Raw genomic sequence first — 72,089 nt, forward strand, 5'->3', positions numbered from 1 at the left:
ATTTTTTACCTGATGAAGTGAAACCTGACATCTGACGCGTTCTCTTTTTTATTCCTATAAATAACATAATATTAGATATGGTTGATCATTAAATAGAATTTGTGCTTTTCATTTTGTTTTTTACCTGATCGTTTAGGTTTTTTTGTTGATGTTTCTTCATTATGTGAAGCACCAGATTTACTCCTTTTACCTGGGAATAAACATGAGGGTGATACAATATATATCAGTAGGAAGTTTCTTAAGTTAAACTCGTAAAAGCATCATACTTGAGCCCACATATATATATATATATATATCACACACTTTTGGACTTTTACTTATATATCTTGTATTTGAACATCACCTCATTGCTTTTTGCTTCTTCTAGTTACGCCCTGAGTAGGTTCTTTTCTTTTGCGAGCGTTGACACCCTTTTTAGGAGTAGTACAAACTTCACTTTGTATTCTTTTGTGACTTGTAGTAGTTAGGTTGATTGGCCTGGCTTGTGCTCCCTGCTCTACTGAATTGTGAACTGAGATTTGTAGTGGGTTTAATTATTCATAACAGCATAGGTACCCACATATTACTTTATTAAAAACATAAAGAAGAATTTCACTTATACCTTGTGTAGTTCGTTTTCTTTTGTGAACTGTCTTATCCGTTTTGTGCATAGCATGAGCGAGGTTATTTGACCTGGTTTGTGCTCTCTTGTCTACTGTATCATGGACTGGGATTGAACATGGGTCTAATTATTCTTAATAAGATTAGAAACGTATATAGGGTTATCGAAAATACATATGCAGATTATGTATATGAAATTGTTACAATTTGATATACAATGAAAGCACATTACCTTCTACTTGATTTTTTCCCGGTGGAAGATTATTTTTTGTTACCTTTAGACTCCAATATTTTTGTAAACTTCCATTAGGTGCAATGAAATTACCGGAATGCAAATCTATTGGGTTCTTAAGACTATTTGTAGTTGGACCTATTTGTGTATTAGTTACTTGCAGTCCACAATATGTTTGAATCTTTCCATCTCTGATTATATTTGTACATCTTTGAATCCTTATTAGGCCATCTTCTGTTACAGCTTTGGATATGTTAACATCCTTTGAGTTTCCTGTACATCAGCTAAATAACTTAGTATCACATGCATGAATAGAAACACTACTAATTATCAGATTGATGAGATAACATACATACTACATACCATGATCTACAATTTTATTGTTAGTTATCGATAACGTGTAAAATGTTTGAATTCTTCCACATTTAGTGGTGTTTATACCATATTGTGTTTGTAAGTTTGGAAAACAGGGAATATCTTTTCTTAAAACACCCACATTGTTTTTTTTCATATTAATCCTGGTTTATCTTCCTATGTTGTTGGGTGAGGATATATATAAGAAATCAAAAGGATACTGAAGAGACATATATGTATAGGTAAGAAGTTAAATGGAGAAATATAATTATTCATATTATCGTTTTTTATCATCATTAAGATCAACATTATTATTATTTGTTAATAATAGTAGAGGTAAAGAGATATAGACAGGTGAGAATTTGAATAGATAGATGACATTAACTGTGCTAATTTTATTATTAGTTAGATGTCGTAGTAGGAAGATATACCTTATATTATATTTTACTCTTTATTTAGAATCATCCTATGAAAAAGAAAAGTTATAAATAAACAAATCTTTCAATAAATGGTAAAGTAACTGAACTCAGTAATTAACATACATTAGAACTATAAAGGTGTTTCTTATGAGAACATATAATAAGAACCTTATTGTTAGATCCAGCACCCTTAGGTGATTTTAGCACACTAAAAACTGATCATCACAACATGACACATTTGAAAGCCTGGGATTTCAACAAAGAAAGCCAATCTTATGTATTTACCCTAAATAACAGTGAAAAGAGGCAAGTAAAAACAATTGTAGAAGTGTTAGAAATGGATGAAAGTATTTTGAATGACATCTTTCTTATGAATGTCCCAACTGAGAACGACTGTTGGGAAGCACGTAGGTTGATTGCTGCTTTGAGGAGGAGATTCAACCTGCCTGCTGATGACATTGTGGATTTTAATAATCCACGTGAAGAGATTGTCGACCCAACCTCTATAATAACAGGTTGGATATTACTTGAGACACTGAACATGGTTGAAGTATTCTCTGCGGCTGGGTTTTCTTCTTTTCATGGAGTTTTTGAAATTATGAGTTCAGTAGATGTGGAATGGTTACGTAAACTTCTGCAAGCTGGATGCATACATCCAATGCAAACTCTGTTGCAGATTCAGTTTCAGCAGAATCTCCAAGAACACATTGTTGCACTAAGGGATTCAGATAGATTGGCAACTATTCCTGATGGTGAAGAAAAAGATGTTTAGTCACTAAATGGAGGTACGATGACGATTGACGATAGTCATATGTTAGATATTTTTGGCTAATTTTTTGTTTTATAAGATATTGATGTTATATCTATTATTATCATTAAAATAAAAAGAAAAAACTACTGCCTTCAAAAATTTAAAATAAGATGAGTCATAGATCTATACTCACTGTCAGTATACAATCACGGAAACTTGATTTTTTATTTCTTTTGCTTGTGAGTATAACTGGTAAGATCAATCTGAAATCAATTATATGTGTAATCAACTTGACACAAATCTCAAATATGCAGAATGTTTTTTTGTTCCATGTAATACTCATTCCACCTAAAACTACACATTCTATTCTTTAGTGCTCTGAAATCCATGATGAATTATACATTTATGTACCAAAAACACCTTACTTAGATTAACTCAAGCAATGTTCTTCTTTACCTGCTTTTGTCATGTAAATACATGCAATCATATAACGAATTTCATGCTTTCACTGTTTGAAAACTTCAAATATGAACCAAGGTTAAAACAAAAGGAAAGTATGACATAATGAATACATAATGAACCATGTTGATACTAATTGCATATTCAAATCATGTGAACCAAGGTTAATACAAAAGGAACGTATCACATAATGGAGACACACCAGCTATATATAAGTCAACTTTTTATTAGAATGGAGTCTTGACAAAGATGATGTTGAAAACCAAACATCGCAAAGCAACTGAAGTAGTAACATAATATAAAGGAAAAGCTAATAAACTTGTGAGAGATGCATCCCAAATGAACCATGGGAATGAAACAAACTCTCAACAAATAAGATCCAAAAAGACTGGGAAACCATTTTTATGACTCTCAAAAACATAAAAATAAAAAACAGAATTAAAATAACTTGATAGTTATAAGAGGATGAGCTTTTCATAGACTTCAACAATCAAGCCTGCTCATTATCAACTTCCAAATTCTCTTCAGAATCATCATTCCCATCCGACTCTGAGTCAACAATAATTCTGCACAGACCATCAAAAAATAGCTTAGTCCATACACCAAATTAGTTAACAAAACCTAAGAATGATCTGATGTATACCTTCCTTTCTTTAGCTTATGAGGCGTTTGGTTCGATTCTTCAAAAACATCATCAACCAAGGTTGTATCAACCTCTTCTGCATTTCCCTCATCCGCATGTATTTGAAGAGTACCAGAAGGCCTGGTATCACCCAATTGCAGCACTGACTTGTTCTTCCCAGTAGGCAAACCCACAACGCCGGAATCACTCACACGACTAACATCATTTAGTAATCCCATAATATATTAGAATGATGAATGCACTTCAATATAAAAGTAAGGTAGATAATACTTACGGTTTATGTTTTTTTGTTTCACGGGTCTTCAATGGAGTGGGCACACCAATTGGGTCTTTAACAGCACTGGAAGAGGTCTCCAAAATTACCTTAGAAACATCATGGTTACTACTACCGGCTCCCAATAGCAGGGGATCTGGGCCAGGCAAAATTACCCGGGTACAGTTAAATGCTTCATAATTCCCAGCACCATAATATGTGTGGCCTGGTATTTCAAATGTATGCCTTGAACCAATCAACTGCTGCAAAGCAGGTGGGAGAAAATTATCCTCAGATTCATCCTGTAATAAGTTTTAAAGGTTGAAAATAGATATCAATTTTTAAGATCAAAATAAACATAATAACGACAATGCACTAAAAGATTCAAACATGTACCTGCAACTCTTCTTCCATCAACGATTTTGCTGTTCATTTGAGAAGTGTTTCAGCTGGATCATCAAATAAAGTAACAACAGTTGTTGCCGTCTCATCCTTAATATCCAATTGCAACTTAAACCTATTTTTTTTTCACCAATAAACAATTTCAATCTTATTACCTAAAACCAAAAAGTTCTTTTAATAATATCTAAGCATGTTGTTGTTCTTCAACAAATACATACACAACTACAATAATCACCTAAAACGGGGATATAAAACGGTCTGATTACAGCCTTCACATTTGAAGCCACTCTCATCTCTTGTCAAACCTTTTCGGCATCTACCGGAGTTGCAGGTAATCAAATACCACCCACTGCTTGTTCGCACACCGACAACCTCCACCGAGCTTGAAAACACAACACTCTACACAACAAAGACACATTAATAACCAATGAACACTGCAAGAAACTGTTATGAGGCTATGCCAATAGAATACAAACCCGATCTCCCTTATCATCTGGATCAGCCTTATTCATACGTCCCCAGTCCAACAATTCTGAAAGTGTATTAACACGGGGAATTGTTTGAGCATTAGTCACAGGAATTTGGCTCAAATCCCTACCACTGTTAAGATGAGAGCAAAAGAAAAAATCACCCAAATATGCAAAACAAATGAAATCTATCGCTAAAGACTACAAAACCAACCTCAAAAATCACCCAAATATGCAAAACAAATGAAATCTATCGCTAAAGACTACAAAAGCAACCTCAATGCAGTCTTAAATCGTTTCAGGATAGGTATGTCATCATTATCAATCAACTGGTCGAGGATGAGCTCGAAACACTAAGTTGTCCTACAATGATTAATTAGTTAGACAATATACAACATACAAATATATATGTACAGAAATTGTATCATAATATTACCAATGTATTTTTTTGCACTCATTGCAGTCAGAATCAAGGCATAGGGTCCGGGGTTTTCGAGTTTCTTTTTTATCATCTGAGTTCCCAACCTTCCCCACAAAGTAACACGAACCTGACGCCCACGTTCATTTGTGAAATTAAACTCCAATGTCGTCACACCAGTAGATTTCGTCAAGATCTCCCCAACATGTGTTAGATAGCCAATTATGTCTGCAACATTAGAAAAGATTGAGATTAATATATAAAACATGGTTTTGTGAATTCATCCATGCTGCATATAACATAAGGAATAATGGAAACTATTACAATTATCTAAGTATTCGTGTACCAAATATTCACATGTAAAATGAAATAGTCCATAATTAAGTTCACCATATAATATATCTGGTATATATGTAATTCCTAAACCCATAATTATCCTTGATTCAAGTAAAAGCATAACTTCATTCAAACAGAGCAGAACCCTATACATACCAAGCATGCAGTATGCAATCACTATACGGCAGAACCCTATACATACCAAGCATGCAGTATGAAATCACCATACGTATGTACATTAAAACTGGGGACTCTTAACTAATACAACATAATTATAAATTGTAAGAACAGAAAACCCATACCAACAACATACAATTGATTAGTTGGTGTGAGTTCCTCCAATTCAACAATCTGAAACGGATAACGGAGATAACAACCAACATCTCCAGTCACCTTTGAAACCTTTGTATCACCATCAAATTCAAGCATATACTGGCCTTTTAAAAAAATTCTGAATGTGCCACGAATAGAATGAACCTTGAATCCTTTAAAGGAAAACAACATTCCTTCCTGCAACTTCGCTAAGAATTTATAAGATTTGTTGTGACTTGCAAAACAGTGGATCAAATTTGACTGCAAAACAATAAGATGAATCAGTAATCACAACTCAACTTGACAATTATCAGTAATCTGAAAAGGGAAAAAGGTTTTAATCTTTACCTTTTCATCAGATAGAATAAAATCAGTACTCAGATACGATCCATTGGTCTTATACACATCCTATTTACGTGAAACCATTGCAACAATTGTACCATCAAACCCCGGGCTGATTTCATCCAACAAAAAACCCACATTATTTTCTGCCGAACATATTTGTAATTTCTTACCCATGTTCTTAGCCATGTAAACCAAACTATGTATGTGCTTATGAGGGAAGGCTCTATATATATACACAATACAAAGATACCATCCGTGACCATCCATCTACATTCCATATGAGTTACATTCATAAAGGATAGTATTAATGACATAATTATGCAAACAATTGTTACAACTTCAGCCTATCTATATTCATAGGTATGCATGTATTCATAAAGGATAGTATTAATATCATAATTATGCACACAATTGTCACAACTTCATATGCATGTATACATACATTACAATGCCCTCATTAGCATTAAGAAGCTATTAACATTAACCTCACCATTAATGTAATCATTAAGAAGAGGGGCTAAACCACCTTCAGGCTCACAACTTTATATGTATATAGATGAATGTTTCATTAATATTAACATTATATACTATATGAGATGAGATTACGATTCTTTAAAAAGAATCAAATCAACGTAACCATGATGCAAATTAAGGTTTCGTTTTATTAATTTTTAAAATTGCTTGAAGCAATTAATGATTTCATAACATTAGTTATGCAATAAAAGAACGTTGTTCTTTGTCATTCACTAAAATGAATCATAATATGTTACCGTTATGCATAAGAAACTTTAAGGTTTCCTCACTAATTGATTTTTTTATTCACTAAGGTGAATCATAACTACGGTTATGCAAAAGAAACTTCAAGGTTTCCTCACTAATTGATTTTTTCGTTATTCACTAAAATGAATCATAACTACGGTTATGCATAAGAAAATTAAAGGTTTCAACTTTTTGGATTGAATCAAAAAAATAACATGATCAAAGTCATGTTAAAAAAAATAACATGATCAAAGTCATGTTAAAAGACATGTAGTTCTTTAATACTCTTTGAATTATTCAAAGCATAAATAAAAATTATAGCTAATATAAGTAAATAACCGCAGTTATTTACAATGACAATTGAATTCAATATGAGGCTAATAAACTAAGGTTTATTATGCAAGAGCTACAAGTGACTACATATTCTCTTAATTTGTACTTAAAATGAAAAATCTTGCAAAGTTGGAAATAACTATTATTGATATATCGGATCCATCAATCTCCAAATAATCTTAGAGACACAAGAAAAAAGTTGGTGACAAGATCACTTTGCAAGAACATGCAAAGCGAATATATAATGATGAAAGACTCGTTGGAAATAACTATTATTGATATATCGGATCCATCAATCTCCAAATGATTTTTCTCCGACATCACCTCGATCCATGAGGATTTTAAAAGCAAATATATAATGATGAAATACTCGTTGGAATCATATCAATGCTTGAATATTTAGTTGTGAAATACCCGTTGCAATTATGAGAAATCTCAATGGTAAGTTGACAACTATTACAAATCAAAAGCTCTTAATAATTCTTTGTAGAGAATCATAACTACAAGGTATCTCCAATGGACTACAGTTATTTTTGATTTTGTTGGATCAAAAACCGTAATCAGAACTTACAGATATGTATGATGAAATTATGATTTGCTAATAACATTAGTTTATTACGCAACATGGTTATCGAATACCATGCAATTATGTCAAATACTTGAAAGAAATACCATAACTAGAGTTATGTTTATTTGACATTAAGTTGTTTCAAAATTCTCCGTAGAGAATAATATGGATATGTCATTGATTACTACTACTTGTAGTTCGTATTTAATAAAGAACATGAAGTTCTTTGATGATTTTTTTGCCGATATGCAATGAAAAATAACAATAAATTATTGATTAAACTACGTCATGTAGTTCAGAGTTCTTAATGATTCTTCGTTGGGAATCATAACTATAAATTATTCTGCAACTTTTGATTTTGTTGGATCAAAGTTTGGTTTAATTATCAATATTCATGTGATTATGTCGAAAAATTGACATAAAATACTATGATGAATTGGCATATGCAAACTTCAAGTTTTGGAACACTTCCATTTTCATGAAGAAAAGGATCACCAAATTGGTGTGATATAATCATGAAGATTAGTTGCACATGAAGTTGCAAAATCGTAAAATATAAGAGAGTGCAACATCACATGGATGCTTATATGAAAGCAATTCGATAAACTTCTAAATACATCTAGTGGTGTTGTATTCATTCACTAAAGTGAATGCAATTACATGTGATCGGAATGCTAAATATGTGTCATGGTCATGGTCATGGAAATTCAAATATCAACGTGTTTCTTTTAAGAATACGAGATGACACTAGCAATGATCGACTGCTATATGATCAAATGAACATGAAAGTTCACTTATCATAGTGTTTTTATTATGAACACGAGTAGTCACAATGAGTAACCAAATTATTAGTGACTAAAGAAAAACGACTATATACATTATGTCGTTATTTCACTTCAAAGACATTTATATATGTATTCAAGATTGTCTTATTATTAACATATTGTTGGTTCCTAAAGAGCTACTTTGATAGCTAATATAATTTGATCAAAAGGAACAACATTTAAGAGTAAATGATATATTCAATTTTGGTATGATCGTTGTATATGCAATATACAATGCATAATGAAGTTAAATCACATATGGTCATAACTAGAAGTTTATGAACCATGATTTTATAATTGTTGAAAGATGATACAAGAGGATGTATTTGGCCTATACATCTAATATACCATTTAGTTATTCAAAAAGCAATGCATCGTCTAAATGGTTATATATCATGAATAGCACAACATGAAGTTTGCGTCAAAAGTGACTTAGCTAATAAGATTGCGAGCATTTGCAAATGGTGGTGAACTTTAAAGCATTTATTAAGCGTCTATTGCAAATTAAATGATTATGAGAGCAAAACTCTAAATTATATGTTTGGGCAAAGTTATTATACAATATGCCCTTGCATCATGCCAATAAAATAAAATAGTTCATCCCTGTTATCTTGGATATGGTATATCTTCTACGAAAATGCAAAAATATGTATTTCAAAAGAGGAATCTATTCTAGGGGAGAGATCAAACAATTTATAATGATTATTATGTAAGCCTACTAACATGAACATAAGGTTCATATGGTGATTGGTTCACTTGGGTTTGACATATGAATTACACGCTCACTAAATCAAATAAAGCCATATACAGATTTCAATGCTCCAAATTGACTGTATCCCAAAATGATGACTTATATGAGTCAATGGCGCGTGCACAAAAGGATATCGATTCCAAATAAAAAGTCTCGAAAATAAAAGAAGCAATCATTGTGATGGTCATATCGAGGTAAAAAGACCCAAACATGTGTCTTAGAGAGACAATAGACATGATGGTTCATGCGGAACCGATGATATTTAGTTAATGAAGAGATCTCAACAAAAACATATCATGTCAAGTATTGATTGAATCGAAAGCATGGAATTGAAATAAAATTGATGCCGACAACAATTATGTATACTACAAGGCGCTTAATATTATGCGTGCAAATTTTAAGAGCATATATGCTATGAGGTGCAAGAAATTGAGATACGTTGACTAAAATAGCAAGACACACATTGCTTCTAAATACTTAAAGCCTCTAATCGTGCACGAAGTATTGGACATGAAGTTCATATATAAGAATGTGTAGCATACTTTATTGGTCTTTATACTAAAGCGAAATGAGAAATTGATATATTGATGTATATGGCGCAATTGATGCTACAATGAATTTTCGCAAAGACCTAATATATTTCTCCCATGGTTGATCATATTATTGGTAGATTTGGATACCGTGATATACAAATAGTTATTTGTATCTCCTTGCTATCATTAGAGCTCACAAATGGCTTAAAGTTTTAAATAGATATGAGCATGAATCATATTTCTGATGATCAACATATGTATGAATGGTTCTTATGGACAATATTGGTTTTGAGATTATTATGGCATTATATGGCCAAACAAAAATATGTGTATGGCATAATTGTCTACATGCAATATCATCAATTACAAATTGGACATCCAAGTGGGAGATTTATAAATAATTAATGCATGGATGTCAAAATTCATATAACTGAATCTCATGAAGAGATGGATATACTAAAACTTAGTGTCGTATTATCTAAAAAATTCGAGCATAAATCGAATGAGACTTTTGTCCATTTATGAAAGTATATTGACGAAAGGTCAAAGAGCTTCAATATTGGCAAGACTTACTCATTAAGCTATTATCGGTTTTTGAACCGCAAATGGGATACTGATGTATTTTATCGGTACTAATGATTACTGCATATCCCCGATATTACATCATTCTATAAATGTGTTAGCAATAAATGACTCAAAATCAAAAAGCTATCGGTGGATGAAATTGAAGACATTTTTCCTTACATGCGACATGAGATTATTTGATCAAAAGAGGTCACTTGCAAAGATGGTTAGATATATTGATGCTAGATATTTGTCTCATCCGCTTAAAGGGCACTTACAAACAATTTAGTTTTTCACAAATGGTGACACTAAAAATTTCATGGAGATCAAACACATCATCAATCTATGAGGATGGTCATGATCAAAGATTAATTGTTAGGTCCAGATTTACTGGACTCGCTCCAGACGTGACTACTGGAGCCCTCTGAAGATTTGTCCATAAATTATGTGAAGACCAGTGAACAACTTACTTGTATAGGAATCTGGATTCCACCAGATTTGTTCACTGGACTTCACTCCAGTCAAGATATTTCTACTGAAGAACATTCTCACTGAAGTCGAAGACTGAAGTCTGAAGAAAGAAGTCTGACAAATAGCGGAGCTCACTGGAAGACTTACCAGATCTCCTGACTGGAGTCCTTATCAGTGTTCTAGACCTTACAAGTCTGAACACTGATTACGAGGAATTGACTTTATGCCTTTACATGCCTTTACCTGGACAATCTATTTGTCCTTTGTTAAAAGTCTTACACGCAAGTAAAGGTGGTTGGTTAATTAGAAGATAAGTCACTATCATGTGACTTTATTCTTGTACTTTAATCAATGCATTTAAGGAATTAAAGTAATTTCCTTAAATACATGTAACCATATTTGTACGGCAAAAAGAATATTATATTTATTCTTTTTGCCTATAAATACCAAGTCACTTCCTCGTCCAAATTACATACTTTTGCAATTTGGTGTCTTTGCTCAAATACTCTCGATCTAAATAGTTATACTTCACAACTTTAAGTATTTCGATCAAGGAGTTTATTTAGCAAAATTAGATCACTTGTAATTCATAGGTTGTTTAGATACTTACTTTGTAATATCTTGTTCCGCAACAACCTTGTATTTTATTTAACATCAATAAATAAAATACACTTGAAAATTACATAGTGTCTCACCATTTACTTTACTTGCTTATCTTTATATTGCTTAAGTACGTATTACGTTATATATATATATATATATATTCTTGCATTTATATTTATCATAATACTAGTCCAATCTAGTGCTTACTTGACATTTCATACTAGTCCTATTGAGTGATTACTTGACTTGTTGTATTCTACTCTTGTGGGTTAAACCATCGAGTGAGGCACTTCACAATTGGTATCAGAGTAGAAGGCTAACATACTTGCCTAGATCTGCATTTTCTCGATGGTAAACCCAGAGAATACACAAGGAAACCCTTTAAACACTAGACCTCCACCCATAAATGAATTTGAACAGACTAATGACCATGTTAACAATAATCCACCACCACCACCTCCTATTCCTACTTCTCTACACGGGCATGTGCACTACTCAAACACTCCTGTTCCTAAATTCAGTGGGAATGGTGATGAATTTGGCACGTGGAAAGCTAGGATGTTATTACATGTTACTGGTATTGAGAGGAATATGCTTAAAATTTTAAATGAAGGACCTTATATTCCTAGAAGTCCTCTTAATCCACTTCTTGATCCAACTGGAGCAAGATCTGGGAGGGAAAAGAGGGAGGAACACTGGTCTGAAGAGAAAAAGAGACTGGTCAATATTGACACTACCTTAAAAGTCATGATCCTCGGGGTCGTTCCTGAAGCTCTTGTTCCCACACTAGTGCTTTATCCCAGTGCTAAAAGCATGTGGGATAAACTAGTGAACCAGTATGAAGGTGGTGGTGATACTATTGTTACCAGGAAAGTGGCTTTGAATAAGAAGTACGAGTCATTTTTTGCCCTACCCAATGAATCATTAACTGGTACCTACACCAGATTTATGTCTATCATAAACCAGTTGAGAGGGCTTGGGGTAGAAAAAGACAAGGACATACTTCTTGAAAAATTTTGTGATATTCTTCCATCTAAATGGTCTCATATGATCGTGGTCTTGAGACAAGGTAAAACCTTGCATTCCCATACTCTTCAACATTGTATGGAGCCTTCAGATTCACTGAAGAGAATCAAGCCCAGAGAATTGAGGCAGAAAAAGATGCTATTAATCATGCTTCCAGTAGTTCCCCTGTGGTTAGTCATACTGAACCACCATGTGTAGCATTAATGTCTTCCGAGAATGTATTTTCGATGAAGAAGATGATGTCTGAATTAATGGATTCTGGAGTCATGAATAATATCTCTCTAGATTATGATGAAACTGATAGTGATGATTGGATGGCTATGATGGCTAAAACGTTTAACCGTTTCAAAGCCAGAGCTAACAGACCCACTGGACACAATGCACCCAGTTCTTCCACTGACAAGACCAATCTAACATGCTTTAAGTGTGGCAGAAAAGGTCTTTTCATGAAAGAGTGCAAGTCCAATCAGTTTTTTTCCTTCATCGAATTTTTATCCCACTAGGTTTTTTTTGGAAAGGTTTTTAATGAGACAGCAAACACCATATCTGGATATAATAACTTATGAATATCCAAGGGGGGTATTATGAATATTTTATTATTGTATGGATATTCACTTCCTTATTTAAGTCTTGGCATATTCTCTAGAACATTCTATTGGAGCGTATAAATACAAGGCTGTATTGTAACCCTAATGTATGATTAATAGAATAATCCTTCTCCTCTCTCAATTCTTATCTCCATCTAATAACACTATTTTTATTATTTATTTATTTTTTGTTCTTTTTTCGAGAGAATAAAAATGTTTTTTGATTTATTTTTTTATGATGAAAAAGATAAAAGAAATTTAAAGAGTTAATTACAGAAATCATCTCTCTCGTGGACCTTTATTTACAGCTTTCGTCCCTAAGTTTAATAAATTACAGTTTTAGTCCAAAAAACTTTGCACCGTCAACACTTTTGATATTGACCAGAAACGTCTGTTAGACGGAGGTCACGTGTCTGGGGTAACTAGCTCTAAATAATTAACTTTAAACCAAATTAGTTAAACTAAATCTAAAGATCCAAAAATTTTATCAACATATATTAAACAAAATCTTGTATACAAACTTTTAAGAAAAATATATACAAACTTTTAATAAATCACACAAACTGCTCGTGAGCCACGACAAATGAAAAGGGAATGAGATGTGACTATGTGAATGCTACTCTAATTAAATACATGTGTGCGTGAGGATATTAGGAAAGCATGAAACGAATTGAAGTTCGCGTCTCCTAATAACTTCGAAATCGGATTCAAGTGAGTGATGAGGTCACTATGGAAGCTATGACAAATTCCGGTAACTCACAACCACCTTCATCTTTGATGACTCCAAACCCGGTAACTCCTCTTTCCCCTTGATGAGTGATTTATTTGTGACTTTTTCCCTATTCGTTTGTCATGATTTCGAGGTATAAATGAGCCATTAGTATGAACTTTAAGGTACTTAATGGAATTAGATTTGTGAACAGGTTTGATTTGAGAGATAACAGATCGAGAGAGAGTAGAAATGAGCTTACGAAGATTAAGGATGAAGTTCGGGAGATGCACGTATGAAGATTAAGAACTAAAACAAGGAAACGCATGCGAACTGGAGCAACCAGCGTCGCTGGTGGACTAACCAGCGCAGCTGGAATCGTACAGGAACCAGACCAGCAACGCTCCTCAGTTACCAGCGTCGCTGGTCCCCTTCAGGCACACACCAGCGTCGCTCCTCGGTAACCAGCGTCGCTGGTCCCCTTCAGATTACACAACCAGCGACGCTGGTATGAATTACCAGAATTAGGGTTTTTCGTATTTTGCCTATAAATACCCCATTATAAACCCTAAAAACGGAAGAAGAGCACATAGGTCGAAAGTGACGGCTAGGGATCGAGAATTTGGAACTCTTAAGCACTACGGAGCAGATCTAACATCATCAGACGCTTGGGAATCCAACCTTGTGATTTATAATCACCCGGTTCTACATTCTTTCTTTCTTTCCGTTATCTCTAGATTTCTATGTTATTTTATTTTATCAGATTGTTCATGGCTACTCGGTCTATGAGTAGCTAAGTTACTAGACATTCGTTTGGACGTGATGTAAACATGACTTGATTGTTGATTATGGTTGATTGTTGAACAGTTTCTATGCTAAATCGCTGATCCATATTTATTTGAATCTGAATTGTTATTAGTTTTCATATACAAACTAATATTTATTGATTTGGTTGAGTCGAACTGATCAGCGGCTCCAGGGTCATTTTAATCTGTTTGCGAAACATTGATCGTCTTTAATCAGTGTAACCATTTGATCTATAACTGGACATTTGATTAAGAATTAATAATTGGTTCAAACGAGTATGTGTTTAATTAGGTTAATCTAGCTGATCTGGCGAACGGAAACCAGATCCAGGTGGTTAGGGTAATCAATGTCTTTTAACTTTAACAAGAACAAAGACTTACATAAAAGATTTCAGTCATAGTTACAGGCTCAGTTTTTAAAGCTCAGTGAGTGACCTTAACAGGAACTCATTGAAGTGTCTGACCAGTCGAAAGGCAGTCAGGCTAAATAATTCAAGTGAATCTAACGAGAATCTGAATGTGAAAAGAGTCGTTTAACAACTTCAACTATAACCACTTTTAAGCATGTCAATCAAAACCAAACGAATGTCTGTTTTACATTTATTATTGTCTTTAATTTCATATGCAATTAGTTAACTAGGAGACCCCTCAAAGAAAACTGTAATCTTAACTTAAGTATTTTAATTTCCTTAGTTTAAGTTCCCTGCGAACGAACCTGGACTTACCTAGACTATATTCTTACTAGACAGAGTACACTGCTCTTAGTTGCGTTTTAAGATAGATTAGGTAAAACCTTGAATTATAAATTTAAAACTTAGATAGTTTAATAAAAAAAACGCACATCACCCCTCCAAATCCGGTAACTGTAATTTATTAAAAATTTGTGTGATTTATTAAAAGTTTGTATGTATTTTTTTCTTGAAGTTCGTATATAAGATTTAATTTAATATATGTTGATAAGATTTTCGGTTTTTAGATTTAGATTAACTAATTTGGCTTAAAGTTAATTATTAAAAGTTAGGGACCAAATTTGAAAGTGGTGGTTCACGATAAGGACGATTTCTGTAAATAACTCGAAGTCAAATTACGAGATTACCCATCACGTGCCAGACACGTGATCTCCTTTTAACAGACATTTATGGTCTGGACCAAAAGTGTTGATGGAGCAAAGTTTTTTGGGCTAAAGTTGTAATTTATTAAACTTAGGGACGAAAGCTGTAAATAAAGGTCCACGACATGGTGATGAGCGTCCATTTTGTGATAAAAAAAACCCTATTGAAAGGCTTCATTTCTATGTCTAAATGAGTTATTATTCCGGAACTATTGGTACTTAATGAATTGTATATTTATGCAGGTTTACGGAAGATGCGAGAGAGGGTAAATGGCATCAAGTGACTCAAAAAGGAAGCCCATGAAGATTACAAGACACAAGGAAGTGATTCGGGAGCCGAACGAAGACGTGAAAGCTGCAGCAGGAGTCACCAGCGCCGCTGGCCAACACCTAGCGCCGCTCCTGAAGGAACCAGCTTCGCTAGCCCATCAAAGCCCAGGACCAGCGCCGCTGGTCGGCCCAATTCAGCAACCGACTTTCATCTCTATTTAAGCCGAACTAACCCTCAAAACCCTAAGGGAGAGCCGATTCAATAGCCCTAGCCGCCCAGCATCAACCCTAGGTCGACTTTGCAGATTTCCAGAAGGTTATGAGCTTCTAACGCCTTCCGATCTTCATCCTCGATCTAGATCTAGCTTTTCTATTTTACTTATTTTATTGAACAATGTCTTTCATCTTCACAAACTTTGTTATTCATTTAATAATGCTAGGCTAGTAGGCTGAATACTTGTTTGGATCAATGTGATCATGTAGACACTTATTGTTTTACTATGTTTGTTTAGATTTAGTTGGAATGCGTTTTACTGTTTATCGTAGATCGATGTTTATTAGTAGTTCATATTGCTATTGGTTTTATATCTGAAAACTGATGGTTGTTTATGATCATCCACTAGGACTATTATGCTAGGACAGAAAACGACTAGTCGGTCTATAATTAGAAGTAAAAAGTGATTCACTTGTATCCGAGGGATCCAGAACCATAGTAATTAGGATGAATTGAACATGAAGCTTAACAATGTCATACGCGATCCTCTGACTTGGAAACGAGCACTGTGGTCACCGGAGATAATTATATCTGGCCATGGCTTAAGAGCTAAGTAATTAAAAGATGAATTAGTAACACAAACTTTAGGTCACTAATGCTTAAACAATAAATCTAGCGAGAATTTGTTTATAGGGGAATGTGAGTCTAGCGACAACAATATTAATTAAGCGAAGTGAATCTAACGAGAATCTGAGCCGCGATAAAGTTTCCAACAATCTAGCAAACCAGTAAGATAGTATTTGATCGTACCATGAGATTGGAAATGTCAAACAAGTATTTTAATTTAATTACTTTTATTAGGTTCCTCATAATTTTACCTGCCCCGGTAATACTAGATATTTACTTTGAAGCATTAGTTATTTAGGAATTAGTGACAAACCCTCAAAACAACTAGAATTACACATATTACTAGATTGGGTAAAGCAACGCATCCCTACGAACGATCATGTAGCTTATCACTAGACTATACTACATTGACTGGGTTCTCTGCTTGTTAGTGTGGTGTATTTTAAGATAGTTACTTGTACAACTTATAAATTTAAAAACCAGATAAAAAACACACACCCATCACATGGACGATTTCGGTATTTAACTCAATTTAAACTAATCTTCTTTTATAATAAATAAAACAAGATTGTCTATAAAATATATTTTTTTAAAAATTTCTATTGTCAAACTTGAATTATTTCCTACCAATATTTATAAAAGTACATGATGTCATATTATTTTCTTTTTTCTTTTCTTATTTACACATTCTCATAATTTTTTTAATAAATAATTACTTTTATGTTTTTATTTGTCACTTTTTACATCTTAATTTTAAAAATCATTCGTTATGTCTTTTAACTATAGATTTTCATGTTATAAACAAATATATTATTAAGACTTATCTTGCCAAAAATTTCTTAGTTTAATTTGCATATTTGTATTTTTAATTTTTAATCCTTGTTGCAGTCTTTATATTTGTTTGTGCTAATGTTTTCTTTTTCTTTTTTTTTTTGTTCCAAAAACTTCCCCCAAATCGATAAAAAAATCTCGGAGCATGTCTTGTCAAAGTATATCTTGTCTTTACTACAAGCCATTTTCCAACAAATTTTTTTTAACTTTTGCACATATCTACGGGTTCATAAACAATAACTAAAACATTTGTTTTTTTAAAGTCTGAACCATTTTAGTGCAACTCTTGGTTAATAACTTTATATATTATTACATATCTAATAATATCTTATAAAGCATTTTGCCCCCCTTGTTTTTAAGAAAATATGATTTGAACTATTAATAATAACTTTAGAGGATCTTAATCCCCAAAAATACATTTATTCTTTATTCACCAATTTAAACATCTCTACCTAATATACCTATAATAACCTTCAATCTCAGTCACTCATTTTTTTCTCTCTTCTCAAATCTCAATCACTCATTTTTTTTCTCTGTCATCCATAAATCATTTTATTCCTCTAATTCATTCAAAATCTTTTATCTCAAAAACCGTATATCGATAAATTATAAAAACTGTATGGGTGTTCTTAAATTTTCATGCTCTTTCATTAGAGATGTAATTCGATATACTTTCGACGAATTTTTAAATCCGAGGGCGGAGCTCGTACGACTAAAACATTTGGCTATCATACTTTATGACTTGACCTATCACCCCCACCATCTTACCGCCGCAACGCGCGACCACTATCTCTCGTTAAGTTATAAATTTATCAACAACACAAATAACATATTACTTATTTTTTGGTAAAAGTTTTATAAAATGACCCGAATTGAATCCGGGTTGATTAGCTCATAGAAAATATTTTGATAAATTAGTTCATTTTTGGTAAGGGTTTTTTAAGGGATGAGACTTAAAGCTTCTAAATAAGTTGTTTTTGAAAATAAAAACCCTTATTCGGATAAGAGAAAAAAAACACCAAAGGAGTTAAAGCCCAAAGATTTTATAAACTAAAAGCCCCTTGTCACGATGATTAAAATTATCCTTCTGCCCGACTACCCTAAACTTTAATCGCTTTTTCTTACGTATCTTTTTCTGGAAAAGTTCACATGTTGCTCTCTGCCTCTCTACTTCAATTATAAATGAGAAAAATGAGTATGAGGCTGTTATGCATCTAACTTGGATGAAAAATCTCTCGCATACTAATATTTTAATATTTTGAATAAATGTTTGGCCCCTCATAATTTCTATGGTTTAAAAAAAGGTATGTGAAAAGTTTTTCACCTAACTTAAATGTCTACCAACCTCATATTCCCTACCCCCATTATAAATTATCTATTCTCCTAAATGACCTTTTGACGGAGAAATATTATATCATGTCCCTTCAGATTTTTATATATTTTACATTGATTCATAAAAATTTATAAGACTCGATAAATATTAAAAAAATTAATATATGAGAGATTTTATCTAATCTCCGTCACTGTATATGGGCTCTAGTTTCTATTAATGAATTGTATACCTGACCCAACTGCAATGTAACACAACCTTGCTCAATAGTTAGTTAAAGCGAACCTACAATCCAGGATTACAAAATCAAAAATGAACATAACCCGGAATTCCTTAGTGTCAATTTAAACAACCGACTAATTGACTAATGACTATAAGATTATCAACATTAACATCCTTTATATATATATATATATTAAGTATCTACAGTGGGAGAAAATAGAAAACAAGTGAATGTCAGGCTTAAAACATGTACTTTGTTACCGAGCATACAGATTGGTTATCATGTATTCTTCAGTTAACAAAAGAGACTGAATTTCCTTGCATCTCTCACCAGTGTAGAATGCAGGTTGTTTAGGTTGAGGCAACACACTCTCACTCGCCAGCATCAAAACCACTGACAACATAGTCGGCCTATCTTCTACATTATTCTGCACACAAAACAGTGCTACATGTATTGATCGTACTACTTCGGGAACACTACACGTGGCGCGTAAAGAGGCACTCATAACTTCAATACTTTTATTTTCTTTCTGGAGTCTCCACGCCTACATCAAACCGAGACTCGTGTTCTTTGTTATACTAAAACACTATGATCTAAATAAAAACACTTGCAACTTTACTTACATGTCCAAGAAGATTGTCACTATGGTCTTCATGAGAGAATCCTCTGTTTTTCCTTCCACTAATTATCTCTAGCACCAGGACGCCAAAACTGAATACGTCTGACTTCACAGAGAAATGCCCGTGTACTGCATACTCAGGAGGGATATAACCACTGCAAATAAAAATACACATTACTATGCAATCGAGTTTCTCTTTGATTTTCAAAAATGAAATGAATCTCATGTTACGGGTTCTTACTATGTTCCAACCACTTTCTTGGTCTTAGCAGTAGCATCACATCCGATAAAGGTTCTAGCAAGGCCAAAGTCTGATATTTTTGGATTCATGTCACTGTCCAGCAAGATATTACCTGCCTTCAGATCTCTGTGAACAATTTGAAGGCGGGAATCTTGATGTAGATAGAGAATACCTCTGGCTATCCCTTGTATAATCTGAAAACGCTTAGGCCAGTCAAGCATTAGACTTCTGGTTTCATCTGCCAAAACATAGATACTAACTTGTTAGTAAAATGTAACCTTAAGTCATTAAGTGTGTGAAAGTAAAACGAGTATCAGCAATTAGCAGAGACAAACCAAAGAGAAAATAGTCCAGGCTTTTGTTAGCCAAGTATTCATAAATCAATATGAGTTCACTTTTATGGATGCAGTATCCAAGAAGCTTCACAAGATTCCGATGCTGAAGTTTGGCAATACAAACGACTTCATTTTTGAACTCCTCAAGCCCTTGTCGGGATGTTTCTGAGAGACACTTCACAGCCACTTCTTGTCCGTCTTCCAAAACACCCTAAAAGATTAAAAAGGTAGGGTTTATGTTTACTTAAACTATGAACATTTGACATTAGCGGCTCATGAAACCGACAAGCATTACATTCTATTCAAAAAGCATCACGAATATACATACCTTGTAAACTGGACCAAAGCCCCCTTCTCCAATCTTAAGAGAGTTGCTAAAGTTATCAGTGGCATTGGCCACTTTACGTAGGCTAAAATGTTGTAAACTATCAAACTGTTCCTTCCGCATATTTTTATCACGGATATGGAAGTCATGTTTCCACTTATCTATATTTTCCATTGTTGTTTGTTACATGATTAGTTAAAAGCTGTATCTTTTCAACATGCATCATTGTAGACTAAAAAAATAATTTTCAGTTCGCATTACCTCGTCCTCTCATGTGAGGCCATTTCTTTTTCTTTTTACAGGCATATGCTACTGCAGACAGAAAAAACACAACCGAAGAAATTGAGAGGATAATGATGATTATTCTTTTCCTCTCCTTGGAAACAGGCTCAATGATTACGCGACCTTAATTCATTAAGACAAGGATAATAGTTGGTTACATGTTTATTGCATCAACTAAATACACAATATGAGTGCCTAATGCATGATTAAACAATTTTTTAATTGTGTACCTTCTAAGTTGGCAGCATCCGTTCTTATGTAAAGACTTTGATTTGTATCATACTCTCTGATATCAATCAACTCATGAAACCATAGTAAGCATCCATTTCCACCGTTTCTGACATCTAAACTTGCATAAGCTGTGCACGAACAATTCCTTTTGCATGCCATCTCACATTCTCCAAGTGTCATACTGTAATCATACCATGATCTTCGTGTATCTGGTACTTTAACTCCTGTAAATTTCCGAAACCCATTCCCACAATTCAAAGGCTTTTGGGGCTTACACCCACTTGACCAATCATGTACACCCCATTCTTTTGGGTTTTGCGGTTCAAAACCCTCCATACAACTGCAAGGAGGACGCTTATTGATGCTACAGCTTCCGTAAGGACCACAAAGTGCAAACTGACCACAACTATCAACTGAAACGTCTGCATACTCAAGCCATTCTTGAGTTCGCTCAATCCAAAGCAAAAATAGTGCTTTTCCATCCCATGTCATAACTATCCTCATGAGAACTGAACTTTTAAGCTCATATATATTGTAAATTTCTTTGAGATTATGAACAAACTCAACTGAGTAAATTGAGTTTGGCATGTCAGTAGGAAGGCCACTAAACCCAAGACCATTCCATGGTCCAACTCTTGATAGTATAGTTTGCCCTTGGTACGTAAAATGTTGCGGATATCCATTTGTGTCAATTATAAAAGTATACATACCTGTAGAAGGATCATCGGAACTCTTCCAAGATGTCAGGAACCTATGTAAGCCTGTTACCAAATCCTTCCCAGATTTCATACCTGGTAGCATTGTGTCACAAGGATAGTCAAAACTTTGCCAAATCATATTTTTGTTAATGCTATTGTGATCCCAGACAACAAGATTTCCGGTATTTAAAAGCTGCACCACCACTTCTTGATTTATACTCTTCCCCAATACGGTGGAATTGGATGACCAGATCACGGTGTTGCCACCACTGAAAATCATCAAGTTTCCCTCTCTTCTAACTTTGAAGATCCCAGATGTATCAGTGATTGGCGTCTCCCTGTTGGCAACCCATACGACAGTACGGGGTGAGATTTTCTTGTACCAAATCCCCAAATATCGATTCTTGGATTTTCTGGTGCTAAAAAATCCAAGTTCATACGTCTCACCATCAGAAACAAGTGTTTCGCCATCTTTGATTGCTTGATTTGCAGATATAGTATCAAGCGCTGCACAATCTGATTTCAACAAGAACAAACCAATGAAAAACAATGCATGTATACGATGTTCCACCATTGGAAATTCAACTTAGAATATATTCAGTACAAGGACTTGTGTTAATGGATTTTTGTTAAAAAAAAAAAAAAGAGAGTATATATGTAGTATAATTAGCATCTACTAATAAGGAGTAGTAATATTATTATTATGGATTTTAGTAATAAACTAATAATTTATGGCTGTCAAAGATAGACCAATGGCTCTCAAAGTTCAGTGTGGACACTCCTTTTTTTTCCAAATAAAATTCAGGTTTTTCAAACGAAAATTCCATTAAATATGCAATACATGATCAAACACAACATTGACCTTGATTTGAAAAGGCAAAGGCATTGAATTAATGGTACTATGATAGGCTTTTAAAACCACAAAGAGGTCTTAAGTCAATGTTTGAAATTATCAACGGTTGGTGAGTTTAGTATCTTTTCATATTGGGATTAGTATCTTATAGGGATTATTACCTATGGATGTAACTAATTATGACCAAATGTCTATGTTATGTAAAGATCTTGTAAAATTTCTATGTCATATAATAAACTTTCAAATCCCGATTATTGGATGTACCTAACCAGTCAAAAACTTACACGTGGCAGATTATAGGGTTGCCACATATACCCAGGTACATCCAATAACCAGGATTTGAAAGTTCATTATATTACATAAACATTTTTACGAGATCTTTACATAACATAGACATTTTGTCATACTTAGTTACATTCATAGGTAATAATCCCTATCTTATAATGCAAACTACTTAACACAAATTGTCATAGTGTATATCAAACTTCAATCATGTGCATTGTTCGTAATAAACTTTCAAATCTTGTGCATTGTATGTATCTAACCAATAAAAAACTTACAAGTGGCAACCTTATAGGTTGCCACATATGTGCGAGTACATACAATGTACAGAATTTGAAAGTTCATTCTAATGTACTAATCCCTTTCATATTAATGTTATGCATACAAACTATTTTCTTAAAAGTGGTGTCTTTTTGAGCGGCAAACTCACACATTCCGTTGGTCTTCACCGCCGTCTCAATTTAAGAGTTAAAGCGGATGTATCTATGATACGTACATCATCACATGATAAGTACTAATTACTAAAAATGAAAGACGATCTTAATTAATCATCATTTGAGTTATAGAAAATTCCCCAATTGGAGCATTGAATGAGTGTTATATCTAACTGATAACTTATCAAAATCTATTCACATTGGGCAGCTATTAAGCTAATGTATGATTCACCGAGATACACCAACTGCCTAATTACTATTATTTCGACCACATAACATCAAACTAGAACCAAACATATATACACTAAAATTATGATCAAGCAAGATATACATAAACTAAAAATGAAATATTCTCTATACATATGAATATATAACATATAAAAATGTATAATAGGATTGGAAAGAGATGATCGGAAAGAGGATGGTACCGTCTATGAAACAAAAGCAGGCTTGCTGATCGACGATGATACAATTTGGAGAAAGAATATGAGTTTTTTGCTAATCCTACTACCTAAAAACAAAACCTTTATTTATTTATTTTTGTTTTTTAAACAAAAACGTTAGGTTTTTAGTTTTAACGAATTACTCGTAAAATTAATATTTATTTCGGGGAAAGGTTAGGTAAAGCATGCAGTACCTATCTTAGGTAAAGTAGGGGGTGATTATGTAAAATTCAGGGAGAGTTTATGTAAAATTCAGGGGGAGTTTATATAAAATTCAGGGGGTTATGTATGTTTATTAAATTCAAAGGTTTAATATGTAACTTTTTTTAATGTGGCAGTACCTAAGCTTAAGTAAAGTTTGCAGTACGGATCATTTTCCTATTTATTTTTTAGGAATTAAAGATGAAATCTAATTAGTAAAATGATTTATAAAAACTTAGAGTTAATTACACTTTTAGTACTCATCAAAGGTTAAAACTTACCGTTTTCATCCCTACCTTTTATCAATTAACATTTTGATCCAAAAATTTTTACTCTGTCAACACTTTTGATCCAATTCTCGAAACGGACGTTAAACACCTATTACGTGATCTGCACGTGATGGGTATTTTAATCTTTTTCTTACGAAAGGACTAAAGTTTGTGGGAACAATAGTGTAATTAACTCAAAAACTTATACTGTATCAAATCGGGGGCGGATGTACATGCATATGACCGGGGGGTAATGCCCCCTATTCATCTTGGCCCTACAACTATTATACATGGAGATTTTGTCTTATGTTATATGGAAATTCAATGTTTTTCTCAGAATGTCCCCTGCATTAAATTTAGTGTGCCCTCGTGTCTTTAATTAATAGGCTAAAAGCAAAAGTAAAATTTCATTTTAATAGTTTTTTTGCCATGAGTGTGGGCCCTTTTAGCTGTATTCTTTTACTACTAATTTTTCATATGGTGGGATCATATATTATATGATTTAGTTTACATTTTTAGAATTATATTTTGAATGAAAAAGCATAAGAGTAACTTATAAATTTACGTTTTTACGTTATCACTTTTATCATAGTCGTCTGTTACGATAAATTTGGCTTCTTGGGGACTTTTAAGTAATATACGAAACAAATATGGATGAATACAATGTAATTACAAATGCATAGATAACCATTGATCTGAATAAACAATGTTCACAAGATAAATTTAATATCTCCGTGTATATATATAGTAGATTAAACTCACATGTTGTGCGAGACTGACTCGATTTTCGTTAGCTACCTATACCATCGTTAAAATACGACGATAAAGTTGGGGCGTTGAGGATAAATTTTGTATTCACAGACGCGTCATAGTCAACTTTTTTACCCCTAAGCTATCCAGTTCGTATTAATACCTTTGTGAATGTGCCCCCCATATACTCGAATCTTAGATCAGCCTCTGTATCAAATCATCTATCTTATCTAATAAAAAAACAACTCTTTATTTTTGTAAATGTTAAAAAGGTGTAATATTTTCAACTAAGAGTCTAAGACCCCTTAATACCTTGAATTTCGAATAAAATAAACTTGAATGTTTATATGTTTTCTATATGTTTTATTTTAACCAATAAACTTTTTACTTACATATAAATACATATTTATAAATTTATATTAGATGCACACCTACGCGATATGGCAACGGTGTGGTTTGAGCTCCGCATACCGTCCAATTAAGTATCATTGTGATTTCTCGAATATTAACTATTAACGACTAACCCGTTGTTCAATATATATATATATATATATATGTGGGAACATCAGACCGATTAGCAAGAGAACCTTAACATTGCGAAAGAAATTCATTCTAACCGATTGTTTTATTCTGTAACATCATTAATTTCAAGCCAAAAACTTGTACGAAAATAATAGCATGACAACGCACACAAATTATAAAAAACAATGTTACAAAAAGTTATAAATAAATTTCAAAGTTAAAAGTTTTAAAATTTACATACTTAGATACAAATATGCATTTTATTTTTCAATTCAAATATCATTGGGTGTATCACATAATTTAGTGAAAATCTTTTATAAATTTTTATTGGTCTTTTAGTTTGAACCAATAGATTTTTATCATTACATCTATGTACTTTTTGAAGGGAAAACATAAAATGCTGTTAACTGCAAAGCTGCTAATCTTATAAATATCCCTAGAATCCCACATGATAAATTAATAAATAATCCCCTAAATGTGAGGGTAACAAAAGAAAAGTAAATGCATATCAGCTAGCCCTTTTTTGGCTTTTTCTAATATCGATAATTGATAAATTGTCAGTAGTATCAAAGTAATTCAGCATAACCGCATAGGGATTAATTCGGCATAGCCGCATACGGATGTACACTGGTCAAAAATCGTCCCGATCCGGTCCGAACGAAACAAACCCAAGAACCGAAAATGCAAAAAATTCCAACCTCTGACCTCCAATTGTGTATCAAATGTGGCATTACAACTGAACTCATTCTTATCATATCAGTTGACTTATAATATGTTCTTCCTCTGTATCCTACAAACATACTATTACATAACCATAATTTCCTATGTTGTCAATCCCTACCTAAGCAAAAATAGTAAATTAATTAATTATATCTCTAACAAGGAGAAATTGAGAGCGGAGCATTTGTGGCTGTGATGCGATTTCCAGAAGAAAATAAAGGAGAGACTAAGCACTTACTGTAGATGGTTTTTTAATCTGATTCAACATATCCAATCCTTAAGGTAATGTTCTATAAATTGATAGTTATTATTAATTAGAGTTCTTATTATCGTAGAAAATGGGATTTTTTTTTTTTTTTGTTTTGAATAAGATTGGCCATAGCCCATAAGTGAACCTTAAATATATATATATATAGGGTTTAGTATCTGTACTGCAAATGTATGGGAACTGTCGATTTATGTTAAGAATCTACAGTGCAGATGATTACCCCATATATATATATATATATATATATATTGGTACAAGAATACCCTAATTGGACAACCTTATTGATATATATATATATTGGTACAAGAATACCCTAATTGGACAACCTTATTGATATATATATATTGCTATATATATATATATAGGTGAGTTATTTATAGTACATGCATTAAAAAAGTAAAAAAGTACATGTGTAATCTTTGTACTTTTTAATGTATGTACTAAAATTAACTTTCTCGTATATATATATATATAGTGAGAGAGAGAGAAAGAGAGAAAAGTGGATATATGGCTATTACTCCTGTTAGATACCTAAACTCGTATTTTATGCATTTATCCCTTTTGATATATGTCGGGCTTAAACATGTACTTGCTACCGAGCATACACATTCGTTATCGTGTAATCTTCAGATAGCACAACAGACGGAATTTCCTTGCATCTCTCTCCAGTGTAGAATGCAGGGTGTTTAGGTTGAGGCAGCACATTCTCACTGACCAACATCAAAACCACTGACAACATAGTTGGTCTATCTTCAGCATTATTCTGCACACATAACAGTGCAACATGTATTGATCGTAGTACTTCCGGTACAATACACGAGGCGCATAGACAAGGACTCATAAGTTCAATACTTCGATTTTCTTTGTGGAGTCTCCATGCCTACATCAAACCAAGACTCATATTCAGAGTTATACTAAAAGAGTATGATCTAAATTAAATCACTTACGACTTTGCTTACATGTCCAAGAAGGTTGTCACTATGGTCTTCCTGAGAGAATTCTCTGTTTTTCATTCCACTAATTATCTCCATCATCAAAACACCAAAACTATATACGTCTGACTTTACAGAGAAATGCCCGTGTAGTGCATACTCAGGAGGAATATAACCACTGCAAATAAACTTACACATTACTATTTGATCGAGTTTCTTTTTTATTTTCAAAAACGTTTTAAAGTTGATCCAAATGGACCTCATGTTATGGGTTCTTACTATGTTCCAACCACTTTCTTGGTCTTAGCGGTAGCATCACATCCGATAAAGGTTCTAGCAATTCCAAAGTCTGATATTTTTGGATTCATGTCACTGTCTAGCAAGATATTACTTGCCTTCAGATCTCTGTGGACAATCTGAAGGCGGGAATCCTGATGTAGATAGAGAATACCTCTTGCTATTCCATGAATAATCTGAAAACGCTTAGGCCAGTCAAGCATTACACTTTTGCTTTGATCTGCCAAAACATAGATACTAAGTTGTTAGAATACTGTATCCTTAAAGTGTAAAAGTAAAGTGAGTATCAGCAATTAGAGACAAACCAAAGAGAAAAGAGTCCAAGCTTTTGTTCGCCAAGTATTCATAAATCAATATGAGTTCACTTTGATGAATGCAATATCCTAGAAGCTTCACAAGATTCCGATGTTGAAGTTTGGCGATACAAACGACTTCATTATTGAACTCCTCAAGTCCTTGTCGAGAACTTTCTGAGAGACACTTTACAGCTACTTCTTGTCCATCTTCCAAAACACCCTAAAAGATTAAATAAGTAGGGTTTATGATTACTTAAAATCTCAACATTTGACATTTTGGGCTCATGACACTAACAAAGTTACATGCTATTTAAGAAGCCTCATGAATATACATACCTTGTAAACTGGACCAAAGCCCCCTTCTCCAATCTTATGAGAGACACTGAAGTTTTCTGTGGCATTGGCTACTTTATGTAGGCTAAAATGTTGTAAACCATCAAGCTGTTCCGTGCACATACTTTTCTCGCTGATTTGTAAGTCATGCTTCAGGTTACCTATATTTTCCATCATTGTTTGTCACATGATTAATTAGAAGCTGTATCTTATAAACATGCATCATTGTAAACTATGAAAATTATTTCCAATACCTCGTCGTCTCATGTAAGGCCTTTTCTTTTTCTTTTTACAGGCATATGCTAGTGCAGACAGAAAAAACACAGCTGAAGAAATTGGCACGAGGACGATGAATATCTTTGTCCTCTCATTGGAAACAGACCGGATGATTATGCGACCTATCATTAAGAAAAGGATATATAACAGCTGGTAACATCTTTATTAGACCAACTAAATAAACAATATGACAATTTCGGAAGAAACATGTGTACCTTCTAAGTTGGAGGTATCCATTCTTATGTAAAGACTTTGATTCGTATCATAATCTCTGATATCGATCAGCTCATGAAACCATAGTAAGCATCCGTTTCCACCATTTCTTATATCTAAACTTGCATAAGCCGTACATGAACATTTCCTTTTGCATGCCATCTCACATTCTCTAGATGTCATACTGTAATTATACCATGATTTTCTTGTATCTGGTACTTTAACTCCTGTAAATTTCCGAAACCCATTCCCACATTTCAAAGGCTTTTTGTGGTTACACCCACTTGACCAATCAGATTCACGCCATTGTTTTGGGTTTTTTGGTTCAAAACCTTCCATACAACTACATGGAGGATGCTTGTTTATGTTACAGCTACCATAAGGACCACAACGTGCAAACTGACCACAGTTATCTACTGCCATGTCTGCATACACAACCCATTCTTGAGTTCGCTCAATCCAATGCAATATTAGTACTTTCCCATCCCATGTCAAAACTACCCTCATAAGAACTGAACTTGTAAGCTCATATTTATTGTATGATTCTTTGTGATTATTAACATAATGAACTTGATAAACTGTATTTGGTATGTCAGTAGGATGCCCACTAAACCCGAGACCATTCCATGGTCCCATTCTTGATATTATAGTTTGACCTTGGTACGTGAAATGCTGAGGATATCCATTTGTGATTGTTGTATGTGTGTACATACCTATAGAAGGATCATCAGGACTCTTCCAAGATGTCAGGGACCATTGTAAGCCCGTTACAAAATTCTTTCCAGATTTCATACCTGGTAGCAATGTGTCACAAGGATAGTCGAAACTTTGCCAAATGACATTTTTGTTGGTGCTATTGTGATCCCAAACAACAAGATTTCCAGTATCCAGTAGCCGCACCACCACTTCTTGATTTATATTCTTCACTAATACAGTCGAATTGGATGACCAGATCATGGTGTTGCCACTGCTGGAAATCAGCAAGTTTCCCTCTCTGCTAACTTTGAGCATTCCAGATGTATCGTTAATTGGCGTCTCCCTGTTGGCAACCCATACGACAGTACGGGGTGAGATATTCTTGTACCATATCCCCAAGTATCGGTTCTTGGATTTTGTGGTGCTAAAAAATCCAAGTTCATACGTCTCACCATCAGAAACAAGTGTCTCGCCATCTTTGATTGTTTGATTTGCGGATATGGTATCAAGCGCTTCACAATCTAATAGCAGCAAGAATAAGCCAATGAAAAGGAGTGCATATACACGAATACGAGGCCCCTCCATTGGGAATTCAGCTTAATTGACAGATATAATGAATCTATCAGTTATGAATCATAGCTTATGATTTATGGTTGTTAATAATAGACAATCGCTCTAAAAAGTAATTCATATGTGGGAAACGAACTAGTTTATGCAATACAGGGTCAAAGACGTTGTTAGCCAGAACACTTTAATATCTTTCAAGAAATAAGTATGGCAACTTATTATTGGTTGCCTTTGTTTCTCTCTTTGACTAAGTAAAACCATGGAAGATTGTTCAAAGTCTACTTATAGAGTTAATTACCTTTATTTGTTGACTATTGTAATATGATTTTCAAATATGGTATATACACAACCTAACCTGAAGTCAAACTGAATAAGATTAAGTTAGAGTCGTGACGTTATGTATTTTTGATTTGCCACTCGTCAATTTGATATTTTTTTGGGATGGTTTGGGTTAAAATCCCATAAAGGGGGAGGTTGGGGTTAGATGGGGTCATATGCAACTTTCAAAGCATTTAAAAAGAAAAAAAGTTTGTTTGTTTTTTTGTTTTGTTTAATACTCAGTAATAAAGTATTTGAGAAAGAGATGAGAAAAATATATGATTGGTAGTAGTATTTTATGAAATATGAAATAAGAAAGATGTAATATTGAGAAAGAGGTGAGAAAATGATTTAAGGTTTGTAAGACATAAATACATGTGCATCTAGTCAAAGAAGTTACTTAAACGGATCTTATTAAAATAGATCCCATCGTTTCAGGAAGTGTTTCGAATTATTCAAAAACTTTCGATATAACTTATTTTGTGTAAAACTTTTGTAGGCTAAAACAATTAAAAATGATGTTAATAGATGAGGAAACGGTAGAAAACAAAAAAACTAAAATACCAAAGCATAAGGGGGGTCGAATATTTATTATCTCCCCATCATTTAAATATTTAATCAGATTAAATATTATCTGAACCCTGAATCGACGATTTCAATTTTACAATCCATTTTGTCATGAGTTTTTCATCAGTAAGCCATTTTATATTTTGTCAAAAATCAATATATTACAGATTTAATTAATATTTAGAATTTAATGTTAAGTTTAATTATAATGATAATGGATTGGTGGATCCATTGTTAATTTTAATCAATTATAATTATAATTTATTGATTAAAAATTACATAATGGTGTCGAATGTGTTTGGTGGATCTACAAAAATATGTAAAGTGATAGCGGGAGTCGTTATAATTGGTCACATTTGTGTTCACATTTTTCCTTCTTCACTTATTTATGTTGCTCTCATTCCTGCTAGGTAACTTTCCCTTTCTTTTTTTTTTCTTTTTTTTTTTTACCATTATTTACTGTAAATAAATATTTGTATATCGAAACCATGTACAATATAAGTGCATACATCGTATGTTTTTTTTTTGAAAACCAAAACTAGATTTTAAGTGTACATGTTATTTTGAGCACATTTACATTTTAAGACATAAGTACTTAAAAAAAATGCATTTTTTGAAAGCTCAATAAGAAGGTGTACATTTGTGAGGTTTTCGATAGGGTTGCAAACAAGTCGAGTGACTCGAGCTTGTAGATTTTATCAAGCTTGAGCTCAAGGACGAAAAACGAGGTCAAAAGAAATATTATGACTTATGAGCCAAGCTATAGCGTATATCTGGACCGTGTGGGTATTCAAAATTTTGTGATGAATAAGGTGTTTAGAATTTATGATTGTTAGACGCATCTAAATTGGTATTTCATAGATGGTCAAGTTTTAATTCTTGTAACTATTGTATATTTGTAATGTGGTTAAGTATGAAGGCTAGTCAAGCTATGGCGTTGAATATGAATTTCAGCTGTCCTGCAGACCTCAAGCTCAGTTCGCTTGTAACCCTGATGCTCGATCATTTGTCTCCAGTTTCTTTAGTATTAATGTACAAAATTAGACATGATAGTTTGCATTGCATCTATGACTTACACTCCTTCATGTAATCTATGACAGAACAATTCCTTTTGGTTGGAACCTTGTAACAGCTAGTTATATTGAGCAAACCATACATGGGGTAAGTAAGTAACATTTTCGGCTTAAGTATTTTGTTTTGATTTGTTATTGTGCATATATGTGGACAACTAATCATTTGTTGAGAATATGTGCATAACTTGTTTCACAGGTTGTTATTAGCACAATTGGTTTCCTTTTCATTGGAAAGCTGCTTGAACCCATCTGGGGTTCTCGTGAGTTCCTGAAGTTTATATTTGTCGTCAATCTTTTGACTAATATTTGCGTATTCATCACTGCCATCTCTGTGTATTACATAACAATGGAGGAAATTTATCTGTAAGTTAATTCAAGTCTATTCGGTCCCCTCTTTTGGAAGAAGTAATATGTAATCTTGTTGGTGATTATGATCAACTTTCAGCAAAATTGATATAGTTTTATGTTGATGGTAGTTACATGCCTCTTTCGGGTTCTGGTGGGGCTCTTTCTGGACTTTTAGTTGGTGTCAAGCAGATAATGCCTGACCAAGAAATGTCCCCTCTTAAAATTAAAGCAAAGGTAATAAGGTATCAAGAATAGTAGAATACATGATCTTTTGTATCTCAAGAAATTTGAAATTTCTTTGTATAATTGACTGATGTTTCTGGGCTATGTGGGCAGTGGCTGCCATCTATCGTGTTATTCTTATCGATTGGTATGAGTTTATTTTCAGTAGAGCCAGCAACATGCCTTCCAATTTTGTTATTTGGCACATACATTGGTTGGATCTACCTCAGATACTTTCAAAGGAAACAAGAAACAAAAGTTCAGGGTGATCCCAGTGATGAGTTTGCGTTTTCTACTTTCTTCCCTGAAAGCATACGGTAGTTTATTACCAATCTACAATTGTCCTTTTAAGTTTAGGCGTACATTATATTAAAGGTATATATATATATATAGGGGTTGGGTATTGTAAAATAAGTATTAAAGTAAAACAAATAAGACAAGATCTTGACCCTTAGATCATGGTTAAATTGATGCACAAAGATTCACGAACTAGTTGATGCACGATGATTTTCATGATGCACGGTGATTTTAGTGAAGAGAAAGTTATTGTTTTATTTATATATATGGAATGTGACTTATTGATTTGCAGGCCTCTGGTTGATCCTATATCTTCAATTTTTCATCAAATGCTCTTTGGAAGACCTGAAGTGTCCATTGAGACCAGGGGCTATACAGTAGGTACTGCTGTATTGCCTGGTTCTGACTCCATCGAGGCATCAAGGAGAAGGTACTGTTCTCCTTTTTAAAGTTGTATGTTCATATTTATGAAAGTTTTGTCAACTGTCAGAATGTGATCTAAATACATTACTACTAGAGCATAGGTTATGTAGATCCAAAACATCATAAATTTAAATGCACTTTGGGTGGGTTTTGACCCATTTGATACATTTCATATTCTTTAAAAGGAAACTTTGCTTGTTTGAGATACAATATACATTTAACTATTTATATGTGTAAATGGGTCAATAGTATTTCCTCAATGGGTCGATACAATATACTTTGCTTGTTTGATTTATTTATAATCAAAACTGCAGGGAAAGGGGAGCACGGGCCTTGGAAGAAAGATTGGCAGCAGAGAGATTGACATCTATAGGAAGGACTGCTGAACCCAACAGAATAGCAACTGAAAAGGTTTAATGTAGCTCGAAATCAACTTCTTTTCATCATAGAGATTATAAAACCATTGATGTAAAGCTTCACAAGATGCAAGTATATTCTGTCTTCACATCCTCTATTATTTGTACTTCCTATGCATTTCGATTCAAATAGTGAACTTTCTGCGATCATTTTCCATTAGTCTATCAGTCTTTTTTTTTTAATCTTTGGTATGTGGTTTCGTGTGCATTAGGTATACTATAGAAAGCCTTGATTTTGAGGTACACATAGCTCGATATCATGAGGCGGCGCTAAGAACAAGAATGTTAAAATCCCAAAAACTCCAAATATATTTTGCCTGGTCGTAGCTGTTTAACAAATTTCATAGTTTTGTCATGAGTTTGATGTATTAATTGTTCTTGTCCACTTCTTTAAGTTTTTCGATAGCTATGAATTTAACTTCAATGTTCTCTTATATGTGTTGGACTCAAATGCCTCACAATTCACACGCTTAACAAACTCACGCACGTATATGAACTATGTGATATATGAAGAAGATATGGATGAAAGAAAGTTGCTTCTGTTATTTATAAAATACTCACTGTTTCAATTGAAAAGGAAAAGGTGGTACGTAAAACAATTAACTAACTAAACCTATTTATAATAAACAAACTATGACCCTAAAAATAAGGAGTCAAAACTAAAATAAATCAACCAATTATTCAAAACATGGACTTGTAACATGGGTAAACTTCAATTGTTTCAGCTTGACTTCTTCCAACACCCTGTAGCTAAATACCCTTCTGCTTGATTGACTGAAAAACGAGTCAACTGACCCGTTAGAGCACTTAGAATAACCGACCTGTACAGACTTGCTGAACCGTGACCCGTGAATGACCCGATTAACCCAACAATATGTATATGCCATGATATATATGATCTTAGGGAAAGAGTGATCATCCTTGATGAGTACTAGTCTTTCATTAAAACTTGTAATAATAGTCATTGGGCACCCTCATTTACAGATTCATGCCGTTTATTGGTTTCACTTATAGATTTCTACAATGACAATAATTCATTTTCAAGAATAGATCACATGCCTGTGTTACTCTTTGAAGTTTAAAGATTTTGAAGGAACAATCATTATCTAATTAAGTTATTGTGCTGCAACTTCTTTTAGACAATTGAACCAAGTACTACTCAATTATGATTAAGACAAGCTGACAAGGTTTAAACCCACAACCTCTTGAACGTAGAAGTGTTCAAAGTGCTAGGCGGCAAGCGTCTTGGCATTGTTTGTACTGCAACTACATGCAAAATCTGTAAATACGCATGATGTCCAAGATAGTAAAATCTTATGCCGGTGTAATATTATTATACACTCCTAATCATCTTTCTAAATAACTTTTTTAACTCAAATTTGGCATTAACTATTACTCAAAACACCTCATTAGCCCATTTGTCAAAGTCAGAATATCATTATATTATACTAAGTGTCTGCTTAGAGGAAACTAAACTGTTTTGGTGGGTCACAGAATAGGTAGACAATCATGTCATTCCTCCGACAACCATAAATCCTTAGATTCGACATCCTAGTATTCCATCATATTGAAACCATACCAATGGCATGGCCTATAAATAAGGACACAAAAGTAATGGAGAACTCAGCACCCCAATTTGACAATACTAATATTCTCTTCTTTCTCACCCGTATAATCTTTAACACAAGTCCTTGTATTCCATTAGAAAATAATTTAACTATTACAATGAAAAGAACTACTCCAGAATGCAAGATTATTTCCATGTTTGTGTTCATGTTTTTAGCTTCATTCTTGCTGCTCGCTGATTGCGTGACGCTGGATACCATATATGCAAATAAAGGAATCCAAGATGGTGAAACCATTGTCTCAGATGGTGAAAGGTATGAATTGGGATTTTTCAGCCCTGGAAAATCCAAGAATCGGTACTTGGGGATATGGTACAAGAAGATATCAAAGCATACAGTTGTATGGGTTGCCAACAGGGAGACACCAAGTACTGATTCATTAGGGATGTTCAAACTTAGCAGAGAGGGAAACCTGGTGATTCTCAATGGTGGCAATATGGTGATCTGGTCATCCAAATCAACGGTATCAGTGAAGAGTACTAATCCAGTGGCGGTAAAGGTGCAGCTTCTGGATAATGAAATCTTGTTGTATGGCATCAAAATAAGACGGACCAAAATCTCATTTGGCAAAGTTTTGATTATCCTTGTGATACATTGCTACCAGGAATGAAATTTGGGAAGAATTTAGTAACGGGCTTACAGAGGTCTTTGACATCCTGGAAGAGTCCTGGTGATCCATCTACAGGTATATATAGATATACAGTGGACATAAGTGGATATCCACAGCATTTCATTTGGCGAGGTCAAACTTTACTATCGAGACTGGGACCATGGAATGGTCTCGGATTTAGTGGCTTTCCAACAGACGTACCAAACTCAATTTACTCAGTAGAGTTTGTTCATAGCCACAAAGAAATATACAATAAATATGAACTTAAAAGTTCAGTTCTTATGAGGATTGTTTTGACATGGGATGGAAAAGTACTAATTTTGCATTGGATTGAGCGAACTCAAGAATGGGTTGTGTATGGAGACATGGCAGTTGATAATTGTGGTCGGTATGCACTCTGTGGTCCTTATGGAAGTTGTAGCATCAACAAGCATCCTCCTTGTAGTTGTATGGAAGGTTTCGAACCGAGAAACCCAAAAGAATGGGGTGAATCTGACTGGTCAAGTGGGTGTAAGCACAAAAAGCCTTTGAATTGTGGGAATGGATTTCGGAAAATTACAGGAGTTAAAGTACCAGATACACGAAGGTCATCATATAATTACAGCATGACACTTGGTGAATGTGAAATGGGATGCAAAAAGAATTGTTCTTGTACAGCTTATGCAAGTTTAGACATCAGAAATGGTGGAAATGGATGTTTACTGTGGTTTAATGAGCTAACTGATATCAGAGAGTATGATACAAATCAAGATCTTTACGTAAGAATGGATTCTTCCGAATTAGAAGGTACACACATTTCTTCTAGAATAGTCTATGCTAATTTAAACAAATTGGTTAAATCTTGCATTGAACAGTCATATTGTGTATAAGTAATAAAATGTTACCAATCATTATCCTTTTCTTCATGATAGGTCGCGTAATCATCGAACTTGTTTCCAATGAGAGGAAAAGAACATTCACCATCCTCCTGTCAACTTCTTCAATTGTGTTTTTTCTGTTTGCACTAGCATATGCCTGTAAAATGAAAAAGAAAAGGTGTTACATGAGAGGACAAGGTACGTAACACGAACTGGAAGTTATTTTTTAGTGGAAAGTGATGCATTTTTATAAGATACAGTTTTTAACCAATCATGCAATAAACAAAAAATGGAAAACTTAGGTAACTGGAAGCATGACTTTTATAACAAGGATAGAAGTATGTGGGTGGAACAGCTTGATGGTTTACAACATTTTAGCCTACGCCAAGTAGTCAATGCAACGGAAAACTTCAGCATCTCTCATAAGCTTGGAGAAGGGGGCTTTGGTCCAGTTTACAAAGTATGTAATGTTTGGCAGTATCATGAGCTGAAAATGTCAAATGTTCAGGGTTTTAAGTAACTATAAACCCTACCTTTTTAATCTTTTAGGGTGTTTTGGAAGACGGACAAGAAGTAGCTATGAAGCGTCTCTCAGAAACTTCCCGACAAGGGCTTGAGGAGTTCAAAAATGAAGTCGTTTGTATTGCTAAGCTTCAGCATCGGAATCTTGTGAAGCTTCTTGGATACTGCATCCATAAAAGCGAACTCATATTGATTTATGAATACATGGCTAACAAAAGCTTGGACTTTTTTCTTTTTGGTTTGACTCTGCTAATTGCTAATTCTTGCTTTACTTTCGCACTTTAAGGATTTAGTTTACTAACAACTTAGTATCTATGTTTTGGCAGATGAAACCAGAAGTGTAATGCTTGACTGGCCTAAGCGTTTTCAGATTATACTTGGGATAGCTAGAGGTATTCTCTATCTACATCAAGATTCCCGCCTTCAGATTGTTCACAGAGATCTGAAGGCTGGTAATATCTTGCTGGACAGTCATATGAATCCAAAAATATCAGACTTTGGTCTTGCTAGAACCTTTATAGGTTGCGATGCCCTTGCTAAGACCAAGAAAGTGGTTGGAACATAGTAAGAACCCATAACATGAGGTCCATTGGATCAACTTTAATGCATTCTAAAAAATGATGTAGAAAATCGATTTGATATTAGTGTGTAAGTTTATTTTGCAGTGGGTATATTCCTCCTGAGTATGCAGTACATGGGCATTTCTCTGTAAAATCAGACGTATTTAGTTTTGGCGTTTTGATGCTGGAAATAATTAGTGGAAAGATAAACAGGGAATTCTCTCACGAAGACCATAGTGACAACCTTCTTGGACATGTAAGTTACAAATAGTAAATCCTTTCAATTCTTAAACAGCACTCCTTTAGTATATACTAAAGTCTAACGTCTATGAGCTATTTTGGTTTGGGCTATAGGCATGGAGACTCTACAGAGAAAACAAGTCAACTGAACTAATGAGTGAATCCTTGCATGAATCATGTGTCGTTTCTGAAGTACTACGATCAATACATGTTGGATTGTTATGTGTGCAACATCATGCAGAAGATAGGCCAACTATGTTGTCAGTGGTTCTGATGCTGGTGAGTGATAGTGTATTACCTCCACCTAAACAGCCCGCCTTTTCCACTGCAGAGAGTTTCCCTGAACCTCCCTCTGCTTCATTAGTTGATGAATACACGACAACACTATTGTATCCTCGATAGCAAGCAATTGTTTATGCTAACCATATGACAGTTCAATTGGACATGAGGTTGTATTCGTGTCGGTTTCTCATGTCTAACCATAAGGAGATAGGACATAACCATGTATAATATATATATATATATATAATAGTGTTTTTCAAACATCTATATCCCAAAATTTGTATAAACAGAGCATTGCAATGATATCTAATATAAAGGCGGGCTGCATCAAATTCTTATAGCTAACCCATTTACATTTTGGATGACTGCTCTAACAATCTTTCTAGTTTATATACTACTGACCCTGTATAGTGCTTTGAATATGAAGGACAAGGTTTGATGAAATATTCCACAAAATTATGCCATTTAGTTATAGATTCACAACAGCAATTCAACACTAATATAAGTTCATTTCATTACAAGATGAAGGGTTACATGGATTTTACATATGAATTCGAGACAAGAAACGTATTTTAGTTTGGGAAAATTCCTTTAGGGATAATAACATCTCCAATGTTGTTGTGCCATGGGTCAGCCAAGTGGGTTGCCAAGTTCTCCAAGGGTCCAGTACCAGGGTAAGCCGATTGTTGCACGCAGAATCCTACGAATGCCAACAACGCTAGACGTCCTACATTTCAAAACAGATTCAAAAAACCCAATTATTCATTTTATAAAAATATTGATGCAAGTCAAAATGTTTAAAATGTAATGTCTACTATCTTAGTACCATTTTTGATCTCTTTAACTTTGTACTCTGCGAATGTTTTTGGGTCTTTTGAGTATCCCAACGGGTCAAAAGCTCCACCGGGGTACTTCTTCTTTTCGGGGTCTTTTTCCATGCTCCTTTGGTGCTCTACAAAGGCAATAGAGATGAACTCTATCGCCAATATGGTGGGTAGGGTACCCCATGGGACAGGGTTCCCTAGGTATGTTGCTTGACCTCCAGGAAGGGCAGCCCATTCTTGTGCTTTTACCCAGTTGCCCAATCCTAACGCTTCGGGCAACAAGATCCCGGGCTGCAAATTTTAAACTATCAATCCCCAATCTATATCACAAATTTACAAAACATCAAAGTATAATAGTTCACTAAATGACTTACTACTGCAAGCATAGCCCATCTGCAGTGAATGAGCTCGGACTCTTTAAACCTCTCAAGATTCTCTGGAACCTCACCAAGACGAAGCGGGTCAAACCCGAAATCCCTAATATATAGTACAACGCAAAGATTTAGAGACACTTTCTTGTACTAGAGAGTTTAACAGTTTTTGTTTTTTTCTTTGGGCCAACTAGTAGTACTTATTTTGCATAGATACAAGACATAAAATTAGAACAGGCCTAGATTTCATTTTCTAATGTCCAACTTTATTTTATTTTTTTATTTTTACAAAAAAGGGTCATATTTTTACTTCATAGACAAATATATAATACAATACATAAATTATGGGATATGATATTCGTACCATTTTTTTTATGCATTTACCATCATTGTACGTTAGTCAATTATACAGTATGCATAAACTATTGTATTTTGTGGTAAATAAATTAAAACTTTTGGTACTGATATCACTTCTTATAAATTATACACAAACAACGTAGTTTATACTTTTATGAACGCAGATAAAATGCGGAAAATGTATTTTGATTCATTGAGAATTATGAAATATACAAGAGTTGTAAGTATATATACATCGATTAACCAACCTAACTATCAAGCTAATCATCTATCAAACTAATAACCGTTTTCTAACTTAATTTACAATTAAAAACAAAAACTATTTTATAAGTACACAAGCAGTCCCTAACTATTCCATATTTACATAAGTAGTCCTCCAACTTGATATTATAATAATCTTCAACTTTGTACACTACCTAATGTATAGGGAAGTGATTCTTGTACTACATATATTAATTAATCTACCACATGTATGTTTTAATGGTTTGTACGGTATGTTTTACAGTTGTACCGTGCGTTAGATTTATCGGGTATGAAAATCATTTCCCTAATGGGGAACCAGTAGTTTACAATAAATATAATATATATATATATACTTACCCGGGTGCAGATCCATCAAGGTAAGGTGGACGTGGTTGACCGGGCATCCAGTCAGCGGTCATGGAAATCCTGGAAGCATTAGTAGCAACACCAGAAAGTGGGACAGCCGTGGCGAATCTTGATTTAGAAGAAGAGAAAACCGAAGGGCGGTATACAGCCGCGATACCGCAGCTCATTAATGCATTAGAAGCCATTCCCAGAAGAAAAAAAATATGAATCTGGAAATGAAAGTTTTGAGAGAATTGGTTTGTAGTATTATTAGTTGATGAATAATAGTTGTGGTGGTGTTGTAACTATAATAGGGTGAAGATTTTTGAGGTGATACAATGCAATATCCAAATGTTGAATATTATTGGCTAAGTGTAGGGGGATAGTGGTTTGCTATTGGTCCATGTGGAAGGTTAATCCATTTAGATTGATTACGTGGCAGGTGAGGGGTGGTTTTGTTGGTGTTTGATTTTTTGTGGTGAGTTATGTGGTTGGAATTGATTTGAAATGAAAACTAGAGAATCAAAGATTGTGGTCATGAAAGGATGCGAGTTTTTGCCATCTGCCTATTTGTTGTATTCTATCCATTCTATATGCTTTGTTTTTAGATATTACAGAAAAGGATGCTAAAGTAATTATGTATACCTTATTCTGTTTGAAGGTTATAATGCTTAATCAAGAAAGTTTCAATGTTTTCTACAAACTCATTTTTCAGTGTCGTGAATTATAATTCGGTGCTTTAGTGGTAAAATCTCTTGAAAATGTCATGATAGATTAATACTTTCAATTTTTATTATGTTAATGAAATGGTGTGAAATAAATAACCAAAATTATCTTCAACAATTCTCTCATTGAATTTTATCATCTCGTGACATCACTTTTAAACCGATACATATATGCTCGTCGCGTAACTCATCGCTTAAACGGACATTCTAACCGACGAACCGCAAATGAAGAGCTCGTGGCAACGTTTCACAAAGTTGAAGATCCTTAAAACCAAAAAAGCATTTGACACTTCTCGATCAAGAATTAAATTCCTTTAATAATAATCATGGAAAGGAATAGTGTCATCTCCATTGAATATTTGCCACCTGTCAAAAAAAATTTTTTTTTAAATGGTATATATTCATCTTATACAAAAGTAAAACAAAATGTTATTTTGGAAGGAGCGGCTAGAACACATGCTAATGCTTTGGAGGTTGAGTGTTCAAATCTATGCTGCTTTTTTTATATAACCTTTAAGTTTTATGTTTTCTACTTTTATTAAACAAACACTTTAGATTTTATAAGACAAATTCGAAGAATATTGTTCATCCAACCACCCTATAGTTTTTGGTTGATCCAACATTTAACAAATTCAACATTTTCATCACTCTAAGTCCTTCCTTTGATTTATTGACCTTTTGGTCGAATGTAATCAAATTATCACGTATGATAGTCAAGTATCATGGTTTGTGCTTGAATTCTATTGAGCACACTTTTCTTTTGGCTAAATTTATATTGTGTCCTTTATATATTCTTTTAGTATTACCTTTCTATTAGGTAGTAATAAATTAATAATACACATAAACATGAAATTATTAGCAAAATGCTTCCAAAACAATAAAGGTACGAAGAGAAAATACTGCTAAACTAATTAATTTATAGTTAAAAAAACTAAATGATTGGTTAGTTATTTTATAGGAAATGTATTCATATCATACAATTTAATAAATTTACAATAACTATGCATTTTGACTAAATTTATAGTTAAAGGAAATAAATGATTGGTTAATTATTTTATAAAAAATGATATTTACATCATATATACAATTTGATAAATATATTATTATTGTATATTAAATATTTGTACAATATGTTATAAAATAGGTACATGATAAATTTATCAACAATTGTTGTACCAATATTGATTCTCTCTGTTAGTTTATATATAATTAAAAAACAATAATATTAAAATATATAATATTAAAGTATCTTATGGTTGATGAATGAATTATTTTTTAATATCTTAATAAAGTGTTGATATCATTGGGCAAAAAGGTGTATATCTAATTGATAGAATGCAAAATCTCAAGGAAATAGTTTTCTGAATCTAGTCTAAGTACAGATAGGTGAAAGGGTTAAGTGGAGAGTAAAAGTGAAAAGATAAATGTTTAAGACAAAATGAAATATTGTTTTAATTGGATAGAAAGTAAAATATTGTAAGATATTAAAGTATTGTATTATTGTAGGGTATAATGAAGTCTTAAATTTTAAGGTAAATAGTTAACGAGAAAAGTTAAAGATGAAAGAAATAAGAAGGTGATGCTGATGTGATGAAAAAGTGTAAGTAAAAATGGTGACAATTACTAATGGTCTAAGGCTCTATTTTTTCTTACTTAATAAGTTAATAGTTAAAAACTTAATTATTTATTTAAATTTTTTTTTTTTATTTAACAAACAAAAATAACTGTTAATTATTTATATGATATTCATACAAAGACTAATAAACTTTAGAGAAAAAAATATTACTTCTTAAAATTAATAAATTAATTACGAGGCAAAATAATTTATTTTTTTTTCCCGTGGATGCTCTAGCAATAAAATTTTCGGTTGATCTTCCTCCTATTTCCCTCCGTTTTCTCACACGCAAACCGCCGCATCGACCATCATAACACCGCCAAAGGTACTTTATCCTATCTCTGTTTTTATTTTTCTTTATAGAGAAAAAATTACTTTAACCTAGTTATCGTAAAGTTCAATTAGCTTTCAATCGAATTAACCTGTAAGATTAATTTTAATCTAATTATTACTTAGGGTTTAACCAATTCACAAGAAAAAATAAAAATAAAAATACTAATTATTTTCAATTTACCTGATTATTGCAATACATAATCCTGAACTGATAATTTACAATCAAATTGAATTGTATATATCTACATGTATACATCAAATTTTTGGTACTTTGTATATCATTATATCTTAAAGTTATTAATGATTATCCCTAATTTTGTGAAGAATTCATTATTTTTATTTTTTATTTTTGCAGAATCTGCAATAAAACAAGGTTTGCCGAGATTTTTGAGATATCGAATGGATCCGAAACACACTGCAGAGATATTAAGGTAACACTTTTGTCCAATTATATATATCTTGTGCTAGTAGGAGTAGCAGAGTGGTGAATATTTATTTCGTCGTTTATTTGTAGACACTTGGAGAAGCAGGATGAACTTCTTATGGATGCTTATCGATCAATGTCGCAGGAAATGCATAAACTGCAGGTCTGTTCACACGTTTTTCTATCTGTTTGTATGTTTATATGTTGGGACGGAGCCAGAAGTTAACTTTAGCGGGTCGTTATATATTTTGTAGAATTTTGTTAATTTTAACTGGAGCCATGAAATATTACAACCCGGCACTCTTTTGGGCGCCATACACGTTAGCAGAAAGAAAAAAAAACAACTTTACAATTCTCAGGACTAGTATCAATATGCTTCAAGTTTTTTCAGTCCTAAATGATTTCAACTAAGCTATGAAAAAGTTCCCAGTTTACGTTGATAATAAAGATCCCTGAAAAAAGAAAGGAACTATTTGATGAATGTAGGTCTGATACTTTGTGCTTCAGTTAAGAAGGTGTATTTAAGAAATAACATGACCATACTTCCGTCTTTGTGAGATTTTGAAGGAAAAAAGGGTCTAGTACTCCAATTGGGTTTTGCTATTTGAACTCAAATAAAAAAGATAAGTGGGTTTGGCTAATATTTTGAGGGGAGTTAAAAATGATACGTCACTACTCTTTACTATATCATTAGTAGTTACAATTAACATATTTAGTACTACTATAATCTTTTGTGGAATCATTTGGTAGTGCTAGGAGTTTCTGACTCCCTGCTTTTATATAACTCCCTGTATTTTATATGGATATAATATAATCCTGTGTTTGTTTAAATTTTTGAACAAGTTGTATAATAGTTATTTATATTGAACACTTGCTTCTTAAGTATTTACACACTTGGCTGGAGGTCCTTCTCGAAGTAGTCTCTCTACCGTCAAGCAGGGGTAACACTATTTACTTCTCATCTCTCCATATCTTGCTTATGGTGGGATTGGGTATCATTGTTGTTGCTGCTGCACTTGATTGTTAGGTATTTATAGTTTTATATGTATTTTCAGGTTGAGGAAGAAATGTTAATGCGCGCATTTTATGACCTCATGGCAGCTCAAGGTCTATCCAACAAGGTAACGTTGATTGTTCTGTTCACCATATATCTTTTATTGAAAAAAAGAGCATGTCTGAATCTCGATGCAAGATGGCATTTATTTCCATGATAATTCTATGATTCAAAATTTACTTTAATGTCCATTGGTGTTATGGAACGAAACAAAAACTTGATTAAACTGATCTTGGTCTTTAGGTACAGGCCATAATCTTCTATTTTGAGTTACATATATAGTCAAATGCAGGGAGCAGTCAAGTATAATATTTGACTTGATTGTCAAAGGCTTACTTGTTATTCATTGGATATCTATTGTTCTTGACCCATTTTAAGATGTTTCCTTTTTCATGCAGAAACAAACTGGCACAAATGTTTCAGAAAATAGTGAGCCAAATTCATCAAAGGCGTTGGTTGTTATGGATTCGGTAGAGAAACAGTGAAGATCTTAAATATGGTCATACTATTGTCCTTTTTCTGTGTTTCAGTGTGCCTTGAGGTTAGGTCTTGGTTAAATACTTGTTTTTCAATAGCATAAATGAAATTTTGTTTGTTTTTTTTCTGTTCTTTCTTTTGCAAGTGAGTTATCAACCATGGTGTATGAGACATGAAAATTTTTGTTTAGGAACCTTCAAAACGGATTTAAAGTTACAGAGCATTTGGACTAAGTTAAGTTAGACCTTATGGGACATCAAAACACATATGTTGATGCTTCATGCATCTGATTCTACAACTAGGTCGTGTATTGTGTATTTGGAATTTTCTACAGTTAACAAGATTTATGATCCCAAGCATGGATCAGAACGCCGATCCATCGAGAAATGGCCTTTTCAGGTCAACAAAGATCCTGAGCCACAAATCCTGGTGCAGGATGAATGTCTCCGGAACAGCCTTGCCACACAGAGCACGATAAGTTTCTTTGGTACAATGATAAACTATGCCACTAGTTGAAGTCCCCAAAGTAGCCGAGTATTATGAAGGAGACTATGGGTTCCTTCAAGATGGTACTTAGCTCTGGAACCAAATTCTGCATCTGTAGTGATTGTTAGCTTTGATGCGATTATAAACCTGACTTGACCTTCTAGTGTATTCTGGGGTAACTATGTTGAAGAGGGAAATAAAGCAGAACTGGTTGCCAGGATCATCGTCTGCAACAATACCATGGTTGAGCCATTAAGAACGTGTGCGCAACTGTGCCATTGACCAGCATAATTGTTATACGCTGTTAGACCGAGACAGTTCTAAAATCTGCTAAATCACATTATGGTAGCTGCAAGTCTGCAACTGCTTTTTAACCTAAGGGTGACTTTGTCAATGGAGGGTAATCCTGATCCCAATACGTCATCTAAGCTTATAAACAGAGATTTCACTTGTCCTTCCTGAGTGTTAAATTTTCCTCACTCTCCTCATAATACCTGCAACTATTCTTGTACTATTGACTGACTTTAGTCCATAGGGTTCGCCCATGTGGTCCTCTAACGCCTTTTATTTCTCAAGATCATCCAAAGAATCAAAGATGGTCTATTCTACACGTGACACATTCTTATGTTTGATTAAAAGCAAACTAGATTACTTTTAATGAATTAGTCTCACTGACCTAGGGGTGGTGCTTTAACGTGAACCAGATTAAGTTTACTGGTGAGACCAAAAAAAAACCCCCCAAACTTGTATGTGTAAGATTGGTTCGGTATTTAGATGTTTAATTTCAGTTTATGTAACTAGACATGGCATTGGTAATCCGATTTAATGGACATTTACTTTACCCAATCCACCATTCATGATATGGATGATGTTTTTTGGTTAAGTATTAAATATAGAGCGGATATAAATGTTTAAGGGAGTAAATATGAATGAGGATCTATCATCCATAGATTTAATAGTTGACCTAAAATATAATCTTTTTATATTACACAAAAACTCCTTTAAAAACTATGCATAATTGAATGGTGAGAAATTGTTGACATGCGCTTATCATAGGCTTTAAGATCGAGTCGTAACATCTGGACTTGGACATGATGGATCCCGCTTCGTTTTTGCTTTTATTTCCACACCAATGTATATCAATTTTTGTCTTAATATATATTCCACTTTTAAAGATATAATTACATCTCTATCTAAAGCATGATTTAAAAATATTGTATTTATACATTAAAAACTTACACTTTGGATAAATATGTAATTATGTCTTTTAAGTGGGATATATATGTAAATTTTCCTATTATATAACTACAATACTTCACCTTAAAAACTCTATTTTATAACACGAGAGTAAGTACCCACGCATTGCGACGGTGAGATGGTGGGGGTGATAGGTCATAGGGTGTAATAGGTCATAGAGTGTGATATCTAAATGCCTTAACCGTATGGGTTCCGACCTCGGATTTTAAAATTCGTCGAAATTATATCGAATGACATCTCTAATGAAAAAGCATGAAATTTTAAGAATACCCATTAAAATTTTTATAATTTATCGATGTACAGTTTTTGAGATAAAAGATTTTGAATGAATTGAAAGAATAAATGATTTTGGAGAAGAGAGAAAAAATAATTGGTTGAAATTCAAGTAGAGAGAAAGGGTATTATAATTATTTTAGGTAAATATAGAATAGATAGAGGAGTGACATTTTGGGAAAGTAAATGTTGAAACTTAAAATTTAGACAGAGAAAATTTGATTTATAATATAATATAGATATAGATATGACTAGCAAGACCACCCTTGTATGTATGCATGTGAAAGTAAGCAATGAGTAAAATATTTAATGCTTATCTTTATATATAATAAAACAAGATTGTTTTTTATAAGTATTTTTAGAAAGTTTTTGATGTGGCAAAACCATATTTCACCTTAAAATTCTTTTTATTTAATTATAATGTCATATATAAATGAAATAGAAAATAGCCTATACATGTTTTAATAAAAAAATCAATCATTTATTTAAAGAATAAAATTTCTCTCTTATATAATATTACAAATAAAATGTATTTTTTATTTAGTTGATTTATAAACTATACAATTATTGTGTTAGTTGAATTATTAAATCTATCAACTTACAATGTTTTAAAAACAAACATTACATAATTTTTTTTAAATATATTTTATAATTTTAAAACTTTAATTAAGTTGATTAACTAGTATGTATGTAATAGACTATCTGCTCGATGTTTATTGTATAAAGTTTAAAACAATTCAGCACTTTTATTTACAAATTAGGAAAGACCATAAAGTGTATAATCTACGAAATACATGACTATTAATTAAAAAAAGGTTGGAACGATGTATATATATTAAAAGAGAAATGATAAATCTACAACAACTTTTGGCCATCCACAACAATATCTGCTTTATACAGTTGTATACTGTGCAGTATAATGTGTACATTTGTTGTGGATGGCAAAAAGAAGTTGTAGATATATCACTCCCCATATTAAAACTTGAAAGCGCGAGTTCAGTACATATTTCAAAGTCATTGTTTCTTTATTTTTAATGATGAAAACTTTGTAAATGAATTGGTAAGGTCTTAGACCTTGGGAAAATCCGTGAGGGTTGGAATCTCACTTCTTAAATCAATAGGAATGGATTATTGGAGGATTTTCGAGAATCATAGGTTTCGTCTTAGACTTGCGTGGTTCGAACTCTTCATACTGCATAATTGGATGTCACTATGGTGTCTCGAGTGCTAACAACTATTAACAGCTAACTTGCCGTTAAACAAAACAAATGAATATAAATGATGAAAAGAATAAATAGAAACAGAATATGAATATAGTAACATCCGATCTATATCGTTACATCGCCATTCTTTACTCCAAAATTAGGAGTAATTGGAGTCCAAATACTTTAAATTCCATTATGGCTTAAGCCCAAATAAACCATTATATTTTAGCCTCCTATCTTGACATTTTTCAAAAGCCTCATCTTTTAGTTTTTTTTTTTTAATAGAAACTTTGAATTTGGTTCACTATCACTAATACAATAAAGTCAAATCCCATATAAGTATATAACTAACTAGATTTAGAGTGACCCGTGAAATGTGCTTGAACGTATATCTGTGTGCACATGTTAAAAATCAATATAGCACATAATAGGTTAAGTATCTTGGAGTGTAAGTAATTTTGCAATCTTTTTTATTGTGTATATGTATCATAAATTCTTGAATAATATATGTAAGTATCTCGCTAAATTGAATGTTTAATGTAAAAGTGTATAGGTGGCAACTATATGAGTTGTCCACGTAGAAGTTTTTGATTGGTCAACGTAAAAATTTTACATTAAGTATTCAATTTAGCGAGATACTTACATAAACTGTACAAAATTTTTGATATTTTAAATATATAAGAAAAAGTTGCAAAGTTACTTACATTCCGAGATATTAAACCCAACATATAATATGTATCACGTGAAGTATTAACCACATACCTAACACATAAATGTTTACGAGAGCAAGTACCCGCGCGTTGCGGCGGTGAGATGGTGGGGTGATACCTAGATCATAGAGTATGATAGTCAAATGCCTTAGCCGTACGGGCTCCGCCCTCGGATTTAAAAATTTGTCGAAAGTATATCGAATGACATCTCTAATGAAAGAGCATGAAATTTTAAGAACACCCATACAACTTTTATAATTTATCGATGTACGGTTTTTGAGATAAAAGATTTTGAATGAACTGGAGGAATAAATGATTTATGAAGGAGAGAGAAAAAAGATGATTGGTTGAGATTTGAGGAGAGAGAAATGGTATTATAGTTATTTTAGATAAATATAGAATAGATAGGAGGAGCATTTTGGGTAAGTACTTAAAATCAATATTGAAAATTTCAAGTTCAATGTTGAAAATCTAGGGAAAATCTATTTTATAATATACGAGAGCAAGTACCCGCGCGTTGCGGCGGTGAGATGGTGGGGTGATACCTAGGTCATAGAGTATGATAGGTTATAGGAGTTGATATGTCATAGAGTATGATAGCCAAATGTCTTAGCCGTACGGGCTCCGCCTCCGGATTTAAAAATTTGTCGAAAGTATATCGAATGACATCTCTAATGAAAGAGCATGAAATTTTAAGAACACCCATACAATTTTTATAATTTATCGATGTACGGTTTTTGAGATAAAAGATTTTGAATGAATTTGAGGAATAAATGATTTATGGAGAAGAGAGAAAAAAGATGATTGGTTGAGATTTGAGGAGAAAGAAAGAATATTATATTTATTTTAGATAAATATAGAATAGATAGGAGGGACATTTTGGGAAATTACTTAAAATCAATATTGAAAATTTCAAGTTCAATGTTGAAAATTTAGGGAAAATCTGCTTTATAATATAGTATAGATAATATTGATAAATCAAATGTTTCGTTTGATCCTATAATAATAACATGTATATTAGTAAACCAAAATTAATGGAATAGTTAAATCATATAAAAACATACAGAGTAAATAACAACATATTGTTATATATATTTATTTATTTGGGATGACTTAATCTAGGTTAGATGATGTTGTTCTTATAAACCATAAAATGAGTGAGCAACATCATCCAACCTAAATAATGTTAACATCATCTAACATTTTTTCATATTTAAATAAATAAAAATAAAACTTAGTTATTTTAATCTAAAAGAGAAAACTATATATTTATGTCACTACTTAGAAACCATACAACATGTTTAATTAACTAATAATCGTCATTAATAACTATATATTTATGTCACTACTTAATTACTTATTCATTCACTAAATATGAAACTACTCGTGCATTACCATGGAATATGTATATTACACGACATTGTTTTGGACTTTAAGTTATGTAAAATATTTGAACCCAAATTTAAAAAAGACAATTAAACATATAGCAATAACAATAAAACATGTAAAAGAATAATAAGATGTATAAAAACATAAAACAAGAATTATATTAATGCTTTAAATGTTATATGAACAGAAACGTATATAAAAACAAATGAAAATAATCAAAATCAATTATTTAAAAGTAAAACCGTAATTGTGTGAAACTTGTTTCATGAAATTATGAATACCAAAAGTTAAGTGTTAAGAAAATAAAAATGAAAACTTTGATGTGCGACAAAAGTTAAAACATAGAAACTTTAGGGGGTTAGAATAAAAATTGTTAAAAGTTATTATGTGCTATAAGAAAAACATTATATATATAAAAAGGCGGATGAAAAGAATCAAAACCAAATGTTTAAAAGTAAAACCGTAACGTGTGAAAGTTGTGTTGATGAAAACATGAGAATCCAAAAGTTAAGTGTCGGAAAAATCAAAACGAAAAATTTGATGCAGGACAAAAGTTAAAAAAAAAAAATAGAAACTTTACAACTTAAAATAAAAATTGGTAAAACTTATTATGTTCTATAACATTAAGAAATTGTAAATTTATATAAGTGTTTAGTATATATATAATTTACAATCGGTATTGATTTTATTATCATTATTTAAATTTTAGATCTTAAGCAATGTTCAAGTTGAAATTTTTTTTTTCCATAGAAAACTAAATTATACAAATAATTAATGTAGGAACAGTGTTGGAGAACTCGTGAATCAAAATTTGACCGGTGAGGGGATAAGTTATTGAAAACTCGGATCAAGATCAATAGGAATTCGAATTGACTTTTTATATATAAAAATAACAAAATGTTGAAATTATATGTAATGAACTTCAAACTTAAATATAAGTATTTAATATTGTTAGCATAATATTGTAAAGTGTAAACTTAATATTTAGAAACAAAACCTAAACCAATTTAAGATTTTATTAATTTTTTTTTATAAAAAGAAAAATAAAATTGACTAAAGTTAACCCGATTTTTGACCCGAGTCGGCTGAGTTTAACCGAAATTGACCTGAGTCTTGACCGAGTTTTAGTTTGATTCAACCGATAAATGAGACAATTTTGATTATAAGTTTCCGATAAATGAGTCAATTATGTATTATATATATATACTTATATAATATGCTATAAAATATATACTTAAATGTATCAAACCATATAGTACTATTATCGCTTCACATATTATATCGTTTAACACTTATAGTAAATTATGCATTGAATGTAGTACCTGATTCTATATACTAGACATCTCAGATCTGGAAAAGAGTGTTGCATATACATAAAGGGTAATGATATACACACACATATATATATATCTTTGTAGTGAGTGACCGCTCCATATTATTTCTGTCTCTTTCTTCTTCTCGTAGTGGTCGTGTGGTATTCTTTGTTTCATCTCCATGAGAATAAGAAAAAATGCAAAACTCTCAGCAGCACTTCTCAACACTACTCAAAACACAACAACCAGCTCCTCCTTAACAACAACAAACAATGAATCATCATCATTATCATCATCATCATGCTGTCTGATTCCAAACAATAACATTTGCCAGCTCAATCAATCTCCATGGGATATCATTACTCCTTCATTTCAGGTACCAATTAAAAACAAAAAAAGCAACAATCTTTCTACATCTTTTCTTGTTTGTTTTTCAATCTCGTTATTCAGATCTGTTTCAATATCCAAAACCCACTTCAAATTTTAAATCTTTTCTACATTCTTATGGTTTCTAGGGTTTATCTAAAACCAAAAGAAAACCTTCATTTAATGAGTCATAAACCCTAAAATTTCGGAACTTTGGTCGTCAATTTCAGCTGATTTATTACATATATTTGATGATTATTTGCATGCTGCTTATTCCTTATTATATTTTTTTTCCGGTGGCCGCCGGGATTTTTTACAGTTGGATGATTATATCGTTAATTATAACGTTAACATTGCTCAAAATAGAAGATGGTTTGATTTTATTTCAGATTTTCAGAGGTACGTACTCATTATTATTAATTTCTAATATATCTTTCCTTCCCGTTATTCTATCGTTTCTAAACCTAATTTTAGGGTTGCTCATCTATACATACATTATTCACTCATATATGTATATATTGTTCCTTTTACTCTGTTTTCCTTGTTTTACTGTCATAATGTAAGCTCATATTTTGAGAAAGTTCGATTCTTTTTTCAATTTTCGACATGGGTTTCGATTAAATATTGATCTTAACTGCTGACAATGTGGCTGGCCGGAACTATCATGTTGAGATATATGTGTATATATATATATATATCTATATCTTATAGAGTACTAATTATGTTCATGTTATATATTGTCTATTGATATGACCAAATTAGGAAATTTTGTGAAATGGAGGGACTTGTGTGCTTTATTTGGTCATAATCAAACTTTCTGGTTTAGGGACAGTTAGATTATTTGTTCAATTTATCGGTATTGGTTTCAACTAAAGATTAATCTTTTGTGACAGTGGGGATTCTTTGAATACCTTGGGGTTTGGTGAAAATGATAATAATAACGATAGAGATGACGGTTTAGGTGAAAACGCTAATAATCTTAGTTGTATAAAGAATGATTGTGAAACTGATGAGGAAGAGATTAAGTTGGAAGGAGATGGTCTTGAAGAAATGAAGTTATGTGGTGAAACCGACGAGCAAGGATGGCAATGTGGGAGTGTGGTGCAAAACGGGTATACTATGTGCGAATATCATCTTTCTGGGCTCCAAACCTATGAGGTTTGGAATGCTAAGAAAAAGTTTGGCGGGTCTCGGCCCATGCCCGGATGTCGGTCCCGTCGGGCCAAGAAAAGGCCCAACACAAACAACCCGCATGACTACTACTATTATTCGGGGTTTGGTCCATCTTGGGGCAAGAAAAGAGGAATCATGGGTACAGATTTAGATGGCATTGATGATGGTGATGTGGATGTTGAGGAACAAAAGGGAAAACGATTTGAACCCGAAATGAGGCCAGTAGGATTAGATTATATAGATGACGACGACGATGAGTATAGCAACGATGATGACGAAATTGGAATTTTGAGGAGAAAAAGAGAAAGGAAGCCAGTCAAAGAAAGATCATTGAAATCTTTGATGTGATCAAATGTTTGTAATGAATGGGTTTGGATAATGTACTTTTGGTTTTGTTGTATGTTGGATTAGCTAGCTAGCTACCTGAGTTTTAGTTTAATTTTTTTATTCTATCATTATGAAATAATATCTTGAATTGTTGATTCTTTTATAGTCTAGTTATTTTGCAAACCTTCAAAACTTGACATTTTCAGTGTATACAACACTCTGTTGGGTGCTGCATAAGTTATGGCACAAGATTTGTGTCAACCTACAACAAATGTTGGTAATGAAGTGTATGTTAGTTTCCTGATCATTATGTAGCAAGTTCTCTTATTTAGAACTTCAAATGTAGTTATGTCTATTTATATGGCTTTTAATTAGTTGCATTAATAAGTGAAAGATTACAAAAATAATCATATTTACTTTTGTTACCAAAAACCATCTTAAAAAATATGGGCATTGTATCCTTGTTTTAGGATGCCCATAAACTGTTTGATGAAAGTCCTCTTATAAACCAAGATTTCATATTTGTCCAAAGTTTCCTCATAATACCTGCAACTATATGTGGTCCTCTGAGGCCTTTTCTTACTTGAAACATTTTATGTTTGATTAAATGTAAACTAGATAGCAAAGTTTGATGAATTAGTGTAACTCACCTAGCTAGTGGTGGTGTTCTAACATGAACCGGATCAAATTTATCGGTTGGATCGAAATAAAAACCCGAGCTTGTATGTGTTATATTGGTTCGGTCGTTCGGTATTTAGATGTTTAATTCAATTTATGTAACTAGACATGAAAATGAATATCCACATTTTTCGTAAGCATTTATTATCCAACTACTCGTACAATACTTCACCTTAAAATAGCTACTTTTAGAAGTGTAACTGAGCAGAGATATATGTATTTAACAGACTCTTTGTTCAATTTTATATTTATATAAAATATGAAACAATTCATCACTTTTTTTCTACAAATTAGGAAAAACCATGACTGTATATATAATTTATGAAAAAGATGACTTTTGATTGAAAAAAGTTGGAACATGTATTTATTGAAAGTGGCGAGTTCAATACAGATTTCAAAGTCATTGTTAATTTCTTTATTAAAAATGTGCTGATGATGAAAACTTTTTACATAAATATAGTCATATAAACATGCATATGAATGATGAGAAAAATAAATGGATTATATCCGATTCATCACCATTGGCATTCCTTACTCCACAGGTCCAAGTACTCTTTTTTTCAACGTGTAGCTTTTGGGCCTCGGATAGTAGCAGAAGCCCAAATAAACCATTACAGTATAATTTAGCCTCCTATCTGTAGTTCTGTAATACTAAAAAGCCTTCATTTTTTTTACTACTTTAACTTTGAATTTAAAGTATAATAATTAAGTCAAACCCGATGTAACTAACAAGATTTAAGAGTTCTCCATAAAAGTTTGGCTATGTGAAATATTTCCCATGGCCAAAATCCGGTTTGGAGCAACCGGTTCCAGTCAATGTTGACTGATGTTGATTGAAACTGGTTCTTCAAGAACCGGAACTGGTCTTTGGTTAATGTTTGATCAGTTTTTTTTTCTTGTTTTTTCTTTAACAAGAATTGCAATCGAACCGATTTGAAACCGGTTCGTAACCGATTTTTGGATAAAAAAGTGGAACCGGTTCGGAACTGATCGGTTCTTGAAGAACTGGTTTTTTTGAGGTCGTGATTTTGGTTTATCGGACCGGATTTTTGGCCATCTCTGAATATTATTCAACAACAACCTAGCTATAGCTAGTGTGAGATTTTTCTATACTTGTTAATGCTTTTCAATACTTCTGAAAACAATGTCGATGATCATAATTATGTTAACTGATGTTTTAGTGAAAACAAAATTATGTTTGTCATAAACGTGATTTAGTTAGTTAAATGTTTAAGAGTTTTGTGAGCTAAAAATCAACCTAGCTAGCTAACTAGGGATCGAGTTCTAATTAATTGTCAATACAAGTTTGAAACCTTCTAAAAGTGATTACGACGTACGTACTATATATATAGTTGACTACAACATTCTCAACCGACATCATTAGTCCACCCGAAAGACTTATGCCACTCACCAAGAGTAATCATATACATCCTCCACAAACTAACGTCGATACATATCTCATGAAGAATATTGCTCACAAACCAATATAATATTTGTTTAACTTTATCATCCACCAGTTGACTCGTGTTTCATTTTACTTGATGACATGGCAATATATATGGTACTGTCTCCATGAACCATTTAGTGGGCAGTAGGCCTAACATTAAAATATATTTAAATAAAAGGATGATATAATTTGTATCCCATCAAATATGTCTTATGGTTTTGTATAATATGGAGTATATAATACAGTACTGTAAGATATGTTGGTAGTATAATTGTATACGACTTAAATATAAGTGGTGTACGGATTATCTCCGTTGAAGTTAAATAAAATTAAGCTAAGATGATATGCTTATGTGACTGTAAGTATGTTAAAAATTATATAAAGTTGTATGCAGTATGCACTACTTAGGATTCATAACCACGAGATAAAGAGGGTCTTTTTTTTTGTCATATGCATGGCAAAATTGTCAACCTAAATGAGAAATTCATGGCAAGTTATTCAGTGGGGTTTTGTGGTTTGAATTATACTTTTAGACTAAGACATATATTAGTGTGGATGCGCGCAAGAGTTGAAAAAAGATACATATACCTCCACATTTTGTTTGTTTTTTAAGAAAGATAATTACAGAAATCTATAGAAATTTCACCCGTATACAAAATATCTACAAGAACGTAGTCAACGTACCTAAAGGTTTGATGGGTCATCGTACATACATACAACAAGCTAGAGAGCCAAAGGTAAAAAGTCACCTCTAAAAATCTTGGTCAACGGTATCTACATATGCAACTATATATTCACAAGTGTATGTATCAAAGTATACATTTAGCAGTCACTCACTACTGTTAATTAATTAATATGAAATCTTTCATGCTTCCTTTTTATCCTTCTCCTTTTTGTATCTTTTGGTTCGTGACTACTGTTTTATTACTATGTTGTCGTCGTTATCTATGTGAGGCACACACGAGTCAAGTTCTATGCATCGAGACCGAGAGGGCGGCCCTTCTGCAGATCAAAAATGATTTGATAGATGGTGCTAACCGGCTCTCGTCTTGGAATTATGACTACGACAAGGAATGTTGCAAATGGTCTGGTGTAGTTTGCAATAACATTTCAGGTCATGTCCAAGAGCTTCACCTAGGTGGACCCGATGACGGGCTTCATGGTCATTGTCATGGTCCTTATGATACGGATGCTGAACTCGAAGAAGCTTCAAAACACATGTTGGGAGGGAACATAAGCCCTTACTTGTTGTCGTTGAAGCGTCTTTATTACTTGGATTTGAGTTGTAATGACTTTGGAGGGATTCCGATTCCAAGTTTCATAACTTCAATGCGGAATTTAAGATATCTGAATCTTTCAACGTCTCAGTTTGATGGACGGATCCCTCACAATCTAGGGAATCTGACCATGTTGCGTGTTCTTGATCTCCGGTATGGGCTTTGGGGAAGCAATTATCCTGTCAAGAATCTTCACTGGTTGTCTAGTCTTCAAACGTTGCGGCATGTCGATTTAAGTGGCTATAATCTCAGCAGCGTACCTAACTGGCTACAGGTAATGAATAGCCTCCCTTCTTTGTTAGAATTACGCTTATCTTCTTGCTTACTACCGAATATCCCTCGCCATTTGAGTAACGTTAATTTCACATCACTGTCTGTTCTTGATCTTTCATACAACACGTTTGATACTAGCTTTATGCCCGGTTGGATCTTCAATCTAACCAGTCTCACTTCCCTTGATCTCACCAACTGTAACTTTCATAATCTAGTCCCTGGTTTCGAAGCTGGTTTTCATAAATTAACATCCCTAACATCTCTTCATGTTTCAAGTAATGATGTCATGAATCACACGTCAATTCTGAAAGGCGTATCTAGCCTTAGAAATCTTGTGTCGTTAGACATCAGTACTTGCAGTCTTACGAGACCAATCCTTCGTGACCTTCACAACATGAGTTCCCTTGTTAGCCTTGACTTGTCGAACAATAAGATCAACGAGTCACTACCTACTTCATTGGTTAATCTTTGCAACTTGAGGTCCGTTGCTCTTCAAACTAACCATTTGTATGGAAATGTAACCGACCTTCTTCAAAACTTCTGTGAATGTGAGTCGCCTAAGTTGGAGTCTTTAGGATTTTGGGGTAATTATCTTGTTGGATCGTTACCTGAAAACGTTGGACATCTAAAGAATCTGATCACCTTTGATCTTGGGTGGAACTTTATATCCGGTCAAATTCCTGATTCCATAGGAACTTTGCCAAATCTGAAGACGTTAATACTCAATGCTAATTCAATCACCGGTCCAATTCCAAATTCCGTAGGAAGACTCTCGTCGTTGGTGTGGTTAGATCTCTCAAACAACCTACTTACGACAAGTCTTCCTGACAGTTTTGGGAACCTTCAAAAGTTGACATTTTGCAGTGTGTACAATAATCTGTTGAATGGCTCAATCACCGAACATCACTTCACAAATCTTACGGCACTACAAACTTTAAGGGCCGATAACAACAAGCTAACACTGGATCCAAGTGTTGAAAACTGGGTCCCACCTTTCCAGCTCGAGGTGTTGAGAATTGGCTCATGGAATTTAGGCCCTCGTTTTCCTTCATGGCTTAAGTTCCAGAAAAACTTGACTCAGTTGGATATCACAAATGCCAACATTTCAGACGTCATTCCAGATTGGTTTTGGAGTACATTCTCAGGCCTAGAATTCTTGAACATCTCCCACAATCGAATCCAAGGAAAGTTAACACAAGATCTTGGTTTCCTCGCTTCGAATGCAGTACTAGATTTAAGTGACAATGGTTTTGAGGGCCCATTACCGAGCTCTTTCAACAGACCTGACATACATTTCCTTGACCTTTCGATCAATAATCTTTCCGGGTCTCTAGAGAAATTCTTGTGTCCTAAAATCCATGAACCGAGACAGTTACAAGTTCTTAACCTTGCAAACAATAACCTCTCGGGCATTATTCCAGATTGCTGGGCGAATTGGGATTCTCTCGAAGACTTAAACTTTGAGAACAACAGACTATCGGGTGGAATCCCAGACTCTGTGGGCAAAGTATCGTGTCTTAGATCATTGAATATGCGCAAGAATCATCTTAATGGAAACCTTCCTCTTTCGGTACTGACTTCACAGAGCTTGTTGATCATTGATCTGGCCGACAACAAACTCACTGGAGTCACCCTGACCCAAAAGAAGAGGAAATCTACAAAATTGAAACTTCTTAGTCTTCGTTCAAACAAGCTTGCTGGAAAGTTCCCGAATGAAGTATGTCGTCTCACTTCAATTCTAATATTAGACCTTGCTGACAACAATCTTTCTGGGAACATACCGACGTGTTTCCACAACTTCAGCGTAATGTCAGGAAAAGAAAGCTCAAGCCGGATCATTCTATACGACGAATTTGACCAAAATCAAGTTTTGGGCAGTGCATCAGTGGTGATAAAAGGAAGAGAAAGTTCATATAGCACAATCCTTCATTTGGTGACAACATTAGATCTTTCAGGTAACTGTTTTTCAGGGCACATTCCTAGTGATCTAATGAATCTTGAGGAATTACGTTATTTGAATCTATCAGGAAATAAACTATCCGGAAAAATTCCTGACAATATTGGTCATATGAGATTGCTTGAATCTCTAGATTTGTCCTCAAACCTACTTGAAGGAGAAATTCCATGGAGCATATCAAATTTGACTTTTCTGAATTGGTTTGATGTATCTGATAACGGTTTAACTGGGAGAATCCCTTCAAGTACTCAGATTCAGAGCTTTAACGAGTCTAGCTTCACCGGGAACAAACTTTGTGGAGCTCCTCTTCCGGTTGATTGTGGATTAGCAACTGTTGTTGATACGCCGAAAAGCACACAACATCGTGATGAATCAAATGAAGTTGATTGGGTGTTAATTTTTTCGTTGGTGGTTGGATTTTTCATCGGTTTCTGGGTCGTGGTTGGACCTTTGGCGATTAGCAACGTATGGAGAATCATGTATTTTGGGTGTCTGTATAAGTTATGGTACAAGATTTGTGTCAACCTACAACAAATGTTGGTAATGTCGCGTCATGTTTCCATCCGTCGATAATGGAGTCCGTGTTTCCTGTTGTTGCTTGATCATTATGCAGCAAGATCTCTTATTTAGAACTCCGAATGTAGTTTTCTATTAATATAACTTTTAATTAGTTTCGTTTAGTGAAAGATTACAAAAATAATCATATACTTGTTACCAATTTATGGGGCATCGGATCGTTGTGTTAGAATGCCCATAACCTGTTTGATGAAATTTCTCTTACAAACTTTAATTGAAATATGACCATTGACCGTGTTTGATACATATATAATTAAACTTCTCCGATCTCGATTTCTAGCAAGTTATAAACTCTTTTTATGACTGTGTTAAATACTCGTATATAATTAAACTTCTTCAAAAAGTCTTGACAACCATTAGCCAAATTTATGGGTTAAATGGATGATGTTGCAAAAATTCAATTGAGAAGTGGAAATGAACTAATAACACTCATATATGACATCTAATAATGTGAACTGAAGTTGAGAAATATGTGTTCGTAGCCATTTTAAAAAAGTGATAGAAGTTATTAATGTAAAAGTTAACTGATATAAAAAATAGTAGTGTATTTATTTTAAAAATTAAAGGATATATGTTATATATTATTTTATTAAAGAATAAATATATATTGAGAATAGTGAATATATGGCTGTTATGCACCCAATTCGGATGAAAAATCCATCACATATCAATATTTTAATATTTTGAATAAATGTTTGGCCCCCTATGATTTTTATGATTAAAAAAAAGTATGTGAGTTGTTTTTCACTCAACTTAGATAACAGCCTCATATTCCCTTCCCCATATATATAATATGTTTAAGTTTAAAGTTTAATGAAGTGAATAAGGGAAAGGAGTAAAATACATACGTCATTATGTTTTTTTAGAAAATGGAGACGGTGTAGCTACTTAGAAAATACCCTTATTCTTTATTCACTAATTTAAACATCTCTACCTAATATACCTATAATAACCTTGAATTTCAACTACTCATTTTTTTTCTCTCCTCAAATCTCAACCACTCATTTTTTTTCACTCTCCTCCATAAATCATTTTATTCATCTAGTTTATTCAAAATCTTTTATCTCAAAAACCGTATATCGATAAATTATAAAAATTGTATGAGTACGTGTTCTTAAAATTTCATGCTCTTTCATTAGAGATATCATTCGATATACTTTCGACGAATTTTTAAATTCGATGGCGGAGCCCGTACGGCTAAAACATTTGGCTATCACACTCTATGACTTATCACCTCATGTGACCCATTACCCCACTATCTCACCGCCGCAACGCGCGGGGACTTTATCTGCTCGTAGAGTATAATATATGACAATTAATCAATTATATGTTTCAATTATTATCTATACTATCTTATAAAACATTTTGTCCTTTTTTCAAATTCTCAATTAAGGATTTGAACTACCTAAATTACACATCTTCTTTATTTACTAATTTAAACATCTCACCCACCATCTCACCGCTGCAACGCGCGAACACTATTTCTTTGTATATAATATACTAGAGTTGTGATCAGGCGGAACACTATATTTTGGTGAAATCCAAGGGCTGCATCTCAGCTCTTGGATCAAAAGTGATCAACGATCCATGTTAAAAAAGAAAAATACACGTAGAGGGGTAATATTGTAATTTGACACATTATTTCATTCCCCTGATATTTCTTCCAAATCCAAACACACACACAGATCTTTATCTCTTTCTCTCTTTCTCTCTCACCTCCGGTAGCAGCACCAAGACCACCACCACCGTGTTCAGATCACCATCATGTTCTAATCAAAATGGTACAGCCATCGTTGCCTCCGTCGTCGTCATCATCTTTATCATTCATCAACAATTGATCTTGAAAATGTTAATAACAATGAAGGATCTATTGAATACGAATATATGGCTTTTGTTATGTAAATTTGAAATATTCAAATGTAATTAGATTACATGTGATTAGATCTATTCTAACATTTGAATTTATTAAATTTTATTGGTTATTTAATTGACTTTGTTGTTTGGTATAATATTGCCTACAAAGTGTTTGATAAAATATCTAAACCAAAGTTTGTTATATATGATTTAGTTCAAATCACATTTGATTGAATATTGCATACAAGGTGTTTGATAAAATGTATAAACCAAAGTTTGATAATACCTTTAAAATTACTTTATGTACAATATAAGTGTATATGTTTGTGTGATATCATGTATTGAATCAAATATGATTATGTAAGTTATTTGTTATTGTTTACTTTATGTTCAGAATCATATTTGATTATGTATTGACATTTTATTGATTTCTGTTTTTGTAATTGTATGTGTAAAATCATATTTGATTTTGTATATAGATACTATAGATTTGTGTTTTATAACATTGTTTTCTACAATCAAATTTGATTTTGTATTGAGGTTTTAGTTACTCGTGTTCGTATGCCTAAAATTAAAAATGATTTTACGCATAAATTGTGAAAAACATATATAAAATCAACTATTCAAAATCAAAAATGATTTTACGCATTTATTGGGGAAAACCTATACAAAATCATATACGGTTATGATTTTGTATAGCACATTGAGACAAAATCAAATGAGTTCCATACAAAGAAAACCATTCAAAATCAAAATTGATTTTAAATATAGAGTGTGAAAAAACTATACAAAATCATATATGATTTTGTTCAGGTTTGTACGTTTTAAGGTATAATTGTCTTTTTAAGACTATTTGTGTAAAATCAAAATTGATTTCACATGGATAATGTTAAAAATCTATACAAAGTCATTTTTTATTTTATGCATACATTTTAGAAAAGTTGAATTTTAAAACCTTAAATGCTAAACCCTAAAATGCTAAAGCCTACAGTGGGGGACGGATGTATACGGTACGCTTAGGGTTTAGGGTTTGAAGTCGGGGCTAACCCTACAACTTCAAACCCTAAACCCTAAGCTACCATGTAAAAACTATGCAAAATCATTTTTGATTTTATGCATACATTTTAGAAAAGTTGCATTCTAAAACCCTAAATGCTAAACCCTAAAATCCTAAAGCTTACAGTTGGGGGATGGATGTATACGGTACGTTTAGGATTTAGGGCTTGAAGTCGTAGGGTTAGCCCGGCTAACCCTACAATTTCAAACCCTAAACCCTAAGATACCATGTAAAAACCCGAAAAAATCTAAACCCTAAAATGCTAAAGCCTACAGTGGGGGAATGGATGTATACAGCTAACCCTACGACTTCAAATCCTAAACCCTAAGCTACCATGTAAAAACCCGTATAATCAAGGATTCATGAAAAATTACCTAATATACTATTATCCCGTATAATCTTAGGATGAACTATATATGGTACGGATGATTTTTTCATAAAGAAAACAATATTTGAACATGTTCACTGTTCAGTCACATAAATTCTTAAATCCAATGATAGCTAATAGCGAAAGACATATATTATTGGTTAAGATTTAATCTTGTTTTTAATACTAGTAATAATAATATATAATCTGATCTAAATTCACATGTGTTAAACATAATTCGTGTTGTTTTAGAATTTTTAACCACATTTATTTAAATTAGTAGATGGATAAAAATTAAATAAATAATATTAAAATCACAAGTAGGAAATACGGATACAGTATATTATTACCGATACATATAGGAAAAACAAATATACATCTAACAGCATGTTGTAACTAACTTTCTTCTCACAATAATCTTCACATAATTGAATAAATTTTATAAAAAAAATAAGCTATAGAAGCATGCTGAACAGCATTATGATTGTTAAACTCATATATATAACTATATAAGGATCAATAATTAATAGATGTATTTTAATTTTTAAAAGTTCAAAAATCTCACTTTCATCTATGTCAGTTGGTGGGACTTTTGGAACGTTCGGAACTATGGAATTTTCAATCGTCTAATTAACGGAACGCGGTAATCTTCGACTCTATTATGAATTCTTCTTGGCTTTATTTTACTTTGACTTTGAATTTTCCAACTAAATGAAATTTTGTCTTCAAAGAAATGTTAACTTTCGTTGCGATGACTAATAGTACCGACAAACACAAGGACAACGATAACCGTACCCAATTCCGGCAAACGCCGGGGTATGGGGAGGTAAGATGTAGACAAACCTTACCCCTACACAACGGTAGAGAGGCTGCTTCCAGATCCACCGAAGTAGAAGGGACCTCCGACCCAAAGAGTGTAAAAAATATGGTTAGATCCACCGGTGTGGAAGCTTTAATCGGATGAGAATAATCTCGATCTCAAACTCTCAATCTCTAATACTCGATCTGAATTTCGAAATCTTAGACTCAATCTCCGATCCAAGATCTAGGAGAAAGAGTTGTTAGAGATGAGAGAGCAGAGAATGGAGAGAGAGAAAAGGGAGAAACCCCTGACCATCCCTAATATTCCATTGCGATGACTAATAGTACCATTGACTAAAATAGCAATCGGATATCATATATCGGTGAAATAAATATAGATTGGTGATAAGTCTAAAAATGGTGGAAAAAAATCGGTGATAGATAATAATAGGTATAAAAATGAGGTTTGCATTGCTATATGTATAGAAATGAGATGTGAACTACTAAAATAATGTTACGTAGACTTTTTCAATGATTTGGCATGTCACGTTGACACTTAACATCTAACATTAAAACTTAACGATAATATTTTTATTGATTACAATTTGGAAATATAATTCCTTGAATAATCAAAACATAAATAACATAAATACGTTAAAGTAAAAAATTTTTATGCATTTAACCTAAATTAAGTTGATTGTATAGGAAGCAAAGTTTGATTAAATGAAAAAAAAAATATAAATAATAAATTAATGAGGTGTACAGAAGTTTAAAATGATTAATGATATTAAAGGGCATTATTAGTTCCCCCTTATCCACACAGCAGAAAACAACGTACCAAATGGAGATACAATTCATAATATTACTCTTCTCATGTGCTCTACTTGTTCACCTATCAGATTCTAAAGCAGTAGACAACATTTATGCAAATCAGGCTATCAAAGATGATGGCAACACACTTATTTCACCTGGCGGGATGTTCGAGTTAGGATTTTTTAGTCCTGGAAAATCCAAGAATCGGTACGTGGGGATATGGTACAAGAATATATCAGTGTGTACTCCCGTGTGGGTTGCAAACAGGGAGACGCCGGTTGCCAATAAAACGGGCATCTTCATGCTCACTCATGAAGGAAATCTAGTTATATTGCCAGATGGTGGAAATACTAAAATCTGGTCATCCAATTCGACGTCTTTGACTATGATCAATCCAATTGCACGGATTCTTGACACCGGAAATCTTGTTCTTTGGGATTATGATAGTACCAATAATCAAAACCTGATTTGGCAGAGTTTTGATAATACTGGTGACACATTTCTACCAGGAATGAAATTTGGAAAGGATTTAAGAACAGGCTTAGAGAGGCGTATGACATCTTGGAAGAGTCCTGATGATCCTTCCCAGGGTGAATATGTACATTGGGTAGACACAAATGGATATCCACAATTGTTTGGGAGCAAAGGTAATGTTTTGCAATCAAGAATTGGACCATGGAATGGTCTTGGATTTAGCGGGCTTCCTAGTGACACGCCAAATCCAATTTACGCAATGGAGTTTGTTGTTAATGAGGAAGAAATATATCATACATATGAACTCAAATCTTCAGTTATTCAACGCATACATTTGACATGGGACGGAAAGATATTGCAAATGCATTGGATAGAACGATTACAAGACTGGGTTGTATATGTAGATATTGGAGTAGACAGTTATAATAGTTATGCAGTATGCGGGCCTTTTGGAAGCCATAACATCAATAGGCGTCCCCTTTGCAGTTGTTTGAAAGGTTTTGAACCAAAACTTCCAAATGAATGGAAAGCATCAGATTGGTCAAGCGGATGTCAACGAAAAAGGCCTTTAGATTGCTCAAGTGGAGATGGCTTCCGGAAAATATCAGGAGTGAAACTTCCAGACACACGACATTCATGGTACAATGTGAGCATGACCTTAGGTGAATGCGAGATGGCTTGCAGAAGGAATTGCAGTTGTACAGCTTATGCAAACTTAGACATTAGGGGAAGTGGGTGTTTGTTGTGGTTTGATGAGCTTATGGATATCAGAGAATATGATGTAAACCACAATCTTTACATAAGAATGGCTGCCTCTGAATTAGCAGGTACTCGCTTTTTGATGTTATGTTGTCCACGGTCTTGTTCCTTATCTCAATCCATTAGAGCTTTAGTTGCATGTCTCCCGTTTCTGAGTCATTTTAAGTCAATTTTTGAGTCATTAGTGAAAGCATACTGAATTTGATGACCTATTATTGGAAGGAAATAGCTACAACACGAAGAAAGGAGTGCTCTTAATTACCTCAGCTGGGGTATTACTGTTGTTCGCAGTCGTCGCTTATGCTTGTAAGAAGAAAGGACCTTATATGAAAGGAAGAGGTATTGAATTTTAGTTTTTCAGCATCTAGAGATGAAACTGTAGTAATCTGAGGTTGTAAAACTCACTTGGTGTACGTAAGAGGTTGGTTACATAGTAGTGATTAATCAGTGTTTCGTGGGAGTACTTGGATTGATATTTTTTTTTTCCTTTTTTTTGCTAATCATGGGTGACCTATTCAATCCGAGCAGACTAATCTCAATAGCTGACTTGCTTTGCTAGCCCAGTCAAAGCAGGTGAGCCTCTGTGGCCACTAGGATATCTAAAAATATAAATTTTGAAATTAACTATATGAAATGTTCATAAAACCATAAGATTGTTCATATATAGGCCAAGAAATATGTTATAGAAACAATAATACGGTTATATAAATACTTCAAACTGACATTTAGCCGAGTTTTTGACCAAGTTTGACTTCGGTAACACCAAGTTTAGGCAGAGTCTTACCGAGAATGACCGTCTTTTGACCAGACCGATATTCTGGATGATTCAGCCTTGTAGACTGTAGCGAGTAATCGCCAATTAATGTATAAAAATTCAACATGTTGAATTGTAGGAATCTGGGATGCTCGTAATAAAAAGAATAACAGTGTTCAGATAGAAGATACTGATGACCTGCCCTTTTTCAGCCTGTATGAAATAGCCAAGGCTACTGAAAACTTCAGTATCAATAACAAAATTGGAGAAGGTGGCTTTGGTCTTGTTTACAAGGTAAGTTAGTGATACCTAACAGTCAAAACTTCAACCTTATGTGAATCAAAAGTTTATTACTCCGTATATATTAACAAAAATATAAAGCATTCATAAAATTTGATCTCAGGGTGTGTTGGTAGACGGGCGAGAGGTAGCTGTGAAAAGGCTCTCCGAATCATCCAAGCAAGGACTTGATGAATTCAAGAATGAGATCATGTGTATTGCCAAACTTCAGCACCGAAACCTTGTAAAGATTCTCGGATATTGCATTCACGGAAATGAAATGATTTTGGTTTATGAATACATGGCTAACAAAAGCTTGGACTCATTTCTATTTGGTTAACCTCTCCCTCTATGATTTCACATTATATTTCACTTGTAGTATTATATGCTTAATTAAGCAGATAATCTTTCTGTCAGATGAAACCAGAAGTTCAATGCTTGACTGGCCTTGCCGTTTTCAGATTATCCATGGGATGGCTCGAGCTATTCTATATCTACATCAAGATTCCTGCCTCCAAATCATCCATAGAGATCTCAAGGCAGGCAATGTTCTGTTGGATGCTGACATGAACCCAAAAATCTCAGACTTTGGCCTTGCCAGAAAGTTTGTCGGATCTGATACTCTCACCAAAACAAAGAACGTGGTGGGAACATAGTAAGAACTTGAAACCAGTTGCAATTGATTTAAATTCAGAGTTAATGTTCTATAAGAAACAATAAATCTAAAACCCATGTGTTAACTTTGCTGCAGTGGTTACATTTCTCCAGAGTACGCAGTACACGGGAAGTTTTCCACAAAGTCAGATGTATTTAGCTTTGGTGTTTTGGTGTTGGAGATAGTGAGCGGTAAAAAAAACACAGGATTTTCTCATGAAGATCACAGTGACAACCTTCTTGGACATGTACGTTTAACTAGATATAGTAGCTTTTTGGAATCATAATATTGTGTTCGCTTACAAAACCCCCAGTGTGTATACTACTTACCTTGATATGTTTGGTCTGATATAGGCATGGAGACTCTACAAAGAGAATAGATCAATTGAACTCATGAGTGCGTCTTTACGTGACTCATGCATCATATCTGAAGTGCTGCGATCAATACATGTTGGGCTATTATGTGTGCAACATCATCCAGAAGATAGACCAACTATGATGTCAGTGATCCTGATGCTGATCAGCGAGGGCATGTTGCCTAAACCTAAACAACCTGCCTTTTTCACAGGAGAAAGTCGTGGGGAAGTTCAGTCTGTATCATCAGCTGATGAATACATGATAACGCAATTGATTGCTCGGTAAAAAGCACATATTAATGACAAAAAAAATTTGAAATATACCCGCAACAGTTTCTTAGTAATAATTCATATATAGTTGAAGCATGTGGCATCTTTTTTTTTTCTCCTTATAATTCAATCTTCTTCCTATAGCTTGAATATTTTATCAATCCTTTTACACCTTACAATCCATCAATAGATGAAATGGTACCCATTACCAATATTGCAACTTGGGCTCTTGAGAGACGTGGGTTCAATCCTTGGGGATGTCCAAATCATGTGAGTATTAACAATTAAGTGAAGGTATTTTACAGGCATCATAACCCTTGCAGGGTGAGATGATGGGGATCTAATGTGATTCCGTCCTTTACCCTTTTTTTAATCCTTTTATACCTTACAAACTAAAAAAATAAAGGACTTTACTAATGGGCCAAACCTGCATAAAAAATTTGTATCTTTAATAGTTCATATCAAAAGATAACCCGTGTATTAAATGATAAAAGTGCAACTAACTTGTGCAGGTTAGCTGTCATCAATTAGCAAATACCCCCTAGTGGGATAAATTATATTAAGTTTGCTGCATTAGTTTCATTTTATTAAGCTGATTATTTAAAGATTTTATAAGGATTATTTAGGAGTACGGTAGAATTACACTTCAAACTAAATAAAAGAAAAATTAGCCGACACATTAAAAAAAAAATCAAAGTCAAACGTACATATGAGAATCTTATAGATCTACAAATATAACGGTGAGGAATGTCAATTAATTGTAAGATATATACATTACTTACAAAATTAGTGCGGAATCTCAACTAATTGTGCATTGATATATCAAGCTAGTGCTTTAAATCTAATCCTTAACCCACAAAGTAAAAGGGAAAAACAATGGAGGTACAATTCATACTTCTATTACTATCAAGTGCTTTATTTGTTCAGTTTTCAGCTTCTACTTTTGTAGACACCATTCCTATAAATGAATCTATCAAAGATGGTAACACAATTGTCTCACTTGGAGGGATGTTTGAATTAGGATTTTTTAGCCCTGGTACAAGAAAATATCAGTTTGTACTCCTGTATGGGTAGCTAACAGGGAGTTCAAAATCACAAGGAACGGAAAACTCATTGTTGTGACAGGAGGACATGCTATAATCTGGTCATCCAATTCAACATTATCTTTATCGCATATTAATCTGGTGGCATGGCTTTTGGACACTGGAAATCTTGTTCCAGTCAAAAGCTGATTTGGCAAAGTTTTGATTATCCCGGTGACACAGTTATAGCAGGGATGAAACATGGGAAGGATATAATAACAGGCTTAGAGTTGTCCATGACATCTTGGAAGAGTCCCGATGATCCTTCTCACAGTGAAGATACAAATTGGGTATGGATATCCACAAATGTTAGGGAGGAAAGGTAAGGTATTGCAATAGAGAATTGGACCATGGATCAATGGTCTCGGATTTAGTGGCCTCGGATTGTAGTTGTTTAGGAGGCTTTCAGCCAACGCTTCCAAATGAATGGAAAGCATCAGATTGGTCGAGGGGGTGTCAACGAAAAAGGCCTATAGATTGCGGGAAGGGAGATGGCTTTCGAAAAATATCAGGAGTGAAACTTCCAGATACACGACGTTCATGGTACAATTTGAGCATGACCCTTGTAGAATGTGAGATGATGGGCATAAGGAACTGCTCTTGTACAGCTTATGCAAATTTAGATATAAGAAACGGGAGACTTGGATGTTTGTTGTGGTTTGATGAGCTGATGGATATCGGTGAGTATGATGGAAAAGAAGATCTTTACATAAGAATGGCTGCCTCTGAGTTAGCAGGTACACATTTTTTGATATAAAAATGAATAGCTAGGTGATGTTATTATGTCCTGAAACTTCTTAAAAATAGATAGATAGGATGTCATTTTAACTTGAGTCTAAGTGTACTGACTGTAATTATGACTCTTTATTGGAAGACAATAAATTTAGCTACAACCAGAAGAAAGGATTACTCACAGTATTGCTCTCAAATAATTCGTCAGCTATGCTACTGTTGGTTGCAGTCATCACTTATGCTTGTAAGAAGAAAAGACCTTACATGAAAGGAAGAGGTAACCAAATTTAGTTTAATGCTTCTGGAACTGAAACAATAGTAGCCGATAATGAAGTAAATAAAACATATTAAATTGTAGGAATCTGGTATGCGCTTGATAAAAAGAATAACAATGTTCACATGGAAGATATCAATGAACTACCCTATTTTAGCTTATATGAAATAGCTAAGGGCCACCAATAACTTCAGTATCAACAACAAGATTGGAGAAGGTGGTTTTGGTCCTGTTTACAAGGTAACCTACTGATATAAATCGATTAGAAATATAATTACCATAATTAAGCTTCAATTTATCCTCATTATATCAGGGTGTGTTGGAAGGCGGGCAAGAGGTAGCTGTGAAGAGGCTCTCAGAATCATCCCACCAAGGGCTTGGGGAATTCAAGAATGAAATCATTTGTATTGCAAAACTTCAACACCGCAATCTTGTGAAGCTCCTTAGATACTGCATTCATGGAAATGAAATGATGTTAATCTACGAGTACATGACTAACAAAAGCTTGGACTCACTTCTATTTGGTAAATTCTCTTTCCATGGTTTCAATTAGTACATTACTTTGATGTTTCATATAAAAAAAGATGTGGAGCTTCATGCCAGATTATTTCACAGGTAATTAAGCGGTTAAGCTTTGTCAGCTGTGACAAGAAATTCAACGCTTGACTGGCCTCAACGTTTCCATATCATGCATGGGATGGCTCGTGGTATTCTCTATCTACATCAAGATTCCCACCTTCAAATTATCCACAGAGATATCAAGGCAGGTAATATCCTGTAGGAGTAGATACTGCTGCTAAGACCAAGAAAGTGGTTGGAACACAGAAATAATTTTAACCCATGTCCTGCCAAAATTATTTTTTCGATTGGTTATCCTATGGTAGTGTTTAGTTGTTAACTTTTCCGCAGTGGTTACATTTCTCCAGAATATGCAGTATACGGACAATTCTCTACAAAGTCAGATGCATTTAGCTTCGGTGTTCTGGTTTTGGAGATAGTAAGTGGTAAGAGGAACAGAGAATTCTCTCATGAAGATCATAATGATAACCTTCTTGGACACGTAAGTTACTCTTATAGGGGAGTAATAACAATAATAAGTTGTGTATGCTTCAGGCATGGAGACTCTACAGAGAAAATAGGTGCATTGAACTTATGAGTGGGTCATTACGTGAAACGTGCATCACACCTGAAGTGCTACGATCGATATATGTCAGGCTATTATGTGTGCAACATGATGCAAAGGATAGGCCAACTATGATGTCGGTGGTTCTAATGTTGGTCAGTGAGGGTGCGCTGTCCGAGCCTAAACAACCTGCATTTTTTAATGGAGAGATGCATATCCAAGTTGGATCTATGTCATCTGCTGATGATTACATGATAACACAAGTTATTCCCGATAGGAAGCAAATCCTAATGTTATCTCCGTTTTTATTCTTCATTTGGATAATTATACACTTACATCGACAAAATCATAATATATGCGTGTTAACCTAGGTCGTGTTGTTTTATCATAT

The 72,089-nt window shown here is 33.5% G+C and overlaps 7 protein-coding genes and 1 pseudogene across 11 annotated transcripts; 6 read left to right on the plus strand and 2 right to left on the minus strand.

The window, feature by feature from the left end:
• Positions 1-19,239: 19,239 nt before the first annotated feature.
• On the minus strand, positions 19,240-30,348 carry LOC122589802. The gene is made up of 16 exons (XM_043762126.1): positions 28,954-30,348; positions 28,717-28,860; positions 28,466-28,623; positions 28,139-28,349; positions 27,816-28,053; positions 27,564-27,714; positions 27,201-27,484; positions 25,018-25,039; positions 23,860-23,929; positions 21,164-22,378; positions 20,913-21,056; positions 20,655-20,812; positions 20,327-20,537; positions 19,992-20,229; positions 19,755-19,905; positions 19,240-19,675 (listed from the first exon to the last, which is right to left on the minus strand). The coding sequence occupies exons 1-16, from the start codon at positions 30,230-30,232 to the stop codon at positions 19,388-19,390; spliced, it is 4,962 nt and encodes a 1,653-aa protein (XP_043618061.1). The 5' UTR covers positions 30,233-30,348; the 3' UTR covers positions 19,240-19,387.
• A 1,033-nt stretch (positions 30,349-31,381) lies between these two features.
• LOC122589812 (rhomboid-like protein 19) lies at positions 31,382-34,021 on the plus strand. The gene is made up of 7 exons (XM_043762137.1): positions 31,382-31,509; positions 32,200-32,260; positions 32,369-32,535; positions 32,649-32,754; positions 32,857-33,059; positions 33,332-33,469; positions 33,777-34,021. Exons 1-7 carry the CDS (start codon positions 31,382-31,384, stop codon positions 33,877-33,879), a joined length of 906 nt encoding a protein of 301 aa, XP_043618072.1. The 3' UTR covers positions 33,880-34,021.
• Positions 34,022-35,603: 1,582 nt separating this feature from the next.
• LOC122589822 lies at positions 35,604-38,694 on the plus strand (annotated as a pseudogene).
• Positions 38,695-39,063: 369 nt separating this feature from the next.
• On the minus strand, positions 39,064-41,002 carry LOC122598207 (chlorophyll a-b binding protein 6, chloroplastic). The gene is made up of 4 exons (XM_043770812.1): positions 40,727-41,002; positions 39,773-39,875; positions 39,401-39,689; positions 39,064-39,301 (listed from the first exon to the last, which is right to left on the minus strand). The coding sequence occupies exons 1-4, from the start codon at positions 40,918-40,920 to the stop codon at positions 39,147-39,149; spliced, it is 741 nt and encodes a 246-aa protein (XP_043626747.1). The 5' UTR covers positions 40,921-41,002; the 3' UTR covers positions 39,064-39,146.
• A 2,265-nt stretch (positions 41,003-43,267) lies between these two features.
• On the plus strand, positions 43,268-46,674 carry LOC122598217. Of its 5 annotated transcripts, XR_006323561.1 has the most exons (7): positions 43,268-43,379; positions 43,743-43,818; positions 43,902-43,974; positions 44,867-44,932; positions 45,264-45,406; positions 45,533-45,644; positions 45,742-46,674. XR_006323561.1 is itself a non-coding variant. In XM_043770824.1 (5 exons), the coding sequence occupies exons 2-5, from the start codon at positions 43,787-43,789 to the stop codon at positions 45,348-45,350; spliced, it is 258 nt and encodes an 85-aa protein (XP_043626759.1). In that variant the 5' UTR covers positions 43,268-43,379; positions 43,743-43,786; the 3' UTR covers positions 45,351-45,469. The 5 variants fall into 5 exon arrangements, 1 of the variants encoding a protein (XP_043626759.1); XR_006323558.1 differs by lacking the exon at positions 45,533-45,644; XR_006323559.1 differs by lacking the exon at positions 45,742-46,674 and having other exon boundaries at positions 45,533-45,711.
• A 5,429-nt stretch (positions 46,675-52,103) lies between these two features.
• LOC122598196 lies at positions 52,104-54,040 on the plus strand. The gene is made up of 3 exons (XM_043770801.1): positions 52,104-52,351; positions 52,661-52,740; positions 53,235-54,040. The coding sequence occupies exons 1-3, from the start codon at positions 52,157-52,159 to the stop codon at positions 53,860-53,862; spliced, it is 903 nt and encodes a 300-aa protein (XP_043626736.1). The 5' UTR covers positions 52,104-52,156; the 3' UTR covers positions 53,863-54,040.
• A 2,781-nt stretch (positions 54,041-56,821) lies between these two features.
• Positions 56,822-60,046, plus strand: LOC122589833 (receptor-like protein EIX2). The gene has a single exon (XM_043762156.1). The coding sequence runs from the start codon at positions 56,822-56,824 to the stop codon at positions 60,044-60,046; it is 3,225 nt and encodes a 1,074-aa protein (XP_043618091.1).
• A 4,923-nt stretch (positions 60,047-64,969) lies between these two features.
• Positions 64,970-68,630, plus strand: LOC122589842 (G-type lectin S-receptor-like serine/threonine-protein kinase At4g27290). Its single transcript, XM_043762166.1, has 7 exons — positions 64,970-66,242; positions 66,397-66,513; positions 67,068-67,222; positions 67,332-67,542; positions 67,625-67,862; positions 67,959-68,109; positions 68,216-68,630. Exons 1-7 carry the CDS (start codon positions 64,970-64,972, stop codon positions 68,501-68,503), a joined length of 2,433 nt encoding a protein of 810 aa, XP_043618101.1. The 3' UTR covers positions 68,504-68,630.
• Positions 68,631-72,089: the final 3,459 nt, after the last annotated feature.

This window comes from Erigeron canadensis, chromosome 1 (assembly GCF_010389155.1).
Source record: "Erigeron canadensis isolate Cc75 chromosome 1, C_canadensis_v1, whole genome shotgun sequence".
Classification (NCBI taxonomy): Eukaryota; Viridiplantae; Streptophyta; class Magnoliopsida; order Asterales; family Asteraceae; genus Erigeron; species Erigeron canadensis.

Excerpts from the sequence above, each read along its gene's own strand:
- LOC122589802 (XM_043762126.1), bottom strand. The coding sequence starts at position 30,232 with ATGGAGGGGCCTCGTATTCGTGTATATGCACTCCTTTTCATTGGCTTA. Across the intron at positions 28,350-28,465 it reads GCTTTGGTCCAGTTTACAAG|GGTGTTTTGGAAGATGGACA; the intron begins GTATGTATATTC and ends TTAATCTTTTAG. Across the intron at positions 25,040-27,200 it reads ATAACGAATGTGTATGCTCG|ATCAATGGTTATCTATGCAT; the intron begins GTAGCAAGTACA and ends TTGTTTATTCAG.
- LOC122589833 (XM_043762156.1), top strand. The coding sequence starts at position 56,822 with ATGAAATCTTTCATGCTTCCTTTTTATCCTTCTCCTTTTTGTATCTTT.
- LOC122598207 (XM_043770812.1), bottom strand. The coding sequence starts at position 40,920 with ATGGCTTCTAATGCATTAATGAGCTGCGGTATCGCGGCTGTATACCGC. Across the intron at positions 39,876-40,726 it reads CTTGATGGATCTGCACCCGG|GGATTTCGGGTTTGACCCGC; the intron begins GTAAGTATATAT and ends ACTATATATTAG. Across the intron at positions 39,690-39,772 it reads GATGGGCTATGCTTGCAGTA|CCCGGGATCTTGTTGCCCGA; the intron begins GTAAGTCATTTA and ends TAAAATTTGCAG.
- LOC122598196 (XM_043770801.1), top strand. The coding sequence starts at position 52,157 with ATGAGAATAAGAAAAAATGCAAAACTCTCAGCAGCACTTCTCAACACT. Across the intron at positions 52,352-52,660 it reads TCATTACTCCTTCATTTCAG|TTGGATGATTATATCGTTAA; the intron begins GTACCAATTAAA and ends GATTTTTTACAG. Across the intron at positions 52,741-53,234 it reads TTTATTTCAGATTTTCAGAG|TGGGGATTCTTTGAATACCT; the intron begins GTACGTACTCAT and ends CTTTTGTGACAG.
- LOC122589812 (XM_043762137.1), top strand. The coding sequence starts at position 31,382 with ATGGTGTCGAATGTGTTTGGTGGATCTACAAAAATATGTAAAGTGATA. Across the intron at positions 32,261-32,368 it reads TTGAGCAAACCATACATGGG|GTTGTTATTAGCACAATTGG; the intron begins GTAAGTAAGTAA and ends CTTGTTTCACAG. Across the intron at positions 33,470-33,776 it reads ATCGAGGCATCAAGGAGAAG|GGAAAGGGGAGCACGGGCCT; the intron begins GTACTGTTCTCC and ends TCAAAACTGCAG.
- LOC122598217 (XM_043770824.1), top strand. The coding sequence starts at position 43,787 with ATGGATCCGAAACACACTGCAGAGATATTAAG. Across the intron at positions 43,975-44,866 it reads AGGAAATGCATAAACTGCAG|GTTGAGGAAGAAATGTTAAT; the intron begins GTCTGTTCACAC and ends ATGTATTTTCAG. Across the intron at positions 44,933-45,263 it reads CTCAAGGTCTATCCAACAAG|AAACAAACTGGCACAAATGT; the intron begins GTAACGTTGATT and ends TTTTTCATGCAG.
- LOC122589842 (XM_043762166.1), top strand. The coding sequence starts at position 64,970 with ATGGAGATACAATTCATAATATTACTCTTCTCATGTGCTCTACTTGTT. Across the intron at positions 67,863-67,958 it reads AAGAACGTGGTGGGAACATA|TGGTTACATTTCTCCAGAGT; the intron begins GTAAGAACTTGA and ends ACTTTGCTGCAG. Across the intron at positions 68,110-68,215 it reads GTGACAACCTTCTTGGACAT|GCATGGAGACTCTACAAAGA; the intron begins GTACGTTTAACT and ends GGTCTGATATAG.